Source organism: Nothobranchius furzeri, chromosome 9 (genome assembly GCF_043380555.1).
Source record: "Nothobranchius furzeri strain GRZ-AD chromosome 9, NfurGRZ-RIMD1, whole genome shotgun sequence".
Taxonomy (NCBI): domain Eukaryota; kingdom Metazoa; phylum Chordata; class Actinopteri; order Cyprinodontiformes; family Nothobranchiidae; genus Nothobranchius; species Nothobranchius furzeri.
In genome coordinates, this window is record NC_091749.1 from 49,840,458 (window position 1) to 49,912,546 (window position 72,089).

The 72,089-nt window shown below is 43.8% G+C and overlaps 1 protein-coding gene and 1 long non-coding RNA gene across 3 annotated transcripts; one reads left to right on the top strand and one right to left on the bottom strand.

Moving 5' to 3' along the window:
* Positions 1–29,007: 29,007 nt before the first annotated feature.
* Positions 29,008–44,421, bottom strand: LOC139071797 (uncharacterized). The gene is made up of 4 exons (XR_011521616.1): positions 44,167–44,421; positions 33,751–34,785; positions 29,727–29,803; positions 29,008–29,564 (listed from the first exon to the last, which is right to left on the bottom strand). It is a non-coding gene; the product is annotated as an uncharacterized lncRNA (long non-coding RNA).
* A 530-nt stretch (positions 44,422–44,951) lies between these two features.
* On the top strand, positions 44,952–54,625 carry LOC107372345 (N-acetyllactosaminide alpha-1,3-galactosyltransferase). 2 transcript variants are annotated; one of them, XM_054732218.2, is made up of 6 exons: positions 44,953–45,138; positions 46,122–46,190; positions 48,341–48,421; positions 48,536–48,625; positions 52,100–52,237; positions 52,862–54,625. In XM_054732218.2, exons 2-6 carry the CDS (start codon positions 46,147–46,149, stop codon positions 53,544–53,546), a joined length of 1,038 nt encoding a protein of 345 aa, XP_054588193.2. In that variant the 5' UTR covers positions 44,953–45,138; positions 46,122–46,146; the 3' UTR covers positions 53,547–54,625. The 2 variants fall into 2 exon arrangements, with proteins under 2 accessions (XP_054588194.2, XP_054588193.2); XM_054732219.2 differs by lacking the exon at positions 46,122–46,190 and having other exon boundaries at positions 44,952–45,138.
* Positions 54,626–72,089: the final 17,464 nt, after the last annotated feature.

A 72,089-nucleotide genomic window follows, 5' to 3' on the forward strand; every position in this document is an offset into this window, starting at 1 on the left:
TGTTAAAATACCAAGGCTGGGTGTTATCCAATCAGATTTAAGCTAGCTTGTGTTTTCAGGCAGATTAAGTCTGCTCTAGGCCTTCAGAATCAATCGAGAAGCCCACTGTCCGCTGTAAGTGAACAGAGACGATCTAGTTGCGATAGCCAATCAGCTCACGAGTCAGTTTGGCCCGGGCCAGCTAGCTGGCCTCACGCAAAAGTTGACATGAACGCATCCTGTGATTGGATAAGCAGTAGTTAGAACTTTTCTAGCGGCATGAAGCAAAATATCAAAACTAAACACAGAGATCTGTATCTATAGGCAGCTATCGGTGTATTTTTGAACACATGATGGCTGAAAGAGGAGAAGAGACAGACTTGGTTGCAGATTAACTTGCCACACCATTTTCCAGATGGACCTTTCAAGAAAAAATGGATCTTGTGAGAACAGGTCGTCTGACTCCAACGCTAGCTGGCTTGTCCCAGCAGGAGAAAGGATTTGTTCGTCATTTTCAGGCAAGCAACTATGAACGGTACCCACGGCTAACAGCTTCAGAGAACCGCTGCAGGTTATTCTGCCGGGAATGCCCGTTGCTCGCATCAGATGGATTTGGTAGCATTAAAGCGCGTTAAAATGTACGCCAGAAACACGACCCGACAGACACGTCTTTCAGCATTAGCCTCCATGTCCGTAGAAAAGGATCCAATCATGGACCTGAAGTGCACAGATAAACTGTACAGAGCCATTAAAGTTTTCCTGAGGAAAGAAAGAAGGATGGATTTTATTTTCTAATGAGCAGGAGAGGAGGAGATCCATGCTGGACATTTATGTTGGTGAGTAGAAACATTTTATTAGTATTTTTTTAATGCTTTGTTAATGTTAATAATCAATAAATGGTAACGAAATAAAATGGCAAAATGAAATTATTCTGTGTTCTGTTTCTATGCAATTTATATTGTGAATGACGTGGTGTGTGCAGCTGCGCCAACATGTTCAATTGTTTCGCGGTACAATTTTCTCCAAAACAAATGCAAATAATGTGTTTGCTTTACTTATTTATTTTATTGTCTCATCTCTTAAACCCGTCTTTCATTTCTGAGATTTGACGGTATCCGTGGTCTTAGTTTCCTACTCTCAACTGGGAATGCGAGTTTGATTTTAAAGACTCTGGAAATTATGTGTCTTGACCAGCCACTGGTGTGTGTGTGTGTGTGAGGTTTCTCCAGCTGTGATGTCCTATTGATGGTATTTTAAGGTGTATTAAATTAGATTGGACTGAATAGGAAATCACTGAAGGCCCAGGGGTGGAACGTACCACCCGCCACTGAGTATCAGTAAATAAATAATGAAATCAGGGCAGTTTTAGTGGGCTGAACACATTACAGAATAATTTTCTCATGGGATATTTTCATAACTTTATGCAGCAGACTGTAGCTTGAGCCCAGAGCTGCTATCCAGCACGTTTCAGTGGATTTTCCTGCTTTAACAGGTTAGATTAGCTGTTAAGCAGCTCAGCTATTTGTTGCTGATTAAAACCAGGTGTGTCGAAGCAGATAAATCTCTAAAACATGCTGGATACTAGCTCTCGGGCCATGGAGCAAAACCCTGCAGCTAATCTGATGCTATGGCTAATGGCTACTTACCATTCAGAGCTGGTTCTGTTGGGTCGGTTCCGGTAATTTCAGGCAACTCACAAGCTCAAAACAATAAGGCTCAGGTCCGCTTGTCTCCTCCAAATAGACTTGGTCCCTTTCTTCTCGAGTGTCTGGGTTAGGAGGGGGAGAAACGTCCTCCACTTCTAATAACTGCTCAGAGTGAAGGGAGCTAGCATCGTCTAGTTAGCCATCGTCTTCGTCACTGCCGCGGCTCCGCCCTCTCGGTCCTCCAGGCAACGCCTACTAATGTTACAGTTTTTAAAATTGATACGTGGGTGGAGTAAGACTCTGAGGGGGACATTACTACTTCTTTAACGATCCTCTCTCTGCTGATTTAATTCTAGATGAATCTCTCGAACCTATGGTTAACCACACTGACAAACAGCTTGTGCTAAGACCTGTGGTTCTTGATGGGTTTTCTCTTTCCGCCATGTCAGGTGATAACCACCTCTCCGGCATGAATGTGAAGTCTTTCAGCAATCATCAGTCCGCATCATGCACAACCCTGCTTGTTTCTCGGGGCGAGGTGGAAACATCAGATGACGTGAAACACTTGTGGCCTCCAGACGTGCCCATTGTACCATTTGAAGGGTTTGTGCCCGGACTTCTTGACTTTTCTGTGAATGACCTTGTCAGTTCTCAGTTCGTGACCTCTGCTGACATGGAGGACAATTCTTTTCTTCTTTCACAGGAGTGTGACTCTGTCTCTGGCCTATGTGCTCTCTTTCCTGTGATTTCTCTTTCAGGTGACCACGACGGCACAGAAAAACCTGCGGTTTCCAGTAGCCCTAAGGTCGGTGATGATATTGAGAAGGCCTCGGTGGTTGCTGCGGGCACCACACTCACGGGCTCGGGATCACCAACCGACCCGGGAGGGGTGGGTGAGTGCAGCGACGCTCGGCTCAGGGCCACGCCTGACAAAGGGGGGGGTGGTGAGTGGCACTGAGTCTTCCGACACTGACCTTATAGCACTTCAGCTGGCGAAGTTGACCTCCGACCTGGGGATAGGTGATACACCTTCTAAGGGGGTGGGCTCTAGTCAGTCTGTAACTTATCTGGTTAAACCTGGTATTTCTGTTCCCGTGTGGGTTCCTACATCATTCTTGGGCCAAAATTATTCTTGGGTTCAGTTTTCAGGACAGAACATGTTCCTTTCGCTAGCAACATGTCTGTGTCTGATTCTACAAATGGCTGTGTTTGCTTTGACGCCCGTAAAGCAACCATTCTTGCCTGAATCCTTTTCAGAACCTCCACGTCCAGAACCTCCAGGTCTTTGGACATCTGAACACCTGCTCTTCCAGCATGATCTGGGTGACAATGTGCATCTTCTTAGTGAGCAGGCTCTTAAGAGCCTAAGAACTGTTGTTTTTTTTTTTGATTTTCCTGTCTCACAGACACAGCATAAGTTTGAGAAACAAAAGGGGGGTGGAAAGCTGTGAGCCTCATCATCTCATCTCCAGTTCACTCCTATTTCTGATCGCGAGAACGTCGCCTCTGATAAACTGATGAACAACCTTGAACAGGTAAAATCAGGTTCTGATCTAACTACTAAACCATCCGCTTCGATCCAGTTCCAAACGGGACCCACAGATAAGTTCAAACTTGTTTCCCTGTGGGTTTGTAACACCAGATACAAACCGCTTAATGACCCAATCGATTCTGACGCTGTACCCACCGAAATGCCTACAGCCGGTTCGTTTTGGGACCAAGAAAGGGGTGAAGCTCCCCCGATATAAGAGCTGTCTCTGATGTTAATTCATGTTTGTCTTGTGATGAATGTGTGTGTGGATGGACATCCCGACACCAGATCTCACACCGGCTTTATGAGTTTAACGTGTGGTTCGCTGTGATTCTGCTCATCAATCATTTTCAGAATGTGACACCTGAAGGGACACTTGTCCACCACCTGGTGGAACGTTACAAATTCACTCGATTCTTTGTTGGATGAATTTTTAATAGTCGTGATATCCTTTGAGTTTTTTTTCGGGTTACCTGCCTTCAGCCAGGGTCCTGTTACTAACTCACATTTTTAGGGATTACTAATCTGCTGATTTACATTTTAGTATTGATTTACATCTCTATCTTTTAATAGTGCTTTGTGTAGAGTGATTATGTTTGATTTCAGGGTTTAACTTGTTAAAATTTACCTTAAAGGGCTACAAGCCAATTTGCCCTTCGTTTTTTTTATATAAGCCTTTAATCAGTGCAGCCTGATGATTTTCACATATCAGTTAGGACTTAATTTCTTTTATTTGTGTTTTCTCTGCATCACCTTTTCACATGACACGTAGAACAGGGTGCAGAACATTTCTTCTTTAGATAATTCACAAAATGCCGTTACATGGTTCATAAGGTACCCATAGATAGGTTTGTGATTATTTTCTTTGATTTGCATCAAACGCAATCTATCGTGTGGGCTGCCTCACTCTGTGTCTCCTTCTCCTGAGCTCGTCTGGCCTTCATTCCATGAGGGTCGTCTTCGCCTTACTCCACCTGGTTTCCTGTCGCATGGGGCTTCGGTTGTGGTTCGAGAGGTATCGAGGTCTTCATTGGACTTCGCCTGCCCACATCACCTGCAGCTCCATGTGGACACACGGGCTACCTTATCCTTTTGAAAATGCCTTTGCATTGTTGCTGATGAAATTGACTGCTATTGAAATTGCTCTGCTTTCAAGATCTCCTAAGTGGATTACTTTACAATGATTTGCAATGGTCTTGCCTTAATCATCTAATCAGGATTTAATCCTTTCTTCACGAGACGTGGGGAGACGCTTCCCTTCTCCTGCCTTCATCTGGAACACTGTAATGTCTTCCTTCATGTGTACATCACGACGTTGAGGTCACAACGTCAGGTGGTTTTCGCTTGACCACCATGTCGTCGTGAAAGGGGGGATTGTAACGTGAGGAAGTATGTGTTTCTGTGCCGAAGGTCGTATTTGCCCGGCTGGGTCAAAGCTGGGTCAAGCAGCACCTTCACCCACAGATTAAGACCTAAGCTGCCAGCAAGTCTGAAGGACTCCACAACAGACGAACATCTGCTCTCCAGAAGAAGGACTTCAACCCTGGTTATTAATTTGTAAAAATTAATATTCCAGATTATTATGTAGAATGGTTTATCTTTCATAAAAGAGCCAACAACCATTACGCTACACTCTTTACAAACATCAACTGCAATTCCAAACTTGCGTTTCCAAAAACTTTATTAAAGTAATTACAATTAACTCAAAACATAGCGTGCTCAAAATCAAACAGTACGATTATCACAGCGATCAATTGACGGTCAACAAAAATATGCAGCAACCCGCTTATCCACTCCTCCTTCCCCATATTATCTGAGCAGGTGTTGGAGATGAGGTTAAATCCCAACCCATGATCACCTGACCTGACATTGATCTCCGTTTACAACAAATAAACCCACCAAAAACACATCAGGTTTTAGAACAGGACTGTGTTTCTGTTCTAGTAATGTTCAGAGATAAAAAGTTGTTTAAAATTCATACTTTTTTATCAACGAAAGAAAAACTCCATTTGGAGTTCAAAGTTAAAAGATCAGGAAATAATTTGACGTTGTGTGGTTATAAAATCAATAACACTTGAGACTTTTACAATCACACATGACCATCTGTCGATTTTCTAATGCCTAATTAAAGTTTGGGCTGCAGAGGGACATTCAGACATCACTATTCCTCTCTCTTGCTCCCCCTAGAACCATAAAATACACAAAAGTAAAATTAAGCAATTAAAATGGAAAGGAGGAAAACCTGTAGACTTAATACTGAAACCAGGTTTAAATGTTTAAATCCCAGGAGAAAAAGTGCATTTTCAGATGAGATTTGAAAGCAGTGATTGAAGGCACTTGCCTTGCCTGGATGGGGAGGAAGTTTCAGAGTTTTGGTGCACATATAGAGAAGGCCCTTTCACCACTGGTCCTGAAACATGTCCTAGGAAAAGTGAAGAGGAGCTGAGCCACAGACCTGAGGGCACGAGGAAGGTGGTAGTGGTGGAGCAACACACTCAGATAGGAAGAGGCTTGACCATTTAAGGAATTCAGAACTAAAAGAAGAATTTTAAAATTAATAATAAATTGAAACGGCAATCAGAGAAGAGCTTGGAGAATTGTTATAATGTGGAGTCTTCTATTAGCTCTGGTCAGGAACCTTTCTGCTGCATTTTGAACCAGATGAAGTCTGGACAAAGCAGCTTTGGTAATGCCATAAAGGCAGGAGTTGGAGTAGTGAAGCCGGGATGTAAGGAAGACATGGATCGCAAATTCTAGGTGACGGTTACTCAGGATAGAATGGAATGGAAATTCGTCCAAGGTGGTAGAAACAGGATTGAACTGTGCTATCCATCTTTAACTCTTCTATATTGTCTATATTTAGACACGTCCCCTCACATCATAAATGATTTCGGTGTGCCTTTTCACAAACTCTTAGGATTTCACCCAAACAATCATCAGAGATCAAACTAGTCACCAATCAGTGCGGAACTATAACGCTCCAAATACTGGTGTGTCTGCAGAGCCAGAAAACTCCTCGGTCTCCTCTCGTGTTTACGGTCAGATCTCTTAAACTAACAATGCTAGGTTTATGAAACTCACATCACAAGGTTGACTAGTTGTGCTATATAAGAATATATGTGTTGTAAACATAGGCGTCATTTTAACCGAGGACACCGGGGACATGTCCCCGGCAAAATTTGTGATTAGCAGCTGTGTCCCCCCCACTTTCAAAAAAGCCTGCTGATGAGGATTTTTGTTTTACCAGCTCAGATCTTATACCAGGGGTCGGCAACCTGTTCCCATCAAAGAGCCATTATTACCATTTCCCACAGTAAACACTGGGAGCCACAGCGGCCGCAGCGTTGTGGGCGGGGCCTACCCTCAGACAGCAGCCGGTACCGGACGCTCGCATGGGCGTCGCACCCGTGGGGGATTCAACACCTACACTTTTCCTTCTGTTTTGCTCACCTCCACACCAGTCTGGTTTCTTTAGGTCGCACTCACTCTGTTTGCCTCATCTCCTTCTTCACCTCCCGCTTCTGACAGCTGATGTCGGGTTCAAGGAGAGCAGGAGAGGGAGGGACGGAAGAGCTCGACTGAATTCATAATTTTACATCTTGACATTAGCTGTACAAAGTCTGAGTTTGATAACGTGAAAAACAACAATTTGCAGAGGGTTATAACAGGTGCGGCGCCAGGTTTTCATTTTTGGGTGGGCCACGGTAATTTTGGACGGACCTTAATAAGCAGTGACTTAAGTGAAGCAGGCAGGACGCGCTAGAAAATTTCGTTTAAAAAGACGTCATAAATGTGTTCCCCGTCATTCTTATTTATAAAATATGAAGTAAAAACTCACAATTAAATTTTCATTCATTTGTCATTAATATGTAGTCTACACCCGTGCGTTAAGTGGACCATCTTCCAGTAAAAGCAAAGCATCCAGCCCACCTCTCCAAATGTGTAAAATGTGCATCAGCCGCTAGTTAGGCGCGCCGCGCGCTCCGTCAGCTACGTCAGCCCAGACAAGAGCAGAGCAAATAGAGAAAGAAGAGAGGATAATTCTGTCTGGATGTGGATGGAGATTACATTTTACAGCAGCCTGATCATCATTTAAATACATAAACCATCTCCTGGCTTCTAGTCCATGCTATCAGCATTATTTTAATGTGTGTGTGTGTGTGTGTGTGTGTGTGTTTTCCACTTCAAACACTGGTCTAACCAACCAGACCAGCGTGTCCAGTAACATATTAATGTTACACTTCATGTAGGTTAGGAACGTTTCACCTGCCGTTGCCCGGCCGCTTCTGCTCCACATGAACTTTGTGCGTGATCAAATGTCTCTACAGGTGCTTTCTGAGCTGAAGAGGCGACTGGATGTGTCATGCGTGTCCATATTAGAGACGGGAACAAGCGCTGTTCAGCCAAAGTTTCATAATTTCATAAAAAGAACATTTTTCCAAGTGACACATCCCTCAGAGAGACCGGGTTTCCAGACCGCTTCAGTGGGAGGAAATCTTACCGCATGCACCGTGGTTCTGCGCTGCGAACCCCTCTACAGATCTTCAGCCCACTGTCCACCGTGGGTGCTCCGAGCCGCGCTGAACACAGTGTCCAGTATAAAGCTCTGATGTTCTGATGGGAATCTGCGATGTGCGTAACGATTAAAATGTCAGCTCATCCATGCGCATCAGTGTGCGTCGGGGTAATTCTTTCAAAACAACCATCATCCTTGAGTTTATCCGTCAATATGTGGAGAAACGAGGGCCCGGGCGGGATTCAATCCCCAGACTCCCGGGTGAGAGTCATACGCTCTAACCAGTCAGCCAAAGGGACATCCCCTTGGCCGAGTAGGGCGCATTATCTATCGGGACACTGTGACAGGACACTCACACTGCCACACCTGATTATGAAACTTTGGCTGAATAGTGCTTGTTCCTGTCTCCAATGTGGCGACACATCCAGGAGCTGTCTAATGAGAAGCCAAGAATCTGACATCCTCCAGCTCAGGAAGCGCCTATGATTACGCACAAGCGTGACGCATCAACCCGGTCTCATAGTAAGACCGGGTTGGACCTGTTCAGGTTTACGCAGACAATCTTTACATTTAGAATTAGCTTACAGATGTAAAATTAATGCAGTAAAATATAAAGCATTTTATTTAAATATTCATTCATCATTTTACAAGCACAGAGAGCCGCATCAGATGGATGGAAGAGCCGCATGCGGCTCCAGAGCCGCCGACCCCTGTGCTAGCCTACTTTATTGTCCCCAGCAATTGTTAAACCCCACTCAAGTGTATGGTTATTGTCCCCAGCAATTCTGAAAACAAACTGACGCCCTTGGTTGTAAATGTTAAACTCAATGAATTTGGTGAAACCTTTCCATGAAAATCAAATCTGCCATATTTGAGCATACGCCCTGAACAAGGAAAATAAATTATAAATATTTTTAGGTAAGATCTGTTGTTTTTTAGACAATCTTAATGATTATGGTAACAGTGATAATAAAAATAATGATATTGAAACTATTTTGCTGTTTCAAACTAAGATTTCTCTGGAAAATGGAGGAGGACAGTTAATGCACCAAACAATCTTGCCATCAGTGATGATGATGAACAGGAGGAAGATGACATTGAGGCAGATTTTCAAATATAAAACATTCTAAAATATTATAATAATCTAGATTTGATCAGAAATAGTGTATATTGTTCAATAACTTTTTTAAATATTCCACAGTAATCTGTTTTTATAATAATATATTATATTGTTTAATAATTGTGATATATTCTGTATTTTTGAAGAGTGACATAATGTTCTAAAATTAGCTAGATTATTCTAAAGTGTCTTATAATTATCTATATTATTAAAAAATAATGTTTATTTCACTTGTTCATGTCATGAAGACCTCATGATGAATTACATAAATGGAAACCGTGTTCCCTCGCCCGGACGTGGGTCACTGGGGCCCCCCTCTGGAGCCAGGCATGGACGTGGGGCACGTTGGCGATTGCCTGGTGGCCGGGCTTTCACCCACGGAGCCCGGCCGGGCACAGCCCGAAGAGGAAATGTGGGTCCCCCTTCCCATGGGCTCACCACTCGTGGGAGGGGCCAAAGGGGTCGGGTGCAGTGTGTGATGGGTGGTAGTCGAGGGCGGGGACCTTGGCAGTCTGATCCTCGGCTACAGAAGCTGGCTCTTGGCACATGGAATGTCACCTCTCTGGTGAGGAAGGAGCCTGAGTTGGTGTGTGAGGTTGAGAGGTTCCGACTAGATATAGTCGGACTCACCTCAATGCATGGTTCTGGCTCTGGAACCAGTTTCCTTGAGAGGGGTTGGACTTTCTACAACTCTGGAGTTGGTCCCACTGAGAGGCGCCGAGCAGGGGAGGGCATACTAGTTGACCGCCATCGTAGTGCCTGTACGTTGGGGTTTACCCCAGTGAATGAGAGGGTAGCCTCCCTCTGCCTATGTGTGTCTGACTGTGGTCTGTGCTTATGCATCAAACTACAGTTCAGACCACCCACCCTTTTTGGAGACCTTGGAGGGGGTGCTGGAAAGCGCTCCTTCTGGTGACTCCCTCTTTCTGCTGGGGGACTTTAACGCTCACGTGGGCAATGACAGTGAGACCTGGAGAGGTGTAGTTGGGAGGAACGGCTCCCCTGATCTGAATTCGAGTGGTGTTTTGTTATTGGACTTTGTGCCAGTCATGGATTGTCCATAATGAACACCATGTTCAGACATAAAGGTGTCCATATGTGCTCTTGGCACCAGGATATCTTAGGCCGCAGCTCGATGATCGACTTTGTTGTTGTTTCATCTGACCTGCGGCCGCATGTCTTGGACACTTGGGTGAAGAGAGGGGCGGAGCTGTCAACTGACCACTACCTGGTAGTGAGTTGGCTCAGATGGTGGGGGAGGATGCCAGTCAGACCAGGCAGGCCCAAACATATCGCAAGGGTCTGCTGGGAACATCTGGCATTCTCCTGTTAGAAGGAGCTTCAATTCCCACCTCTGACAGAACTTCCAAAATGTTCCGGGGGAGGTGGGGGACATTGAGTCTGAATGGACCCTTTTCCGTGCCTCCATTGTTGAGGCGGCCAACCGGAGCTGTGGTCGCAGGATCGTCGGTGCCTGTCGTGGTGGCAACCCCCGAACCCGCTGGTGGACACCGGCGGTGAGGGATGCTGTCAAGCTGAAGAAAGAGTCCTATCAGGTCTTTTTGGTCAGTGGGACTCCAGAGGCAGCTGACGCATACCAGCAGTCCAAGAGGAACGCGGCTCGGGTGGTCGCCAAGGCAAATACCCGGGCGTGGGAGGAGTTCGGTGAGACCATGGAGCAAGACTTCCGTACAGCTTCGGGGAGATTCTGGTCCATCATCTGGCGCCTTGGGAGGGGGGAGCAGTGCGCTACCAACACTATTTATAGTGGGGACGGTGTGCTGCTGACCTCTATTCAGGATGTTGTGGATCGGTGGGCAGAATACTTCGAAGACTTCCTCAATCCCACCGACACGTCTTTCAGTGAGGAAGCAGAGTCTGGGGACTTTGGGTTGGCCTGTCAAATCTCTGGTGCTGAGGTCACTGAGGTGGTTAAAAAGCTCCTCTGTGGCAAGGCTCCAGGGGTGGATGAGATCCGCCCAGAGTTCCTTAAGGCTCTGGATGTTGTGGGGCTGTGTTGGCTGACGCGGCTCTGCAATCTCCTGTGGACATCGGGGGCAGTCCCACTGGACTGGCAGACCGGGGTGGTGGTCCCCTTGTTTAGAAAAGGGGGCTGCAGGGTTTGTTCCAACCACAGGGGATCACACTCCTGAGCCTTCCTGGTAAGATCTATTCAGGGGTTCTGGAGAGGAGGGTCCATCGGGTTGTTGAACCTCTGATTCAGGAGGAGCAATGTGGTTTTCGTCCTGGCCGTGGAACACTGGACCAGCTCTGTACCCTTAGGGGGATCCTGGAGGGTGCGTGGGAATTTGCCCAACCAGTCTACATGTGATTTGTGGATTTGGAGAAGGCGTTTGACCGCTTCCCTCGTGGGGCCCTGTGGGAGGTACTCCGAGAGTATGGGGTACCAGGCCCTCTGATACGGGCTGTTAGGTCCCTGTATGACCGGTGTCAGAGCTTAGTCCGCATTGCCGGCACTAAGTCGGGCTTGTTCCCAGTGAGAGTTGGACTCCGCCAAGGCTGCCCTTTGTCACCGATTCTGTTCATAACATTTATCGACAGGATTTCTAGGCACAGCCAAGGTGTGGAGGGCATCCGTTTTGGTGGCCTGAGGATCAGGTCTCTGCTTTTTGCAGATGATGTGGTCCTGTTGGCTTCATCAGAACGTGATCTTCAGCTTTCGCTGGAGCGGTTCGCAGCCGAGTGTGAAGCAGCTCGGATAAGAATCAGCTCCTCTAAATCTGAGACCATGGTCTTGATTCGGAAAAGGGTAGAATGCCTTCTCCGGGTCAGGGATGAGGTCCTGCCCCAGGAGGATGAGTTTAAGTATCTCGGGGCCTTGTTCACAAGTGAGGGAAAACTGGAGCATGAGATCGACAGGCAGATTGGTGCTGCATCTGCAGTGATGCGGGAGTTGTACCAGTCTGTCATGGTGAAGAGAGAGCTGAGTCAGAAGGCAAAGCTCTTGATTTACCGGTCGATCTACGATCCTACCCTCACCTATGGTCATGAGCTTTGGGTAGTGACCGAAAGAATGAGATTGCCGATACAAGCGGCCAAAATGAGTTTTCTCCGAAGAGTGGTCGGGTTCTCCCTTAGAGATAGGGTGAGAAGCTTGGTCATTCGGGAGGGGCTCGGAGTAGACCCGCTGCTCCTCCACAACGAGAGGAGCCAATTGAGGTGGCACGGGCATCTGGTCAGGATGCCTCCTGGACGCCTCCCTGGTGAGGTTTTCCGGGCACTTCCAAACGGGAGGAGACCTAAGGGTAGACCCAGGACACGGTGGAGGGACAATGTCTCTCCCCTGGCCAGGGAACACTTTGGGATTCCCCCGGAGGAGCTGGCCCAAGTGGCTGGGGAGAGGGAAGTCTGGGCCTCTCGCCTTAGGCTGCTGTCCCCGCCACCCGACTCCGGATAAGCGGATGAAAATGAATGGATGGATGTTTTTTTTATTTTGGAATTTCTTTTACCAGAACAGGGCCAACGTCCATATTCGATCACTTCGTTTCTCTGGTTTTCTGAATGAAAATAAATATATTTGAAAACTGTGACAACAGAAATAATCTTTGGTTCTGAACTACAATAACACCCTGGGGTTGAATAAAAAATAAAACCTTCAATGAGTGCCCTATAAAGGGTTAAAGCTGTGCCCATTTTGACTCCAAGGTTGGAAACATTCATGGTCAGATGAGAGGTAAGGGAGTGGGGGTCAGGTGGTGGAGCTGCTCTAATATTATCAGGAAACAATTATCTCCATTTTAGAGTCGTTCAGATGGAGGAAGTTTTCAGCCAGCCACTTTTTGGTGTTAAGAAAACAATCGAGCAGAGATTTGGAGGAGTCAGTGGGCTTGAAAGAGAAGGTGTCATGTCCTATGTCCCCGTGGTCCCTAGCTCCTTCCAGGTTTTACCCATGCCCCCTCTAGTCACTTCATATTTAGTTGTCCATCTCACTTATTGTTTGGTCTTTTCGTTACTAGATTCCCTGCCTTTCAGTGTAGTTAGTTCTGTAATTATTTTATTTAACTTTAGTTCATCAGTGTCTCTAGTTTTATAGAGTTGAGATTGGTTTTATGTTCAGTAGTTTTTGCTTTACAGGTTTTTAGGTCTAGTTTCCTCCCCACACTGTTTATTGGTTACACCTGCTCCCTGTTTTCTGTGATTGTTTCCCTCTGTGCCTAAACCCTGAGGTGTCTCTCAGTGCTTGTTGGTGCATTGTCATTGTTTCTAGTTGCTGCCTGTGCTCTCGAGTTTTCCTCCATAAGTTGGATGTCTTGTTTTGCTCCTTGTGTCATTTTTTTAACTGCTCAGCTCCTCCTAAAATAAAGGATTCTAATTTTTGTAACCTCTCCTCGTTGTGTCGTTCTGGGGTCTGCATTTGTGTTCAAACCTCCTACCAATTGTGACAGAAGTAGATTTGGCAACTGTCCGCAAATAAATTACTTTTAAGGGCAGAGTAGGAATTAAAACCCCTAACTGTACAAGTATGGAATCTTGAGGGACCCCCCCAAGGGAACGTAGACTGACTGGGATGAATGATCATCCTGCATGAATCTAAGGGTCCTGTTGGAGAGGTACGACCTGAACCAGGGGTCTTCACTTCTGAGCCTTGAGGGCTGGTTTTGGTTTTAACCCTGTTTCAACACACCTGATGTAAATCAGCAGTGAATAACAGGCTTCCACAGAGCCTGCTGAGCAGCTGCACAGGTGTTTCAACCACTGAATCAAGTGTGTCAGACCAGAAAAACCACTAAAACCTGCTGGATACTGGCCCTCGAGGCCTGGAATTGAATAGCTCTGACCTAAACCAATCAAGGGTAGAGCCTGTGACATGAATATCAAATGTTATTTGTCCATCCATCCATCCATTTTCATCTGCTTATCCGGAGTCGGGTTGCGGAGGCAGTAGCGTCGAGAGGCCCAGACTTCCCTTTCCCCAGCCACTTGGGCCAGCTGCTCCGGGGGAATCCCAAGGCGTTCCTCGGCCATGTCCGGTAAGAAGTCCGCTCCGACAGCTTCTGGCGTTTTTAAAAAGTATCCCAGGGGCACGGTAAGGGTCGGAGATGTTTAGTCTATGTTTAGTCTTTGTTTAGTCTTCGTAACAGTTTATGTTTTGATATGCTACATTTGACACCCCAAGCTGCCTCTATTCAAACAACTATTAACATTATTAATAAAAAACAACTGGGCTGGCATTCAGAAGCAGTTGGATTAAAAATAAAATCTTTAAAGTGATGGTTCGGATATTTTGAAGCAACATTCTGTGGATAGACTTAATCAGTTCTCTAGAGCTTTCTGAAGGACTTAAGTTCAAAGAAATTAAAGTGAGAAGTTGCAGAGGAGCCAGTTCAATTCAGTTCAATTCAATTTTATTTATAGAGCGCCAAATCACGACAAGAGTCATCTCAAGGCACTTCACATAATAAACATTCCAATTCAGGTCAGGTATATATAAGGAACCCAGCAAATTGCATCAAGTCACTGACTAGTGTCAGTGACTTTACAGCAATCCTCATACTAAGCAAGTATATAGCGACAGTGGAGAGGAAAACTCCCTTTTAACAGGAAGAAACCTCCAGAGGATCCTGGCTCAGTATAAGCAGCCATCCGCCACGACTCACTGGGGATCGAGAGGACAGAGCACACACACACACACACACACACACACACACACACACACACACACACACACACACACACACACACACACACACACACACACACACACACACACACACACACGCACACCAAGCAATGTGTCCATGGTTACACAGTGATTGCTTAGTAAATATTCTATTTGGCGAGAGATAAACTTTATTGTATTTATCCTAGTGAATCTATTGTTATACGGGTAAACTAGCAGTAGCACATCCAACGTCAAGGAAACAAAAAGTTATTATCAGGAGAGGGAGAAAGTTTAAGTGGTTAGCAGCAGTGTGCTAGCCTAGTGAAATAGACCAAATTCTTGCTTTGCAAAGTTTGGTCTAGGCATGCTCCACTGGAACCTCAGCAGCTCCTACCAGAACTCTGGCTAGCCAATCACAACTCTCTAGAGGGGTTTCAAACACATAAAGAGCTGTGATTGGTCCATAATGGTGGGCCAGTCATAGTGCTCTACCTACTTAGTGAACAAATCACAGAGCTTTATTCGCTTTGTGGGCCAATACTGGGCACTCTATATGCCTGGTGGGTGGGATGATGCAACAGAGTGAAACAAGAGTATGGCCATGTTCGAGTTGAGCTGCGCCTCGACTGGAAAAGAGACGAGAGCAGACGGAAGCAGCAGGGGATGTGGCTGAAAGCTGGCGTTTAAGTCGGATAGATTTCCCTACATGTGTAGCTCGGGGGTGACGATGACTGAAGATATCGCATTAGAGTCGGTTAGAGTTCATACTTGTTTAATTATTTATTTTAATTCTGGTGCCTGTGAGCAACCGAAACACATCCTCACGTGCTTGTGGATATCATATATTGTATATGGAGACCTGACTGTAATAATAAGTAAAGGTTATCAGCTGTAGCTTCAGTGTGCTCATAGGAAACGTGACAAAAGAACAAAAATCACATTTCTCTTTGTGGCCTATATAGTTGTCATCATCAACATAACATGATTTACAGAATACATGTGACCAACTAACATTTCATGTTCTACCACCAGATGTTTGGATCAAAATATGAACCAATCAGATCTTAGATCAGGTGAGAGCCAGGGCTGTACAAATTATTTTGAGATCAACATTAATAAGAGAAATTGGGCGATAGCTGGTAGGAAATGCAGGGTCTTTGCCTGGTTTTAACAAGAGACTAATATTGGCTGATTTCATGTTTGGCTGTAATCTGCCGCTGTCTTCAATTTCCCTCACCATTCTGAAAAATGTTGGAGCCAGAATGATCCAGAATTCTTTGAAGAACTCTGTTGGAAACCCGTCTGGACCTGGAGCTTTCCTATTAGTCATGGATTTAAGGGCTTCCTGGAGCTCCGCTGATGTTAGTGGCGAGTCCAGGACTGTAACTTGGCTGTCTGATAATTTAGGAAGTGTTATCCTGCCAAGGAACTCATTGATCTCGTTATCTGATGGGTTTATCTGTGCTGAGTACAAAGTTTGGTAAAAGTCTCTGAAAGTATTGTTTATTCTTTCAGGGTCATAAACTATATTCCCGGTTGAGTCTTTAACAGCAGATATGGTAGTTTTCTCTTTATTAATTTTTAACTGGCTAGCTAAATTTTACCTGATTTATTACTATGTTCAAAGTTTTCTATTCGTAGTCTTTGTGCTAAAAATTGTGTCTTTTTGTCAATAATTCCAAAAAGTTCTAATTTAGCTCTACGTAATATGCTCAGTAACTCTTCTTCTGTGGATGCCTCTAAAGACTTAATGATTTCTTCTAACTCCTGAATACGATTGTTTTCCGTTTTTTTCTTATGTGATGAGAAAGAGATTATTTTACCTCTCATCACTGCCTTTTCTGCCTCCCAGAGAATAGATGCTGATGTTCCAGGCAGGTCATTATGTTCTAAATATAAAGCCCACTCCTTTTTTAAAAAATCTATAAAACCTTCGTCTTTGAGCAGTGATGTATTAAACCTCCAGTTTTTGCTTGGTGGGATTGTGTTCTTGTTTACCAGAGTTAAAGAAACCGGAGCATGGTCGCTGACAACAATGGGGTGTATCTCAGTGTCTGAAATGTTAGCCAACAATGAGCTGCTGACCTGAAAATAATCCAAACGTGAATGAGAGTGATGGATGTGTGAAAAAAAAGTATACACTCTACGGTGAGGATGAAGAGATCTCCATGCATCACAAAGCCCATTATCACCCATGTACTTTTTGTGTTTAATAATTAAAAAGAATTTTTCACTCAAATATTTATTTTCAATATATAACAATATGTTACAAAATTAAATATAACAATATAGCATAGAAGTGTTTACATTTTAACATATGTTTAACAAACTAGAATATTCCTCTCTCTGGACAATTTGTATAATAGAGGGGTATATAAATGGAAAAAACTGAAGTAAACATCTTTGCTTTGAACTACTTGGACATGACCTACTTAACTGTGTATATATTCAGTCCTTTAGCCATTCTTTTTAAGGAAAACTGACATGTCCACTTTCTCAGGCAAGAGTCGAGCCCGCTCAACATTGACTGTATCCCCTGTTGTGGAGAAAATTCATTCTGAAGGAGTGGAAGAGGCTTGAAAACAAAGATATTTTTTGGCCAAGCTGGCCAGCATAGGCATCTGGTCTCGCTTTTGCCACCACCACAAGAGGGGATGCACAGAGCTGAGGACTGCTGGAAATCTCTGATAGATAAGCACCTCGTTCTTGGCCTTTTCAGCTAATGAAGGTGCTTGGGTGTCTATCTCACTCTGGAGTAACACTTCTTGATCCTCATACTGAAATAGCTCCCCAAGGGCTGACAGTTTTTTTCTTTCTTTTCTCAGGAGCTTCTGGCATTTCTTCTCCCTCAGATACTTCCTCCCCTTTCTGCTGCTCATTTCTTCCTTTCCCCTCCTGCTGGGTCACCTCTCCAATCTTTAAATAAAGCTTACACAGAACAAATAATTAAAATATGGTAATTATATGATCATACTGAAACAGAGTGCATATGCCCAGCTGTGGTCCACATTACAGTTATGATGGACAAACCTTGTCTGCAGCGAAGAGGGCTACAGCTTCATTTTCTAGGTGGGTTCAAACAGCCTCAATCTTGCCTTTAAAATGAGGATCTAGAGCAGTAGCCTCCTCAAGACGCTTCTCTTTTTGCTCCCTTATCTTTTTTCCCAAGGCTCTTTGTCCTGTCTGCCCACAGAGCGCTTCTCTGCATTTCTTCTGAAAAACCCTTTTTTTTAACGATGGATTTGATTAATTAGTCATTCAACGCCATTGACAAGATTTTTTCAACAATGAGAATGGAGCAGGGGGCTCCCACTTGCCCTCAAGGGACACACGCAGCGGGATATATGCTCGATTCCTGGAAGGAGTGGAAGATCGTATGCCTCTCCCAGCTGTCCACTGAGGATGTCGAAGATGTGTGGATGTTTGGCCTGATGATCACTGGATTTTTTCTGATTGGAGTGGGAGGATATCTGGTTTTCTGGAAATTTGGGAAGACAGGAGCGATTGGAGGGCGACCCGCACCCACGGCAAGCACCGTCCGTGTGGAGACCTCACAGACTGGGACGTTACTCGAGGTGAATCGTAAGCTGGACAATGTTCTAGCTGTGATACCGGTATTAGTGCGCAAAATGGATGTCATCTTGGAGAGGGTCACCGGACGGTGTGGACAAGATTAAAAACCTAAATTGGCTTCACTGAAGGACTTGAATGATCAGTTTAAAGACTGAAGGCAGAGAGGAAAATTATCTCAGCCTGACCCAAACATAGTCTTGTTATCCGAATCTGACGCCATAGCAACCTTCAAAATGCTAACAACAACCACCACAAAGGAATGCAGACAGATGCTGTGAAAACCCTCCCTACCTCCCCCCCGCCTTCGGATTGGTGGACTTCAGCCTGGCGAGGTCATCAACCTGCAGGAGTCAATATGCTCAGCGCTCCTCCCAAGATCTCCCTCCCACCTGTGGCTACAATGACATATATGGCTGCTCTCTCTGGGGAAACAGGATCCCAGTGCCCCCCCCCCCTGCCTTCTCATTGGAGTATCATGTTATGTTGTGATGCCTGATGTCTGTTGCTTATCTGTTTGGGGCGTGTGTTTTTTTTTTTTTTTTTCTTTTGCAGAACAAAGCTGCCCTCCTGGTGGGAGAGTAGCTACGAAGTGCTTTTTCTTCCCTCCTCCCGAATCAATCCTCATGTAACCCTCTTATCTCTATTAAGGTAGCGCGACTCGGGGATTGCGAATGACCACAGTCACCAATTCTTCTAATGTGTCTTGCCCATGTATGTCTGATCTCTGAACTGTGTGTACTGAAACTCTAATTTCTCTCTGGGAATAATAATGTATCTTTGATTTGATTTGATTTGATCAAGGAACAGTCGTAGCTCTTTGTTTGTTTCCTCCTGGCAACATTGAACAAGAACAGTCGGACAATACATTTTAAGTATTTCATTACACCATTGCTTTAATTATTAATTGAAAGAATCAAATGAACTGCATACTGTGTAACAATGGGAGAGGTCTGCCCAGACCTTCTCCTTGATGGCTTTCTTGAAAGCAGAATCTTCATCTTTCCCCTCAAACTTGGCCATGAGTTTGTCGAGGATGGGGAGGATCTGCCCCGCAGTGGCACTCCTGTCAGTTGAAACTGCAAGTGTGGATGTGTAAAGGACCCTCATGGTGTCTACAAAGTCCTCACACTTGCTCATGTCATCATCTGACACTCTCAGCAATCTGGAAATAATAGGGCAAAATTATTCAGAATGTTTTTGTCAGCAAAAGATAATTCACTCCGTCATAAGTTTTTGAAACTCAAGTTTTTATTATCTGTCTCTGTCCAAATCCTTCTTGATTCAGCCTGGATGATTGGGTACTGTTCGATGAACCTCTCCACCATCAGAAAGAGCAATTTTTAACAGCGTCCTCGTCTTTTCCGACAGTGCGAGCTATTTCTCTCCAAGAATTATTAACAACATGTTGATCACGGTGATCTCTGAGAGCTGAATCATACAAATGTCTGTATTTACGAACCTCTGCCATACTAGTTCTTGCCGGTCCACCATGTTTTACCGCGTCCGTCCGTCCGCGTGGTTAGAAATTTTCCGAGGTGCGCGTTGCGGAAATTCTGGGCCGTGTGGAGGCGCGGTGGAGGGGCGTGGTTGTTAAAATGACGCAAAATGACGCAACTTACCTCGCGGACGCGTCAAGCATAAACCAACCTTTACAGTGCTCGTAAAGCAGAACTAAAGAAGGCTCTGTGTGAACAGCTGGTGGAACAGCAGGGTGTGCTGCCAATGATTGCTGTCAAAAAGGCGGAAGACGCCACACCTGGAGATAATGATGCAGCACTGGCTGATGCGCCTGCTGAAAAAGCCGAGTCCGTTTAGGTCTCGGAAAACCTGGAAGGTATGTCATCAGGTTATCTGCGTCTCCTACTCCACATTAGGGAGGTGGAAAGCCGCAACAAGGAGCTGGAAGTGCAGGCTATGCACCTCCGTGTTAAGGGCCTTGAGCTGGAGAGACATGCCCCTGCAGCCTCACCAACCCCAGCTAGCACAGCGCGTTCTGCTTCTTCAACTTTGATATCAGTAGGCACATAGCCTTGGTTCCTCCTTTTCGTGAAACTGAAGTTGATTCTTATTTCAGTGCTTTAAAGTGCATAGCTGTTGCATTAAGTTGGCCCAAAGATTTCTGGTCTCTTCTGCTCCAGTGTAAACTAGTGGGAAAAGCCCAAGAGGTGTGTTCCAGTTTGGCTATTGAGGAAAGTTTGGATTATGACACTCCTAAGAAAACTGTGCTACAAGTATATGAACTTGTTCCGGAGGCTTATCACCAAAAATTCAGAGGCCTCAGTAAAACCACCAACCAGACATTTGTTGAGTTTGCGCATGAAAAGAGTGTCTTTATGTTCACAGATCATAATCTGTTGGTGTTCCTTTCCCAAATGTGTAACTCCAATCAGCGCCTGATGCGCTGGTCCCCGTTGCTGCAGGATTTTAACCTGCAGATCACATACAAACGGGTTAAGGACAACATTTTAGCTGATGCCCTGTCTCGGGCAAATTAGAGATTTGTATTTGTGTTCCATGAATTAAACAAATTTAGGGGGTATGTTTAATTCTTGTGCATGGGGGTGTGACAACTAGGGTTGTAAGTTGTTTTATTCAAGGAAATGCTGTGTATGTTCATAATGTTTCTTAGTGCCGGTGCCCACATCTGATTGGTAAACCAGTGGTCTGGGGAGAGTCCCGATTGGATAATTGATGGGAGCAGACCTTTCAGAGGGATGTCAACACCACCTGCAGCTGATCATCATTCTCTGCTCATCCCAACCTGCCACCATCCACTTAGTGTCCTGTGCTGAGTGTAAAAAAACTGTTGTCAAACTTGTAGAAAGTAGGGGTGAACCTGCCATTTAATTTCTTCATTCAGTTTTCTCCTGTGTTTGTAATCAGGGAGGTAAGTTTGGTTGTATTTCTTTTAATTTTATTTTGTAGGTAAGATGATTATTTAAGTTAGGGGTGTTTTGTTTGTTGTTTTGGCCTTTGGTTCACCCTGAGTTTTATTTATCCTCCCGCGCTTTCAGTTCAAATAAAACTTGTAAATAAATATCCTTGTATATAAGTCAAACTATGGTGTGGTACTTGGGATCTGTGGAAAATGGGAATCCACCTTCATGTTGTTGCCGAGCCCCTCCTAGAAGGGTTGTAACAAAGAGAAGCTGTGAGTTTTATAACCCACAATGTTTTGATTGCTGCTTAAGTCGAACAAAATGTGCTCATAAAACATATTTCATTTGACAAGTCAATAGCTGGGAGCAGCCTTAAGAAATGGCAATTTTCCAAGCATCAGTGGTGATCACTGTCTAAATGTTAACTTTGCTCAAGCTGTGAGACTGATAAATGGACTGTGCCCTCTTCCCCATCCAGACGAGATGTAACACACACACACACACACACACACACACACACACACACACACATTGAATAAACACATTTGACCCAATGACTCTCTCATGTGAGATTCCTGCTGCTACTGAATGTGTGTGATACCTTTTTTATAGTTATTTTTAATGAATGTTGCACTGGAGAGGCTAGTGAGAAACTGCATTTCGTTTCACCCTGTGTATTTCTAGCCTAGTGAAGTAGACCAAAGTCTTGCTTAGCAAAGTTTGGTCTAGGAATGCTCCATTGGAACCTCCGCAGCTCCTAGCAGCATTCTGGCTGGCCAAGGCCTTTTGTTCATACTGAAACTGAATTTCAAAGGAGAAGTACTTAGTCATCTTCACAGCACCATGACTGGAGTAAATGAAATTGTGTAACAGGAAGACAATGAGATAAAACTTTACTTGTGAGGCAATAACATGCATCTATGACTGTGTTCAGCATTTGTATTTGTTTAGTGTGCTAGTGTAAAAGAGAATGATGTGGAAAACAGCACACAAAGCTACTATACAGATGAGTCCTTGGTCATTTCGGGTGCAAGGTTAACATCACAAATTATCAACTATAAAAACACCTGGTAAAAACTTATATTAAAAGCTTTACCGAACAACGGTGTTTAAAACCGGAGTCAATAAAATTACAGCAAACCAAGTCAACCGTTTTAATCAACAAATATCAAAAAGATCCCTCTGGATCACTCAGAGTTTAAACTAGAACTCATCCAAACAAAGGGGTTGAAAAACTGAGACCAGGAGGACAGCAGAACCCCTGCACTGCTGCCTCCCAGACTGCTGAAGGCGCAGCCTTTTTATACAGGTGTTGGTAATCAGCAGGATTCAGCTCAGCTGTGCTCCTCAGCATCCTGGAAGAGAGGAAGAGGAGGGGCGGTGTCAGCCTGATCTCCGGGGCTGGGTGAACCTGGCTCCTGAATTTCACTGGCCAGGCTGGTAGCCGTAACAGGATCAAATGACCACACCCGGTCGAACTAGCTACAAGCTAACCTGAAGCTAATCCAAAGCTAACGCGGAGGTGGGAGCTAAGCTAATAGAGGTAGCTACTTAGCTACAACCGGAGCTAACTCTGTGGAACCGAGGTGTGGAACACCAGCGACCTGAAGCTCACACGAAGTTTGTGTGGAGGTTTGCGGCGTTTTTTCATGAAAACTATCTTTCTGTGAAAAAAAATTAAATCTGTAAGTTTATAAGTTATTTCCTTAATGAAAATTTATTTTCCTTTGAGCAAGTTTTCAATATTTTAAAGTACCGTATTTTCCGGACTATAAGTCACTCTGGAGTATAAGTCGCACCAGCCATAAAATGTATAATGAAGAAGAAAAAAACCTATATAAGTCACATTTTGGGGGGAAATTTTATTATTTTTCTTACAAAATCTGAGACAGAGCGTTTCACATTGCAAGACAAGTACTGGTAACAATAATCGAATAAACAACACAGGCGCAGCAGCGCGCCACGGTCTCCAGTAGAGGATGGCGGTGTTTGAAACCCTCCCAGCGGGACAGGGGAGCTCATTCCTGGGTCGGAGCCAGCCCACAGCAGCGCACCACAGGCTGCAGCAGGTGATGGCGGGGCAGAGGAGCTGAAACCTGGGCTGGATCCAGTGTGCAACAGGCTCCAGCAGGTGATAGCTGTGTGTTTTTTATTCCCAGCGGGGCAGGGGAGCTCATTCCTGGTCCAGAGCCAGCCCGCAGCAGCGCGGTATAGCCTACATAATTTGGTATATAAATCGCTCCGGAGTATAAGTCGCAGGACCGGCCAGACTATGAAAAAAAGTGTGACTTATAGTGTGGAAAATACGGTAGTTATTAGTATTTGAGATAAATTAGCAGACTAACTAGATTTCATATATTTCTAAAACTTAATACTTGTTCGTATCTTGTACAGCCAAGTAGCCTTTATTCTGGACTCAGTACAACTCACCAAAAGTAAAGAGACATTATACAGATGAAGTAAGCACAAGATAACTTACTGGAAGAAACAGAATTATCATGAGAACCAGAACAAGAGAGCCTGATAACAGTCATGTGAAAATAATAACTAAAAAGTATGTATGTATAATAGAAATAAAAATATATTAGAATTAGAGTAACTCACTGTGATCCAAACAATAAATCAGCCATAGCTGATTAGCAATCATGAAATGAGGTCTGGGAGTTTTTAAGTTTCATTCTTTTATTACATTTTTTTTCTGAGATCTGTTAAAAGGTCACCATGGCAGCCTGTGTGTCTTCAACGTCTGCTACACAAAGCAGCAACTGTAAGGACCAAGTACCTGTCTTAACCACTTCATGTATGGTTTTGTACTTTAAACAGCTAGGCCAAACCTGTTATTTTTTTCTCCATAGCCATTTGGATCATTGGAGACAGCTACATGAGGCGTGGTGCCCAGAGAGCTGCAGAGACCCTCGGAGACTACCTTGGCCTCCCTGATGTCCGTGTCACCTGATTCTGTTGGGGCGGACTGAGGTGGAAAGACCTTCTCCCCTTCTTTTTCCACTCCCTGTGAGGAAGAGCAGCTCCTGGTCAGCAGTGTGAAGCTGGTCAACATGATGATGGAGGACCTACACCGGCTTCACCTTCAACACCCTCATATGATGATCATCATGTCATCCATCACCCAAAGGTGTAGCTGGAGGGCAGGTGTAAAACCTGCTAAAATTGAGAAGGCCAGGAGGTTTGTTAACAGTGTTATGGCTACATTTATTTCTAGCTTAAATGGTGCCGTTGTTGTGCATCCTCACATCAGACATGACCAGGGAAATTTTTGTCAGACAAAGTTCATTTCACAAAAAGGGGAAATGATATTTTTTTTTAACTAATATTGCCGATTGTCTTAATGACCAGCTCCAAAAGCAGTGAAAGACTTCCAGGTGGGAGTCTTGCTGCTTCTGAATTTTGCCTTTAGGGCAAAATTGCGTCATTTTAACAACCACGCCCCTCCACAGTGCCTCCACGTGGTCCAAACCTTCCGCACCGCGCACCTAGGAAATTTTCTAACCACGCGGATGGTCAGACGCGGAAAAACATGGCGGACTGGCAAGAACTAGTATGGCAGAGGTTCGTAAATACAGACATTTGTATGATTCAGCTCTCAAAGATCACCGTGATCAACATGTTGTTAATAATTCTTGGACAGAAATAGCTCGCACTGTCGGAAAAGACGAGGACGCTGTTAAAAAATGCTGGAATGCCATGTTGTAAACAGTAATTTTTACTTCTACTATGATGAAGTGTTGGATGCATGCCTAGAGCTCCATGCTGCCCCCTACAGTTTGGGAGAATATTGGCTCACCTCAGAGACAAGCCGCATGAACCATAAACACTGCAAGTTGTGAAGCGTGTTCCATCCGCGAGCCGCATCACCAAGCGGAAAGTAAATGCGTCAAACATAAACCAAGCTTTACACAGGGGGGATGGCAGACACCTGTAACTTCAATCCAAGCAGCATTTGTGGGTGTGTTACTATTCAAATCCAGCAGCTCGTGCCGGGTCTGATCCTTCGCTCCACCGTGCCGGGGAGGGGGGGACATGGTGGCGGTGATTGGGCCACTGAAAACTCCGCTGGTGATTGATTCAGCCCCAGGGGTGTAATCCGCGGGAATTGGAGCCGGAGGGGGAGAAACCGCTGGGTCGGGGAAAGACAGGTGGTGGGGGGGCCTCGAGCAGCTCGTACCGGTCCGTGCCGGGGGTGGGGTGTGATGTGGTGGCGGTGATGGGCCGGTAAAAACTCTGCTGGTGATCGATTCAGCCCCAGGGGTGTAAACCGCGGGAATTGCAGCAGGAGGGGGAGGAACCGTGGGAAAAAAAAAATCGCTGCTAGCAGGGGGGGCCCAACACAGCCTCAGTAACAATAATAATGATAATGGCTGGGTTAGTTTGGGAGAAGGCATTTTGATGAGCCAGTTGGATACTGTGGAGACAGAGATCTGTCAAATTCAGAACACATTGATTTTCTTTCAGTTTTTTGGGATGAGGAATTCTGGACCCTCATCACAAATGAAACTAACCAATATGCTCACCAGTATTTAGAGGGGGAGGAACTGAAATCTAGCTCCAGATATAATGACTGGTACAATGTAACTGTCCCAGAAATGAAAGTGTTCATTGCCATTCAGTTCTGCATGGGGCTTGTGGAAAAGCCTGAGATTGAGGATATATATATATATATATATATATATGTATGTATATTATATATATTATAAACGAAATAAACCAAAGAAGGGATGAGTGAAATGTGTTCATGACACTGAAGCACCAAAGACAGTGTTCTTGATTGATACGCAGTAAACATAACAAAATACCAATAAAGTTATAAATATTATATATACATATGTATATATATATATATATATATATATATATATATATATATATATATATATATATATATATATATATAGTTATTTATATATATATATATAGTTATATATGTCTACATAGGAATATGTATATGTGAATCATAAACAATAACAACACTAAGAAAATAAGACAAAAACATAGAAAAAAAATCTGCAAATGTGATGCAATCCAATATGGCTGCCACCTGATGACGTCATAATATACAAATTATGTGAGTGAATCTATCACAAAATTTGGCTCAAATTGAAGATTTTTCTAATTTACAATATTCCTCTATCTCTAACCAGATTTAAGCTACAAGCTCTTTAAATAGTGATATAAAAATTCATATTTTACTGAAAAACAGCAACATGACAGACGAATGGTGGACTGTCTGCCAGAATGTGCTGAACAGATTTGCTCTATCAAGAAGAGCCTTTTGTGTACGAGTTTATGTTATCGTAATATGTGTTTGGGTTATGTATCACCACATCAGCATGTAAATGCTGAACCAAGCTGGAATAAAAGTGTTGATAGAGGACAAACAAGTAAATAAGAGAGAAAAATAAAAACAACTAGGAAACCAACATAAAAAACAGCAACCAGCTGCTGCACCTGTAAAACATTTCTAAGAATCATCAAGAAAATGTGGGATGAACAACTATAAACATGTAAACCATGAACTACAAACTGGCACCGAAGCAGTCAGAGATGCACCGTGCTGACTGCTGGGGAGAACCGGGTGGAAGAATGGAACACAGAAGTGTCCCTCCGAGAGCTCCATCATATTTCAACCTATTTTTATGTTAAATGCACTGGGTTTTACCATGGTTTTACCCATTGACATATGCCCTATTAATTATTTTACCGTATATCACATCTAAATTTCATGGTTAAACAGTACATTAAAATGGTAGTTAGCTAGCTACTTTGATAAACTCAGCTAGTGCTGTTAGGTAATTTATCTCCCATCCAGGATTACCTTAGGGAAAGTTCAACACGCAGGGGTTATACTAATCAGCTGATCAAACCATATACCAATAACTGACCAACAAAAAAATTTACACTTTGCAAAGTGGAGAAATGAAATACACACCACACAGAGGTCTGACACTTCACTCTCATCAGACAAAGTCCTCCAAGAGTATTTATTAAGCAGACACACAGAAAGATAAAACGCACACACATTTACACACACACATTTGAGGCTCTCACAGACTCTCAGGCAGGGAGACACTCCAGGTGCAATTTCTAAAACAATAGAACTGTCTCAAGGGAGTTCTACTGATAAGGGGGTCCATCACCAGCACCAAGTCTGGTAGCGAGGGCAAGGTCAATCCTCCCTGTTAGAGCTTACAAAAGCCTGTCTGTTCCCAGAGAAATAGAAATAGATGAACCTTCGTTTAAAACCTCCAGATGTCAAACCATTAAAGACATTATTAACAGTAATATCAGCTTTATCCAACAAGTGCAAAAAGCGGCAGTGACCTAACATACATAAATATAAAAGAACCAACATTTTACTTACCGAAAAAAATGAATTGGAGACTCCTTGGACGCTCTGTTAGTGCAATTAATACCACAGCAAGTCATTTTGTCCAACAATTGCACAAATAATATCCAAAAAAAGAATACACAAACATAGAGACTAAAAATCCCGGAACAGTTTTCAGGCGAGACCGAGGCTCTACTGAGGCCTTTCCACGGAGCTAGCGCTGTGGTCACGTGGGTCTTAGGTGGCAGTCACGTGGGTCTGATTCTCAGCATTGTGTAAAAAGGAGGGGGGGGGGGGGGGGGGTGTACTCTCTATTGGACGCCGGACACCCACTCATGCTCCCTGTACAGACCCTATTCACTCTGGTCCCGGTACTGTTGCACAAAGGGTACAACCATCTCAGACTTCGACCCTTTCTGCTGGGGTGCTGATGACCAAGCTCCCCCGCCCAACGCCGAGCAAAGCGACCCACCACCCCAGACCCCAGCCAGACGGCCAGATCCCCCTCCTAGCCTCCAGCCCCAGGAATCCAAGCGACAACAGAGGTGTGCTAAGACCCCTAGTCTCCCTCTGCCTTCTCCAATACAGTGTTGGTCCGTGTTGATGTATTTGTGGCTGTGGTAAGCGGGCAGTGCAGGCATCGTCTGGCCTACGCCAGCTGATGCTACCACACCATTCCTTTTACCCCCACAGCCTTCTGTGTCTAAGTGCAGTTTAAAATTGGAAGTGGGCACCGGCACTTGGGATGAGGCTGAAAGATCCCCTTGCCAAATGCCGGTGTAATTTCTGGTGTAAATTCAACATCAAATCCATTGCTATGCAGATGACACCCACTTTTCTTCTAAACTCTGATTCATACACTGAACAAAAATATCAACATAACACATTAGTGTTTGATCCCTTCTTTTATGAGCTGAACTCAAACATCGGAAACTTTTTCTACACACACAAAACACCCATGACTCTCAAATATTGTTCTGAAATCTGTCTACATGTGTGTTAGTGAGCACTTCTCCTTTACCAAGTTAACCCATCCCACTTCATAGGTGTGGCAATAACAAGGGGCTGATTAGACAGCATGAATATGTATAGGTGTGCCTTACCCCCAAATTCCACTACCTCCGCTCCGCTCCGGTCCGCCCCCGCCCTCCGCTGCCGCTCGCTTCCGAACTCAATTTTTACTGGTACCCGCTCTACAACGGCTCCGCTCTGGTGCGGAGACCTGAGGTGGGCAAACAAGCATGCGCGGGATTTTCGAGATCTTGCGATACAGTCCGAGCAATTAACGCGGAAGTTAGATCCAAACACCCGTTGTGTGGGAGAAGCATCGAAATGAACTGTTTAATCTGCCTATTATTTGTGTTGAGAGATCAACAGTGTTTGGATCAACCAAGTGTGACTACTTTGATAGTGGAAACTGTATTTATGGCTTATTTTTGTGCATTTAAAGTTCAGCCGCCACTGATAGTTGTTAAAAGTTGTTAAACCTGTGCATATGAAACAAAAAACGCCTTTTGTTTATCGATGTATTGTGAAAAACGGAAGTTGTGCCCGCTCCTTTTCCTGTTGGACGGTTGTGATTTCTGTCCATTTACTGCGGAGGTGCTCCGGCGTCCGGCGAAAATAGGATCGATTCTATTTTTGCCGGACGCCGGAACAGAGGGCGGCGCACGGCGCCGCACTGCCGGAGCATGGCCGCAGTAGTGGAATTGCTCTGATTGACTACAACGGGACCGATTTTGCTCCGGCGTTCGTGTCGGAGCGGAGCGCAGCGGAGAGGAGGTAGTGGAATTTGGGGGTTAGGCTGCCACCAATAAAAGGCCACCCTCACATGTGCAGTTTTATTAAACTGCACAATGCCACAGATGTCGCAACCTTTAAGAGAGCGTGCAATTGGCATGCTGACTGCAGGAATGTCTACTGGAGCTGTTGGAGCTCTTTGTAAAGGGACCTTGTGAGCAAACAAAAATTAGAGATTGGTGACTGGAATTAGTTGAGCTGAAACAATAAATTAAACTCGCATGATGTGATCTGATATGAACATTTGTATCTTACACCAGACAGATAAAAAGATACACTCTTAATAAAAAGATAAATGAATGTAACAATTGACATTAAAAATGTTCTTTTGTTTGTATATTACTTCTTTAAAAATGTGCAAAAGGAGAAAATCTATTTATTTAATGTAACCAAAATGTGTTTTCCTCTGGAGATTATACATCATCTGCAGTGCCTTTGGTCCTGGAATCTGGATCTGTTGCATTTTTGTCAATAATATTCATCCTCCAAGTTGGGCTGATAAGGAGTTTCAGTATGTGGCCCATGGGGAATTGGCTGGGGCCTTTTGCCATAATCTGCAACAAATGAATAAATTCAGTTCTGCAGAATAACACAAGAACAAGATATGTTTTTGCATTTGACCTGTGATCACTTAGAAGAAAAGTAATTAAATTTGGCTACATGCTATACAAAAAAGTTGTCAATAACCTGAAAATATGTTATGAAAAATATCTCACCATCAAATAGGTGGATGTATGGTTTCGGAAGGTTAGGGTCAAAAAGCAGCTGGAGCTCCTCTATCTGCCTGTCTGACCTGTTAGAATAAATACATACTGGATAAACATGGAGCAGAAACCTCACACCTGAATATGATTAACAAGGCTGGATTATCCTGTATGCATTATGGGCACAGGCTCAGCTGCTTATGCCCACTGGGGCCCCACGTAAGCAGCCCAAGGGGAAAATGATAAATGACCCACACGTGCATAGCACCTTTCAGATTCAAGCTCAAAAGCGCTTTACACTGAAGTGTAACATTCATCCATTCACAAACACATTGACACGCTGTTGATGCTGAGCTACATTGGCACCAGGAGACAAGGAGGGTGAAGCGTCTTCCCAAATTCTCAGTCGGAAGAAAGGAAGGAAGGAAGTGTAATCCCGAAGATAAAACTTTAATGAGGCATTAACTAATTGGCTTACTAATATGATCCATCCGCAATTTCGATAAAATATAAAATATAAATTAAGGAAATTAAAAAGACTAATTAATAGATATCTAAATAATAGATACTAATTTAATACTAAATTATTAAAAGGATAAATAACTAAAATAAAGAGTTTCACAGCAAACATCGGTTAAAACAAGAATCTTAAACACTATTGATCAAAATAAGAGAAAGCTGTGTACTATTGGTCTAGGTGGGAATCTGAAATTTCATTGGCTGGGAGAAATAAGTCCCGCCTCTGTCAAATAAACCCGTTCAAGCAGCAGAGCGGAAGTAGAGACAATGGCTGGACAGCGACGCAGATACAGAAAGCAAAGACCGAGTGCTTTGTGAGCAGAAAAAAAAGAACCAACGGTCGAAACTGTGAAGAAACCTGATTTGGGAACCGCGTAGATAGGAGGAGAGGTGTACTCCTTGAGTAAAGAAAGATAAAAGGGGGAAAGCTAACAATGGCTAGCTAGCCACTAGCCGACGGCACTACTAAAATGTTCTAAAACGTTGCACTGCTGTTCCGTGCCGCTTGATGCTTCCAGTGTGAAATGGGGGTAAGTGTCATGCCACCGCTCCAGCCAGGCCCGGTTTCCCCAGCAACCACAACCAGCTCATCATCTACCTGATTCAAACCACCTGTCTCACAATAACTCATCAGCTCCACCTGCAACCACCTCTATATAACATCAGGAAAAACACCAAGCCAGTGCCAGATTTTTGAAAGCATTTGCTAGTAGATTCTCCAGCATTCTAAAACCCTGCCTAAACCTCAAGTTCCTGACCTTGCTTCTGAACCTCGACCTTGCCACCTGCCTGCTCCCTGACTGGATTATCTCATAGTTTCTGATCTTCTGAACTCCTGGCCTTGGATCTGTTACATGGACTCTGCCTCTGGATTTCCCCTCCTGAACAAGCCTTCTGCTTCTGCCCTTCCTACAGACTGGTAACACTCCCCTGTGTGTTCTCAAATAAAAACTTTAAAGTGTCTTACTGTGTCTGGTGCTTTCACGGGTCCTCCAGCCCTGGTTGTTACAGGTAAGGCTCTCTGACTCTGGCTCAGCTTTGCAGGAAATTGGCAGCATTGTTTTTTAAAAGAGGCTTAAGTAAAGTGGAGCTGACATGCCAGCTGCAGTCTGCTTCCAGCATGTTTTAGATTGTGAACACAGCTTATTTGTTAGGGATGTTCCGATCCAATCACATGATCATAAATCGGCCCCGATCACGTGGTTTCAGGCTCGATCGGGACTCAGGCTTGACTTCACGATCCAAGCCCCGATCCAAATTTGGATACTGGTTTCAAATTACAGGAGAGCAACTTGGTTCTCCTTAAGGTTGTCAGGCTTCCCTGACGCCCTTAACTTACGCACCCAGAAGGAGCACAAAAAAGATCCAGTTTCTACCTATAATACATGGACTCAGCGTAGCGGGGATTCTTTTGAGCAGAGATGCAGAGAGCAGCAGGCAGACCGCTGATTATTCATGAACTCCAGCTGCGTTCTGCACACGGCCACAGTAACATTTTCTAAGTTTCTAAGTGGCGTCACCAAAAAAATATAGAATTACCACACAGTCATTTGTGTCCGTTCATTTTCTCTCTGGGAAGTTCTGTCTGTATTTGAGCATGACGTGTGGACGCGCTCATGCTGCCCCGGCTGCAGCGCTCGTCACTGGCGCAGCCGGGCAGCGTGGCGCACACTCTGCTTTTTTGCGGTCAATAGATCAATTTGATCTGCTAGTTAAAAAGTTACTTGTGAGGTGAAAAAGGAAGCAAGCAGGCAGGAGTTTTTCTGGAGGACTGGGAGATGCAGGAAGAACAGAGACAGACAGGACAGGAAGATAGGAAAACAAAAACCAAGAAAACAAAACAAAGTTCTTAAAAAATTAAATGTAGGTAGATTTATCCCACTACACGTTTGTACCTGTATAAAGCAATAATTTATCAGCATGTAGTATTTATATAGTTGATACAATTCAGATCATCTTCAAAACTCCGTCCCATGCCCAGGGACGTATCTAAGCGTTTTGGGGGCCGAGGCAAAATAGACCCCTGCCAGGTATTTTAAGTTGAAGTGCTATCTGTTTTTATATTAGACTTTTTATATTTGCAATAAAGTCCAAAAGTGAAGAATTTATGTTATCTATTACTTGATTGTTCAAGCTACCTCACAGAAGTGATCTGTTGTTAAAAATAAAATAAAAAGGTAATTAAAGAGCAAGTCACCCCTACAAGAAACTTACCTCATTCCCACTTCCTGTTTGAAAAATGCAACAAATGTTGTTGCGTAGCAAACCAAGAGGGCGGAGCCGCTAACAAACACACACACAGGCTCACAACGACATTGTGACATCATATGGTACCAGTTTACATCATAGCATACCTCTTAGCCAATAGCGATGGCAGATTTAAATTCAAATGCGGTGCAGAGTTTTTACCTGACAATGGCACAACACTGACAGTTTCAGGCAGAAATTTTAAATTTGAACTAAAATGCACTAAAGTGCTAAACTATTGGCTACGCGTGTCTACAGCATGATTAGACACACATTTATATAGTTTATCAGGAAAAAAAAACGTTTATTTGAGGGTGAATTGCTCTTTAAATAAAAAATAAGAAACATCTGGAACTTTCCTTTTCTTTCTTTTTTTAATGTCGAAAGTATTGGATCGGTACTCAGTATCAGCAGATTCTCAAAATCAAATGACTCGGACTCGAAGGCAAAAAAACCTGATCGGGACATCCCTATTATTTGTATGATTTCATAATGAATCACTCCTGTAGAAACTAATGAAGGCTGAGGAGACATTTCAGCAGTTAGATCAAGATAGTAAAAAGACAAACGCAAAGCAAAGAAATAAGTAACCCGCTTTTGGTTTTACTAACAAACACTAGGGGGTGCTAAAAGCAAGCCTAAACTACATAGTATCCCTTTAACTAGTTTGAGGGTGCATGAGGTTTTGGTATTTCACCTCCTTACTGACTTGAATATGATATCCTTCCTGCCAATGTATTTCTTGTAAAATGTAAGCCACTGATCCTAATGTTAATTGGGTGGTGTATTAGCATCTTTAAAGAGCAATTCACCCCCTACCAGAGTTAAATTTAAATGCAGAATTTTTAAATATAACTAGGATGCACTAAAGTGCCAAATTATCGACTACACGTGTCTACAGCACACTCATTTATATGGTTTATCAGCAAAAAAAAAAGTTGATTAGGTGTGACTTGCTATTTTTGCAGCCTTTGTGAAGCTGTTTCATCAGACGTGCCAACACTTAACGCATTACACATTTTTGTTTGAAGTGATTACACCATGCAAAACCTGACAGCATGGAAGGAAAAAAAATCCCACTACATTGATGATTCACTTCAGGCACAGTTTAAATGCTTAAATGCATATGCACTAATAACAACTCTACTCTATCTCTCTGTGCATAGATATAAAACAAATGACCTAATGTTTTGTGCTAAAATGCCACATTCTTGGCATGTTTCTAACTGTCCTGACAAACAATAAAAAAACATGTTTTAAAAAGACCAACCTGTTCAATGTAGGTGCAGACATTGCTCCAACAATCAACAGAAAGATGAGACAGAACCCTGCGACGACAGCTTTCAGATATTGCTGCATCTGAGCAAACTTTTGTAACCTTTGTTATGACAAGTGACTTGAATCTGGATTAAACTTGAGCTACTGACTCTTTTTATACAAGCAAAATAAACAAGACGTTTTGTTTTTGTGTCACCATGGCACCAGATACAGTCTAAACTTTTTGAAAAACTACAGAAAGCTTAAAGAGCAAGTCACCCTTTACAAGAAGCGTTTCACTTCATGTTTGAAAAATGCAACAAATGCTGTTACCTAGCAGACCGAGAGGGTGGAGCCACTAACAAATACACACACACTCATGACATTGTGACATCATAATGTACCAGTTTACATCATAGCATACTTCTTAGCCAATAGCGGTGGCAGATTTAAATTAAAATACAGTGCAGAGTTTTTACCTGACAACGGCACAACACTTGTCAGTTTCAGGCAGAAAATTTTAATCTTAACTAAAATGCACTAAAGTGCAAAACTATTGACTACACGTGTCTGCAGCACAATTAGACACGCATTTATATAGTTTATCAGAAAAAAATAGTTGATTTGGGGGTGACTTGCTCTTTAAAAATAAATACAAACCAGGCAGTTTCTCAATACCAAAGCACGCAAATATGTTCTTGTGTAATTGAGATGTTCTTGGCAAGAACAGCAGAAAGTTTTTTCTACCCAAGCCCCCATAATCCGGGTCTGGATATGAAGTAAAACCGGAAGTGACAAAAATTGCAGTTTCACCCTCATCCGCTAGGGGCTGGTGTCAGAAGCGAGAAAATCCTCATTCGCTGTGTCTCAATTCAGGGTCTGTATCCTTCGAAGGACACAGCCTACTTGGCCGACATGGGCTGGGTCCTCCGTCGGCCGAGTAGACCGGATGTTAACGGCTGTGAATTTGGAGAGGCCTAGCCTTCATGAAATCCCACCACTCCCTCGGCGAACGTTCCGGCACATTCTTGGCATGTTTCAAACTGTCCTGACAAACAATAAAAAAAAACAGGTTTTAAAAAGACCAACCTGTTCAATGTAGGTGCAGGCATTACTCCAACAATCAACAGAAAGATGAGACAGAACACTGTGACAACAGCTTTCAGATATTGCTGCATCCGAGCAAACTTTTGTAACCTTTGTTACCACAAGTGACTTGAATCTGGATTTAACTTGAGCTACTGACTCTTTTCATACAAGCAAAATAAACAAGACGTTTTGTTTTTGTGTCACCATGGCACCAGATACAGTCTAAACTTTTTGAAAAACTACAGAAAGATTAAAAATAAATACAAATTTGGCAGTTTCTCAATACCAAAGCACGCAAATATGTTCTTGTGTAATTGAGATGTTCCTGGCAAGAACAGCAGAAAGTTTTTTCTACCCAAGCCCCCATAATCCGGGTCTGGATATGAAGTAAAACCGGAAGTGACAAAAATTGCAGTTCCACCCTCATCCGCTAGGGGCTGGTGTCAGAAGCGAGCAAATCCTCATTCGCTGTGTCTCAATTCAGGGTCTGCATCCTTCGAAGGACACAGCCTATTCGGCCGACGTGGGCTGGGTCCTCCGTCGGCCGAGTAGACCGGATGTTAACGGCTGTGAATTTGGACAGGCCTAGCCTTCATGAATTCCCGCCACTCCCTCGGCGAACGTTCCGTCGCCTAGCAACCGTGGAACCGCTGAGCAGAAGTGAGAAGGAACTTTAAACGATGGAGCTCAAAGTTTTATTTAGCTTTTTAATCATTTCCTTGACTGATGGAGAGCTAATTCAGAGAAAATACTTTCGACAAGCTGAGCCTGAGCAAAGATGTGATAATAGTTTTTAATACTTTCTAACGGTCTTAATTTGACCAAAACCGATTTATCTCCTTTTAAGACTTTTCAAGACCCAGCGGATACCCTCTAGTAAACAATTCTCATTAATAAACAAAAATAAAATTCAAGAGTTTAATGCAGAACTGATTTTATTTAGATATTTCTTTTATATGTACATGTTTAATCTTTCTTAACCATTTTTTTCTAGCAAAGAAAAAAGCCTGTCAAAGTTCTCCCTTCTCTCCTGTGCCCTCTGCTGCTCTGCCTCCCTCTGTAGCCTCAAGTCCTCCCTGATCAGCTCCAGAAGCTGGTCATCGCTTTCACCTTCCCCTGGATGCCCATTTTCTCCAGAATAGTCTTAACAAACATGTAAGAAAAAGAAACAGGAAGAGAAAAGAGGACAACGGGTTATTCCTTTCATGTTTTTGCAGAAAAAACTAAACTCAAACGACAGTTTTTAAAATATGAGATGTTATTGTACCTCCATGCCACAGCCGCCGAATACTTTGCTCCAGTGAACATGTGGTCCATCTCTGCCCTAAGCTTAATAAAGTCCACGTTTTTCTCTTGTGTCCCTAAAATACAAACTTCTATTAAAATCGGGGAAAACGTAGCGGGAAAAGTACCACACCGAGCGGCTGAACATACGAGCCGAGACCGCAATACAAGCACTTTTACTGTAACATTTCAAACTAAAATAACGTTCATGTATCACAAAAAGTCCTTAACCTAACAGTTTTCAAGTTTATACTGACATTTATATGCGCAATCCTCTCCGACAGCCAGTAGCGGTTTTAGGCACGGGCAGACAGGGCAGTTGCCCGGGGCGGCATTTTTTCAAGACACAAAAGGGGCGCACAAGCGCGGAGTAAAAAAAAAAAAAAAAAGAAAGAAATCTGCGCCGCACCGAGGTTTTCTATTATCTGTCATATGACAGTGTCTGGATTGGAAACAGCAAGTTGGCGCCCCCTGCAGCTGCAGGCGCTCCTGCTGACTGAGAACGTTCACGTGCACCGTGTGTCTATGAAGAACAGAAAGGGGAGGGGTGCGGCGGGGGAATTCACCTCTGCGTCTTTCCCAAATGAATGAGTGTGCAGGGGCTGAATCAACTGTATTAACATGGCTAAAGTCAATCACATCTTAACACTCTTCCATATTTCATTCATAATATCATAAACACAGGCCTATCATTCTTTCAGGTTTCTCTGAATTGTGTGAAATGGCCGAATAAAAAAAGGAAAAACAAAACGATTTTGTGGTCACCCCCCCAACAAGGTCAAATTGTTTAGTCCTGACTAAAGGAAACTTACTGAGTCAGGAGCCAAAGAGAAGAGATGAACATAAAAAGGCTAAAACCAACAGGTGCCCCATTCAGGGGGGAAAAAAGAAAAAAAGAGGAGAAAGATAAAGGTATGTACGCTCTCATGATGCATGTTTTCAATTTTTTGAACCAGTTAACTGGGATTTTAACGGTTAAATGCGGTCAACTAATTGCTAACAGAGCTAATAGGGCTGAAATATTGAAATGAATATTCAAATGGTTCGAAAAAAGTCCTTGAATCGTTTTTTACTGATTCAAACTAGGACTTGTTAAATGCTCGCTGCAGCCTGTGGCCTGCCTGAACAACAACAAACACATGTTGATCATGTTCACATAATAATAAATAAAACAACTCTACAAGCAGAAGAAAACACCCCAGTCACCACTAACTTTCCTGTTTATTTATTGCAGATGGCTGCACTGATTATTTTTACATGATTTGTTCTGTAAAAGTTGGCATTTTTGGTAGTCTACAGTTTTTATGTCAGTTTAAATTACAATTTCAGAGGCAATTCTAAAATATTATGGATCATGATAAAGATCTATTGGAGATCTACCCCAACTTTTGGACTGCTCTGCCAGTCACTGTGGCTCCAGCTGAGAGGAGCTTTTCAAAACTTGATCAAGTCATACCTGAGGTCAACTATGTTCAGGGGCGGCTCACTAACCTGGCTCTGATTAGTATCAATCACTCAGTATGGGAGCAGATTTCATATGATGACATTATTGATGACTTTGCATCAAGGTTAGGTTTTAATTTTAGTTTGTGTTTTCTGTTCTAAGTGCAATGCTGTAGTGATTATCTTTAGTTTGTTATGTGTGAAATATTTTTGCTATTTAGAATATTTATTATCTATTATGTTCATATATTCTTAATATTTAGTTATTGTTTGTTTTTGTATATTTGATTCTATATATTTTGATACAGTATATGATGTATAGTGCTTTACATTCTGACAACTTCATAGTAATTAATGTAAATATGTGCCTCGTCGTCTCGTCTCGTCTTCCTCCGCTTATCCGGGTCCGGGTCGCGGGGGCAGCATCCCAACTAGGGAGCTCCAGGCCGTCCTCTCCCCGGCCACCTCCACCAGCTCCTCCGGCAGGACCCCAAGGCGTTCCCGGACCAGATTGGAGATGTAACCTCTCCAACGTGTCCTGGGTCGACCCGGGGGCCTTCTGCCGGCAGGACATGCCCGAAACACCTCCCCGGGGAGGCGTCCAGGAGGCATCCTGACCAGATGCCCAAACCACCTCAACTGGCTCCTTTCGATCCGGAGGAGCAGCGGTTCTACTCCGAGTCCCTCCCGAATGTCCGAGCTCCTCACCCTATCTCTAAGGCTGAGCCCGGCCACCCTACGGAGGAAACTCATTTCGGCCGCTTGTATCCGCGATCTCGTTCTTTCGGTCATTACCCAAAGCTCATGACCATAGGTGAGGATTGGGACGTAGATCGACCGGTAAATCGAGAGCCTGGCTTTCTGGCTCAGCTCCCTCTTCCCCACGACAGATCGGCTCAGCGTCCGCATCACTGCAGACGCCGAACCAATCCGCCTGTTGATCTCCCGATCCCTCCTACCCTCACTCGTGAACAAGACCCCGAGATACTTAAACTCCTCCACTTGAGGTAGGACCTCTCCCCCGACCCTGAGGTGGCAAGCCACCCTTTTCCGGTCGAGAACCATGGTCTCAGATTTGGAGGTGCTGATCCTCATCCCAGCCGCTTCACATTCGGCCGCGAACCTACCCAGCAAGAGCTGAAGGTCAGAGCTGGATGAAGCTAGGAGGACCACATCATCCTCAAAAAGCAGAGACGAGATTCTCCTGCCACCAAACTCGACACACTCCACACCACGGCTGCGTCTAGAAATTCTGTCCATAAAAGTGATGAACAGAACCGGTGATAAAGGGCAGCCCTGGCGGAGTCCAACCCTCACTGGGAACAGGTCCGACTTACTACCGGCTATGCGGACCAAACTCACGCTCCTCTGGTAAAGGGACTGAATGGCCCTTAACAGAAAGCCACCCACCCCATACTCCTTATGACCGTGTCCCCAGGGGCACCCTGTGGGGGACGCTCCAGGAGTAAATATGTGCAACTTAGAAAAATGAATGTTCAATAGTCGTTCTAATAAAACATGCCTGTTTGTAGAAAACATGCATGTGTTCATGCAGGTGGGGTGGTGTGGTGGTGGTGGTGGGGGGCGGTTGGGTGGGGGGGCGCTCAAAGGGGGCCTCACCCGGGGAGTAATTCGATGTAGAACCGCCACTGCCGACAGCTCCCGCTTCACTGTCCGCCATTGTTTTTAAAAGTTCTGCCGTCCGGCCCGCAAGGCATCTTGGGAAATGTAAACCACTGAAGGATACACCGGACCCATCCTTCATTCAGGCGAAAAGAAGGCCGGACTCGTCGACCACATTTGAAGGAGTCTTCGAATTAGGACAGGCCTAGTCGCGGCGCTGTGACGTTACCAGCTGACGTAGGGTGCAGACCCTGAATTGAGACACAGCCATTGACTCCCATGTTAAAAATACCAATTTCACAGCAGAAATAAACATGTTTACAGCCTGGTTCTAAAACATGTTTTAGGTTTAATAGATCTAGTTTACACTCATGAAAACTCTGAGAGGGGTGAATTTGTTTGTCACTTTTCTGTTTAAGTGTATTAAATGCCTAAAATTCTGAATAATTAATGAGCATCAGACCCACCTGACCACAGAGCTAGCTCCGGGGAAAGGCTTCAGCCTGAGCCTCGGCCTCACCTGAAAACTGTTCCGCGATTTTCAGTCTCTCAACTTAGACCATTAGTTGTGCTGTTTGTGCATTCTTTTTTGGATGTTATTTGTGAAATTGTTGGACAAAATGACTTGCTGTGATATTAATTGCACTAGTAGAGCGTCCAAGTAGTCTCCACTTCATATTTTTTGTAAGTAAAATTATTTTTATGTATTTTAGGTCACTGCCGCTCTTGCGCTAGCTGAGCTCATCAAAGTAGCTCGCTAACAACCATTTTACTACGTACTGTTTAACCATGAAATTTAAATGTAATAGGGTAAAACCCAGTGCATTTAACATAACGCTGCATTTTTGAAAAGGAGTTCAAAAATGACATGTTGGAGGAGTTGGGTTCCGACTATTGGTATGGTCTTCCTCCCCTCAGCGGCAGCTTGGCGCATCTCTGATCGCAGCAGAGCCTGTCTGCTGTGCAGGCTGCTGGCTTGTGGAGCTCTTGGGAGACCTCTGTATTCCACACGGTTTTACCCAGCGGTCAGCCCGGTGCATCTCTGTCTCAGAAGCTCCGGTGTTGTGCACAGTTAGCTCCGGTTGTAGCTAGGTAGCTACCTCCATTAGCTTAGCTCCCACCTCTGCATTAGCTTTGGGTTAGCTTGTAGCTACACCGCTTCAGTTCGATGGGTGTCGTCATTTGAGCCCAGCCTTAAAGCCCCACCCTCAGCTCCACCTCTTTTCCCTTTTATGGAATTGTCTGGGCGTGACGAGACATGTGACACAATCTAAATGGCGGTGGTGGCCACCTTCCATTTCAGAATAAAAACTTATAATACGACACTATGGACAGGAATTTGTTCCAGTATATATATGTTGATGGTTCTACCCAGTATGGAAGGACCAGGACGGCATTTGGAACAGAACGGTACTCCTTTGCATCATGGCAAAAATTGTTGCTTGTTGCTACGGTTAAACAAAAAACAACCTGACTTAAAAATAAAAGTCTAGTTTGTAGAGATGGACAATATATCGGCATCAATATCGGTATCGGCCGATTTTTGTATTTTTTAACACATCGGTTTGAATAATAAAACCAGGCCGATGTTAAAAACCGATATTTTTTCCATCTTGTCTCCATTTGTTTATCTGTTTCAGAGAGTGAGGGTGTGATGTGTAATTGTTTAGTTATGTGAACAGTGAATGTAGTCCTCTCAAAAGCGTAAATGTGTGGTTTGTGTACATAATAACGTAAATTCAGCTTTAATCATTTTCATTCTATACAAACTGCTGATTTTAGAAGCATTAATGTCAGTATATCGGTATCAGCAAATACCGGTTATCGGCCATGACAGTGATTTTAATACCGGATATTGGTATCGACCCCAAAAAAATTCATATCGGTGCATCACTAGTAGTTTGTCCATTAAATAACAAAATAACACATATTATTTGTCTAATATTTGGTCCATTTTTTATCAGAATTGTTAAAATACAGTACCAGCATTTCCCACTGTTAAATTAAGGAGAAATACGTATTTTACATAAAAAAGAGCTATTTAAGGTAACATGTGCTTTTATTTTGATAGTGGGTTAGCCAATTAGCATTCTGAGGCATTGTGAAGAGTATGAAAAAAAAACTACTGCAGCACATTTTACGGGTTACACACAGTTATCTAAAATAACATACTTTATATTTCTTCTTTTTTTTTTTGAATTCCTGATTTAGAACACTACAGTTTTGAGCTTCCTCCTCTGCTGTTCAAAGTATAACGGTTTGCTACGCAGTGCATTATGAGATACTTTGCAGTCCCAAGTCCACAGAAAGATGCATTAATGCATCCTCGACACAGTGGGTGGAGCAAGAACACATCCGAGAACTTTGTGTGAACTTTTTTCGTGCCTCTTAATAACTTTATAACATATTATAGCCGTAAATATATTATGAAGATTAAAAAAAATGTAAAAAAATCAATAAAGTGATTCTCCCACATTTGTCTAAAACCCTCAGTCAATAACACAGCTTGGACCATCTGGTTGTTCGTTATGCACTGGTGTGAGAGGCTCATGGCTCAGTAATATCAGAGGAGGAGAAACAGCCAACTTCTACAACTTTAACTTTAGAACAAACTACTAGAGTCCCAAAAAGAAACACGGTATTTGAAGTCACAGACAACATGAGACATTTGGACATAGAAAACAATGACTGGTGTTTTTTGTTTCCTGCGGATTTCTGGTTCCAGTAAATGTAGCCTAGCCACCCAGGAATGATACCCAACTGGAGGGGAGAGTTTTCCGAGACAGTGCTTGCATTTTAAAGCTAGCTTGTCATGTAAATTTGCTGTTGCAGCTTAGATCTTAGATCATATTCAAATGTTACAAGAACATTTGACTCTTTGGAAATAAAGTTTGAAGAAAGCCTTTGATTGGAAACGTTTTCAATCATGCTGCATATGTTACAAAAATGAAAAGTACGTTTTAAAACTATTAACATTTTATGCATGTTCTTGATGGGAAAGTTTAGGAAAACTTTGGCCTGACTGTCGACACTAACCAGCAGAAAAAGCAACAGCAACTCTAATTTCACTCACTTGCTTTGCACATAAACAACCCCACGCCCCTTCTTCAAGGATCGTCAGGGGAATGTGCTATTGCATGTAGGGAATAATAAAGGTACTAGAGAACATTTCAAGGAAATAGCAGGGAAAAGCAACCACTATCAGCAAGTCAGCATCATTGCTGATTCATGTGGAAGGAAATAGTTTTCCTTCAAGCCAGTCACATGTAACAGCTTGTGTGGGTTGTAAAAGGTGATCTTCAAAAAAGCATCCTCCACTAATGTTAAAGCAAAAACAAAAAAAAAAACCCATCAGTTTTCTAACATTTTGATAACTGATAAATATTACATTTGTAATATACTATTTACTCAAAATCATCATTTAAATGTGTGTGTGTGTGTGTGTGTGTGTGTGTGTGTGTGTGTGTGTGTGTGTGTGTGTGTGTGTGTGTGTAGCACAGATCAACCTTCTCATTATTAAGGGCTATAATATTTGTCCACATGAACCAATGTAAAGATTAAGAAAATCTTAACATGGATTTTATCTTTTAGACATTGAATACTACCAAATTATTTTTGGTTTTCCATGATGGAAGTCAAACAGGATTAGGCTACGTGAGTTAAACTGATCAAACAAACCAACATGTTTGACTTTTTAAAAGTGCATACCTGTACATTTGAAGGACTTATATCATGTTATTTTACACCTTTTCAGAGCAACGATAGACCCAAGAAATGATCAAATATTACTGTAGGCACTACGGAGAAGTCATTTTGACCTGAAGTTATTTTTGTGAGTCGTTTCTTCAACGTGGAAATAAAATGTTTTGATCTGATGAAATCCCACCTCCTCCTGTATGGATTCTACTCATTTCATAATGTAACCTTATTTCTCAGTGGTCAACGTGTCCCACTTGGCTAATGTCACAAATATGGACATTAAACTCCTTGTTAGCTACTCAATGACCGGCATCAGTGTTTACAGTCCAGGATAGGAAGGATCCGGATTCATTCACCTGGATGGTGCTTAACAGGGGCGATTCTAGGTTTAGAGGTCTAGGGGTGCTAGGCACCCAGAGAAATACCCGGCCAACAAGATAAATTTCACTGTTTGGACATTTTAACACCATTTAATCCCCATATTTATGAAAGAAAATAACTTTTTTCACATATAAAATAAAGGTTTCACAAATCACAAACTGTGTTTAATAGATTCTGCTATCAATATAAAATAATCTGGTCCAGGTTTGAAGAGTCTAGGTTAGAGGATCCCAGTCTTTTTTCCATGTGTCCAAGACAAGCCAGGACCCCCAACACCACCCCCTACCCCCCACACTCATTAAATTCTTTAATCTCAAACTTCATACAGAGATATAACCTTTATACAGGATTTTGATCATAATATTGGTATTGAGATTTTATAAATGTAATTTTTACAAACAAAATTGGTAACCTCACAGACTTTGTTGGTCACAGACCCCAGGTTGGTAACCACTATAAGAGCAGATTAAAGATGCTCAGAGTGGATAAACTGGTTTGAACTGCCATTTCCTAACTGAAAACCAGAAATAGAAACTAACTTCAGCATCCATGTTACTGAAAATACCAGCAAGATATAATTTTCTACTAATTTCAAAATCCTGTTGAAAAAATATCAATGTTCTTTCTGAATTTTTTTAATCTTGTTCTTAATTTTAAAAGATAAAGTTAAAAAAAATCCCCCCCCCCCCCCCCCCAACAAATCTCTTGTAAATATTTATGGACAAGGAAAACAGATCACTCTCAGTAGTGTTTGATCCAATCTTAACTTTTTTCTCAGAATTCTCAAATTAATCATCAAGGCTTTAAATCAGTTAATTCAGCTGTTAATTCATGTGCTTTAAAAGGGTTTGCCTTGTAGGAAACACTACTCCACCTCCTTGGTAGAATATGATGTGGCTTCAGCACCAACCTGCCCCGTTACTGAGGAACCTGTTGTTGTGACACCATGAGTATCGACTCCGACAAACATCGCAGACCAGCTTTAATCCACGAGTCTTCATTGTAAGAGCGTTTCACCACCACGGTTCACCGGTGTCATTTGCTCTTTGTTTGGTGGCTCGCGCGCGTCGCGCCCTCCGGACCTGTTTTGAAGACCTGCCTCCTAACTAACCGGATTGACAGTCTCCGCTTTCACAACACAACCAGCGCTCAGAGCTCTGGGAAGGTGAGCAGGATCAAACCATTTTTGAGTCAGGGGAGGTTTGCTTTTCTCTCTCTTTTTTTAAAAATAATTACTGGTATGTTTAAAAATAAGCACAAACAATGAAAATAGTAAATATATCTCTTACTTTAGGGGTGCCTCAGCACCCCCCCAAAAAACGCCCTTGGTGTTTCATGACGAGTTTTGCAGATGTAAAAGGAAGAAGCAGCTGAGACAGGAGCATGCATGTGTGAAGCCCAAAACCGCTTTGGGGTGTTTCCTGAGGAACAATGGTCAGAAGCTCTGAAATTTTGATTTTGGATTATAGTTCCGTTGAAACAGCCCAAGTTGGTGCTTTTTATTTAATTTGGAAATGAGGAGGATTTGCCAATATGTGCTGAACAAGTTTCCCAATAAGCAACTCATAATTAGTTATTGGGGGGGGGGGGGGGGGGGGGCAGGAAAATAACGGGAAAAAAATAAACAGCTATCGCGTCTCATAGGAGATGAGGTGGAAAAGCACATGATCTCATTTGGTTGAGCCGCTCATAAGGGTTGGGCTCGGAGGAGCCTGTGCGCGCGACTCCTCTTCACTTCCCAGTGCTCGCTGAGGGGGTTGACCGTTCAGTCGCACAGAGCTCTATATAAATGATTTAAAAACTCCCCTAAAGCTTTTTGTTTTTGTTTCATCCCAAATGGATTAGTGTGGAGCTTGAGCTGAGTTGTTTCTCCATCTTGCAGGTGAGCAAATATTTGAAGTTTTTATCCTAGGCAAATGCAGGGGTTGTTTTACTAGTATTTACTTAAAATTATCTGGTTTTACTCCAATTATTTTCTCTTCATTCGAAGAGATGTTTGTAAAAAAGTCATCTAGGTTCCTTCTTGCGCTCCGTTTTTACGCAAACCTGCTGTTCGTTTTTTTAGATTCCTTCTTTCTTAGTAAATTATTGCCTTTCTTTATTAAAGCTTTTCATTTTTTACGTTTATAACTTTCTAAAATTACTTTTTTCTGCCATAATTGTGTGCAATTACATTCTTTTAATTACCTTTTTATTCGATGAAGATTTTGTGTGTTGGACTGAATAGGAAATAATTTCCTCAACTTCTAAATGTCACTTGAACTATGATAAGAAGCTTATTATCAAATGTGGTTATCTGTCATCCAGCTCTCACATATGGTCTCATAATCTCTGTAAACACGAGCTTTTTAAACACGGTATTTCTGATTGTTGTTTTCTCCTCATGTTTTTGCTCTTAAATTTAAAATGTAAAGAAAATCTGATCAAATTAATGGCAAAAGTCGAATAAACTAAGAGCAATATAATTTATAGAAACGTTTTTTTTTGTTTGTTTTTTATTTGCATAATTTCTTAAATTATCCGCTTTTTTCATTTTCAAGATCTTTTGTTACTGAATGAAAAATAACACCCTGAAGAAAGGTTAGGTGGCAACCTTGAAGATTGGTTATTTCCAACAAAGTGCCATGGGTGTTTGTAAAGTTGCAAATGTAAAGCTGACAGAACTGGTTTTTCTGTGTGTGTGGGTGAATTTGAGTGTTTTATTTTTCCCCCCCTCTCTCTCTCTCTCTCTCTCTCTCTCTCTCTCTCTCTCTCTCTCTCTCTCTCTCTCTCTCTCTCTCTCTCTCTCTCTCTCTCTCTCTCTCTCTCTCTCTCTCTCTCTCTCTCTCTCTCTCTCTCTCTATATATATATATATATATCTGCAGTTCATCTTTTCCTCAACTGAAGGGCATGTTCGCTTGGAACCGGAATAATCATTTTCTCAGAATCATGAGGTAATGCATGTCAATTGTTATCAAGGCTGCAGTTTACAAATTGTTTTGGTGCATTTATAAAACTATATTTAAAAAAGTCAGTTGCTCAAACTATGTTGACTTTGATGAAGGTTCAAGGAGAACATATTAGGAAAGTCCCACTTGAAAAATACTTTGGTGACTGGATTTAGAAATGTCCTGAAATTAAAGTAAACAATAAAAACAGTAATTAATTTTTAAAGTCTGCATCTCATTTGAAATCTCATGTTCCACACACATTCCATCGAGTGTTACATTTAGCTTTTGCTTGGCTTTACCTCTAGAACTGCCACCATACCATCACTCATGGATGTAATTTTCACTTTAGAAGTGGGGGGGACACGGGGGTGGGGGTGGGGGTGTATCTTTACAGTATGCTCTAATGGGAAACAGGCTTCAACACAAACGGTTGCTTTCCGCTTGGTCCTAGAGCTCAACCAGTGTCAGTTTAATATAGTGTAATATTGTTTTTGGATGGTAAAAAGTGCAGGGGTCAAAACTTGACTTTGGAAAAAAAAAAGGGGGGGGGGGGACATGTCCCCCCCAAAATTACGTCCATCACTACTAGAATGGCCTCCAGTCTTTTTAACTGCTGTATTCAAAGGTCAATGAATTCACCTGATAAGTTTATAATTTCAGACCAAATTTTATTTCATTAGCTAAATAATGTTTAAAAAACACACACACACACACTCAAATAGACTGTTTCAGAATCAATGGGTGTTTCTCAATGTCAATGCACCTGGCCTAACCCCCCAGTGGCTTAGTGGTAGTGTGTCTGTCCTGAGACTGGGAGATCAGGTTTCAGTTCCTGGTCGGGTCATAACAAAGACTATTTCCCTTTTTGTGAAAAAATGTGCTCAGTGACAGCTGGAATATTATTAATTTAAATTACTGGTTCCTCTAACCAATCTATGCTAAAAGGTGGCGCCTGGCAAATAAAATATATAATCAGACATGTCACTGAATGGCCCACCAAACAAAAATGAATTTGATGGGAACATTCATTTCTTTTAGATTTAAAATTAAATAACTAATTAAGCCAAGATTAAAATTAAACATACAGTGTTGTTGGCTAGTGCTATATATGTACATAGACACTACACGTGTGACTGCATACAAAATGTAAAATTATCAAAGAACAAATCTGTAAATTTCAACAAAACAGGAAGATATTCCTTCTTTGATTTGCATAAAATTCAAAATGGCCGGTAGAAAATGGAAATGAGGTGATGCAATATATGGTGAGCATTACCAACTACACAGAAATCACTCACAAACAATTGCTAACCTAACAAGTGTAGTCCTTTTCAAACATTTTAGTGAAAAAACATGCAACACTCTTTTAGATGCGTTAGAAATAAAGGTCATTCACCATTTCTACTACTCCATACTTTTAATTTACAACTTTTCCTATTTGTGAAAAAACCCTTAATTATTTGTACAATACCACACATATATTTAGATGAGGTATTTTTGTTTCTTTATTGTTTTAGGACTATGGAAAGGTATAGGGGCCAAAACGGGCTTTATCACATGACCACAACATTGTCTAAAAATTCAGCAAAGGTTTTTGTAGAGAGAAAGTCAAGAGTTTGCCTTGGACCTTGGCTGATTATTGCCTTAATAGCAGTTGTGTTCTCCTATCCTGCCATGATCACATACAGTGCAACTTGTGTTAACAAAATTGGAAATCTGGATGATAAAGGAAGTGTCAGGTCAAAAAATATAACTAAACTGGATGAACTTTAAAAGTCTTCTGTTTAAAAAGTCCCAACACAAGAAGAGGTGTGTTATCTTCTGTTGACCAACAATGGCATACAACAACACTTTAGTATAATATCTTTTTGACATGTTCTTCATCATTTAAACTTAATCAAAGAAATAATTTTCCACTCCACTAGAAACCTGTAAAGGTTTGGGATAGTCGCTTGCAAATGTGTTAACTGGCAGTTAAAATCTCAAAACAAACAAACAAAATGTGAAATGTTCACACAAGTAAACAGTACCTCCATAAGGCTCAGTAAAGTTAGTTGGACCTCTAATACGGCTTAATAACTCTTTGCCTGTTCTGTCTCATACATAATAACCTGAAGTGAACTACTCTTATATTGTCCTCTGCTTGATTCCAGTGGGTACGGCAAAGGAAAAAAGATTGCTGGAACGCTCAGTTGTGTCATGCTGGTTTTAGGTTTCCTGTCTCTGTATGCAAGGTATGTACCAGTACCATTTGTGGACTTTAAAAAGCTATCTTAGCACCCATAACAAAACCTGTTATTTGCAAGAACCTGTAAGACCAGTTTAATTACATTTCTTTTCCCTTATAGGAGTAGAAATGACATCGTCGTGGATCAGCCAGGGACGGTTAGGACAACACCTGTGTCGATTGTAAACTTGGATGACTCGCTCAACTATCAGTAAGATTTTCAAAGAAAGAAGGCATTTTCTTTCAAGTGTACACTTCTCAGATCCAGTTTAAACTAAAAACTTATTTACCCTCTCATGTCATTTGTGCAAAATTCAATAAAATCAGGCCATTTATCATTTGGTTGTAAAATGAGTCTGCTGGGAGACATTGAACAAATTCAATCCCTGCACCAGCAGACACTCATTTTCTGTTAAACAATGTTGTATTACATTGCACATGCATCCTAAAGTCAACCCAGATTACTCAATATTTAAATGCAATCAGTTGCTTAAAGGCATCAGCAGTAGAGCCGGCCTGATTTCCAGCTGTCAGTAGCTTATATATGTGTGTGTGTGTGTGTGTGTGTGTGTGTGTGTGTGTGTGTGTGTGTGTGTGTGTGTGTGTGTGTGTGTGTGTGTGTGTGTGTGTGTGTGTGTGATTGTCAACAGTTTCCATTTCTGATTTAAGGAAAGCAGTAGCTCAGGAGTTATGGCAGGTTTTCCAGTAATCAGAAAACTGTATGTGTGAATTGATGAATGATACGCTACAGTGTAAAATGCTTTGTAGTCCTCTGACTCTGAAAAGCACTTTATATATGCCGGACATTTATCATTTAAGATCACGGATACAAGCGGCCAAAAGGAGTTTTCTCAGCACGGTGGCTGGGTTCTTCCTGAGAGTTAGGGTGAGAATCTCGGTCATCTGGGAGGGGCTTGGAGTAGACACGCTGCTCCTCCACGTTGAGAGGAGCCAGGTGAGGTGGCTTGGGCATCTACTTAGGATGCCTCCTGGTTGCCTCCCTGGTGAGGTTTTCTGGGCACGTCCAACTGGGAGGACCCCAAGGGAATACCCAGGACACGTCGGAGAGACTATGCCCAACAATTGGTTAAAAGCCTCTCCTTTGTCCAACTGCAACAGTGCAGTGTCTGGTTTCTGTTTGGAGCTGGTTATACAGGGTATTTGATCATTGTTGGATGTCTGTACAAACAAAGCTATTATGTGTTTTATTTTTTGGTTTTCTTTGCAGTTTTGATGCCATAATTGTGCATTGTCTGCAAAAATAACCTTCCAAATTGATTTGTCAGGCTTGAAAAGCAACTAACGATGGTGGTAAACACAATTCCTCTTTCAATTCCCTTTGAAATCTCACTTCCTTAAACAGATCTTACCTCAGGCTAGACAGTCGCTTGTTATTTAATGCCTACAGAGCAATATATAAATGATTGAGTAACACAAAAAAAACTGCCATCTCTTAAACGTCCTGCCATCCTACACTCAGCAGAAAGAACGCTTTGCATTGCCTCATCGTAGGCTCTCTTCTTGTTTTCTTCACTCTAGCGATCACATATGCAGCTACAGAAATTGCTGAGCTGAGTTTTGCGAAGTGCCTGCATAGCTTGCTGAGGAAATATAGCCTATGACCACATCACCACACACACACACACACACACACACACACACACACACACACACACACACACACACACACACACACACACAGACACAGACAGACACACACACACACACACACACACACACTCACACACACACACACACACACACACACACACACACACACACACACACACACACACACACACACACACACACACACACACACAAGATTACAGTGAAATTTCTGCAAGTTAGTCTGATATTATTTAAACAGACATAAGGGTGTGTTTTTTCTTATAAAAATTATATCACGGTTCTATGAAAATATTGTTTCAGATTGGTTCATTTCAGTCGTTTATTGGAGAGTACTTTTTGTCAGTTTTCAAAACAGACACAATGTTAAGAAAAAAATGTTATTTTCAAATTGAAGATGAAAAAACATAATCAAAGTAATAATCTATTTTAAGAATAACCCAAGGAGGAAAACTCTTTTGTGCTCCCAAATTCTGTTTTTGTTTTTAATTCAAAGGTTATCAGTGAGACTTTTACTAGATGCTCTGCTAAATAAAATTTGGCCTTTATTTTGATAAGAGTTTGGTCATGTTTTTGATCCTAATGTAAAAATGTCAATAATTTATTACAGTGCCTAAACTATATTTTGGTCATCCATCCATCCATCCCTCCATCCATCCATCCATTTTCTATACTCACTTGTCCAAGCAGGGTCGCGGAGGGCTGGTGCCTATGTCCAGCAATCTCTGCTCAAGCAGGTGGGGTACACCCAAAAAAATTTTGTTTTCAACTCTACAAATTGTATTTTAGTGGGAACCAAAGACAGATTGAAAATGTTGCAAAAATATGCAGAAAGTTAAGTGTTTCTGCATGCAATTCACCACTCAATTACTGTCAGGGGTTTATACGGGGTGATTGTGACACAGGAGTCAAGTGCCCATAATTTGAAGGTTGCAGGTTCGAGCCCCGCTCAGTCTGTCGCTGTCATTGTGTCCTTGGGCAGGACATTTAACCCATCTTGCCAGCTGCTGGTGGTAGGAAGGATCGGTGCCATCTGCGTATGGCAGACTCACCTCTGTCAGTGTGCCCCAGTGCAGCTGTGGCTACAATGTCACCACCAAGGTGTGAATGTGTGTGTGAATGGGTGAATGACAATGATTGTGTTGTAAAGCGCTTTGGGGGGTTCCAGGACTCTAGAATGAGCTATATCAAACATGGGCCATTTTATACAGGTTACAGCGGCCATTAAGGTTTCCTGCATCAGTGATATTTTACTACTGGGTCTTGTGGAGCGATCCTAGCACACCGTTGACAGAGTGAAATGGTTACTCATTTTGAGGAAGAATGTCCCCAGCTATAAGTTTACAATAGTCACAGCTGATGTGTATCCAAGAGAAACTTTAAGGAGCCCAAATGGACTCACAACTTCAAAGAAATCGGAGTGAACATAGATCTTTTTTTTTTCACTCAGACAACTAAGAGATTTATACCCAAAAGCATTTGACTCATTTTTTTTTTTAATTAAGTGGCTCGTGCTTTAAGTTGTGAACAAGATAAAAGAGCAGGTTATGAGAAGTCAGGCAGCGGAGAAAAGTGATAAGTGTGTGAATGCACAGAGCTTAGGAGCTGTCAAAACTTGTACTGTTCTTGTGTCCTGCCTCCTCCCTGAAAAGCAGTTTCATCATGATATCCCTAAGAAATGATTTTTGTTCTTTAATACTTCTAGAGGAGACATGACTACTAAGTGTTCTAGGCAATGCCTTGTTCAAACATAATGCTTAGGTAAGCTTAGGAATAAATTAGGTTGCAGCTCTTAAGAAATCAGTCTAAAGCAAGTTTTATCATGTTCTATTGTAAACCACAATTTTAAAGACAGAGACTGGGATGTAGCTCCGTCTATGTACTGGATTAACTGTATTTTCAAACATAAATTAATTACATTAAATGGTTTAACTGGAATGCTAAAAAGTTAGTTTACCAAATAGAATCCTCTGAAATAAGTGTTTTCTCTTAAATGGCGTATGGATATTTCAGACAGGGTCTTTCATGATGACGCTTTCTTTTCTCTGTATTTTAGGGCAAGACCAAATGTTCCGACACGTACTACTTGGAATGCCCCAATTATGTGGGAGTTGATGTTTGATGCCAATCTTTATGACCGAACACACAAGGAGGCAAACACAAGTGTGGCCATGACGGTGTTTGCTGTTGGAAGGTTTGTTTCAAAAGTTGATTTATTTTTGTGCAGTTAAATCAAAGGTGTTCATACTTTGTCTAACAGCTTGCTAAATTATTTTGATTAAAATAAGGAAGCAGACATTTCAAAATGTTTTTACTTTCCATTGGATAAAAAGTAAAAGTCCAACTCCCTAAAAGAACAAGTCACCCCCTACCAGTCTTATTCCATCCGCACTTCCTGTTTGCAAAATGAACCACAAGGAGGCATTGTTTGATGATCCGAGAAGGCAATTGTAAGTTTAAAGTTCAAGTCCCACCAGTTGTCACGCTAGTGCGTAAAATTCATCTACACATTTGACTTATCCCTTGGGGGCAGTAAGCTTTTTAGGGTCCCATTTTTTAAAGTCTTTGTTATGACCCAACCATGGATTTTAGCCCACAGTCTCCCAGTCTGAGGGCAGACGCTCGTACCACTAGACCATTCAGCTGGTTGACTTTAGCTAACTGACAGGCATGCAGATGTTAATGCTCACACACATTTACTACTGTGACATAAAAAAATGTAGAAAGTTGATTCTTCCATGGTGTTTTTAAAAAAATATCACATGAATTTATGAATAACGTTTACATTCTTTTGGTTTTGTCTGTATTTGTACTGAAGGTACCTGGATGCCTACCTCCACAAGTTCCTGTACTCAGCAGAAAACCACTTCATGTTGGGATTACCAGTAACATATTACGTGTTCACAGATTTACCAGAGCAGGTCATCCTGAATTTTACTCTTGGTCCACAGAGGAACCTGAAAGTTGTCCGTGTGGACAGGCACAGCAGATGGCAGGACATCTCTATGATGAGAATGAAGACAATATCTGAAATAATAGAAAATGAGCTCCAGAACAGATTCTCCTACGTTTTCTGTTTCGACGTTGATCAGGAGTTCAAGGCAAGATTTGGCTCTGAGGCTCTCGGAGATTCTGTAGCTATGGTCCACGCCCACTATTACAGACTTCCTAAAGAAAGCTTCACCTATGACCGGAATCCTAAATCCAAAGCGTACATGGACCAAGGCGATTACTACTACCATGCTGCCATCTTTGGTGGAACATGTGAAAACGTGAAAGCCTTGGCAGATTTTTGCTACCTGAACATCATGGAGGATAAACTGAATAACGTGGAGGCTTTGTGGCATGATGAAAGTCATCTCAACAAATACTTCTGGCTTCACAAACCCTCAAAGTTGCTCTCCCCTGAGTATTGTTGGGACTTGATTATCCACGATGAAAGCGACATACTCATCAAACGTCTCGTATGGGCGCCAAAGGAATATGAAAAAGTTCGTACTTAGTGGAATGGTTAGGAAGCAGAAAACACAGTTTGAGAACAATTGTGAGGTGGCATATTGTTTACTTTATACCTGGAAATGGAAGTGTCTGTAAGTGTATCTCAGGTACGTTTTAACTTTAAGCACTTGTATAAAACCACCAGATCTGAGGCTGTGGGCCTTCCTATTGAAGCTGGGATTGTATGCGAGTGCTACTTGAACTTTCCCAATATTGTCTTCAAATGCATGGAATTAGCTGTGCCAAGAAAACATTAGTTTTGATTTTCCTTGGCAGAAAAATGTAAAGGTGTGGAACACTGAAAAACTATTTTATAATTATTATTTCTGATTATAATCAGTCACTCAGAGTCTAACGTGCAGGCTGAATATGAAAACAGTCTTCATTACTTATCTCCTGCATTGCCTGCTGATAGAAAATAGACCATACAATGCTATGATTTGAAAGGCCTGAAAGATCTATGTCACACTGTCACTTAGCATTCATGAAATCACCCATCTTCACTCACGATGAGGAAGGGTGCTGTTGGTTTAGTGTCCAGGAAACAGCAGAGAACATCTCGGATGATAGAAGCTAACCATTAGCATGAGTAACTCCACCACACAGCAGAACTCCCCCTGGCTTGTGTTATTTGAGGATTTAAAACATCAACAGTGCAAAGCAAATTGAGTCAGTGGTGGTTCCTTTGTTGTTATCCAGTCTGCAGCGAGATGTCCAAATATCAGGAAATAAGACTCCAAATCCTGTCGTCTGAGGCTCTCGTCAGATGTGGCAATCTGCTAGTTCCTGAAACAGGCGCATCTGAGTATTTTCTGAGTACACCAGTTGTTCTCACAAAAGGTATCTGAATGATCGCACTGGTTTATAGATCTTGTGAATATGTCAACAAGTCTAACAATCAACTGTGTTGATTCAGGCAGGTTTTCCACACCTTTAACCACTGGCCTAATGGGTGTGACCCCGCGAGGAAAGTTGACCATTGAGCAGGGTTGATTGTTCATTCCGTGGGTCCATGTGGCAGGGGTGAGGAGTGAGCACCACCTCACCCCTGTCACGTGGACCTCAAGGGATAAACCATCAATCCTGCTCAATGGTCAACTTTCCTTGTGGGGTCACCCATAAAGACAGTGGGGTGGGGTGGGGGTGGGGGGTGGGGTGTAAATGAAAAAGTGAGATAAATATTTTCTGAAAAATGAAGAAAGAAAATATTAGTTGTAGAAACGCTAATTTGTATGTGGAGTTGTGAAAGAACGTGGAGGAATTTTTGATGTGCAATGCAAATTAAATGGGTTGAAGTTGGATCTCAGGGACGAGTCATACAATAAAACAATAACTTCAGTTATGTTTCACAGATGTGTTTAATATGTTGACTGTGTCTGTAAAGTAATGCTCTACATGTATTCTTATTTCTTTTTGGGTTGTTTTTTTGTCTTTTTATTGATTGTGTCTTTAAGATTGATGTTGCTTTAAACCAGCTTTATAACATTTTTTTATCGCTCTTCACAATTGACTCTGATTTTATTGCCAAAAACCATTTTAATTATGTTTATCTCTGATTAAACAGTGTTGGTTTTCATTAGTTGCCTTTGTTGTGGCTTTGGGTTTGGACTCCTGCAACTTTAGATCTGTTAGTTTCGTGAGAAGGAAAAATGATGTGCTACATAACCTGATTTTAACATACCAGGAATTTATGACCCCACAAGCAAACAGACTCATCATGCCACAACGACCTCTGGGGAAAGGTTTATTGTCTAATGTAAATGTAAATGTAACATGCCAAGAAATCAACAGGATTTCCAGAACTGTAATTTGAAATCATCTAGATCTGTACTGCTGGTTTTCAGTTTGCTCAAAGTACAAAAGGCATCCTGTTCCCACCAAATGCAAAGACACTCCTGATCACTTTATATGGGGTGGTCAGAAAACCTCTTTAGGAATAGTTCATTCAGTTTCTTTTTTCTTTTTTCTTTGTTTCTAGTTTTGGTTAGAGTAGGCTCAGACGAAAGTAACATTTACTCAAAGCCAACAACACCCTCAGAGATGTGGACAGCAAACCCAAACAGAAACGGATGTGTGGTTTGTGTTAAGTTCAGTGCAGCAAGGAGTTTGGGCCTTTGTATTTGGGCGATCAATCATCAAAGTCATGGTACAACAGATAGGCGTTTTCCACAAAACAGGTTCAGTGACATTCAATGTTGAAATAAAGTGAACTCTATTTGCTAGTCCAGAAATAATGTAAATTAAATATTTTATAACAACATCCAATTAACACAACCTTTGCAGCTCAATGCAGGTGTTCGTTTTCCCTTCGGAGCCATTGGCACAGGTTGCCATCTGATTGATCTGCACAAGCCAAAACAGGAAGAGACATGACAAAGAAGAAAGAAAAAACATTTCCTGCAGGCCTTAGTGAAGAACAATCACATCATTTAAAATAATACTGGAGCTCACTAACACTTGTCCAGCTTCATTGTGTATTTAAGGATTGAGATTTTTACACTTCATGTGAGTCACTCTCTTCACAGGAGGAATCGTGTTCATCCAATTTTATTCAATAGATGAGAAATGTTCAAATATCAGGTGAGGGGAGAGGTGGTTTAAACAGAGTTTAATTGGGGGTTTAAATGGTTGAATATTGAAAGTTGAAGAACATGATGTAACACATTTAGTTCGACTTACTGCAGCTAATCTTGCCTGTTCCCTGGGAGAGCCAGACAGAATTTCTAGGTGGAAGGTGTGGTGGGAACTGCCCATTGTAGACTTTTAGAAAGATTTGCGTGGGCGTTGTCCAGGTATTTATGGCCCTGAGTCATGGAGGAAAGTTTAAGTATCTCATGAGCAAGGGAAGGAGGGAGCAGGAGATCTGATGTGATGTGGAAACTAAACTGGTCTGTTGCGGTGAAGAGGGAACTAAGTGTCAGAGTCCAAGCCCCCAGGCCGGGCTCTCCCAGCTGACCGGCTTCTGTCTCGGACCATTACCCAGCATGCCCCTCGCGGGGATTCCCTCCACGTTGCACCTGCGTCATCCATGTCTATATATGGAAGACGCCACATCGGCTCTTCACTCAGTCATCGTTCCACCGTGTTCCATGATCAGAGTATTCAGAAACTAAGACAGTTAAACCTCCACCTTTCTAACTCAGACCTCATCCTTCCGTCAGCCTTTTCAGCACCGCTTGCAGCCAGCAGTCTCTAATAAAAGCTCTTACTCCCGAACCCAGTCTTCGAGTCTGACAGGATGACTGAGTCCATTAATCCAGCGGAGTTCGAGCAGATGAAGAGGAAGTTGGAGCAGGTTGTTAGCGAGAATGTTCAGCTCCACGCCCTGGTCGACCAGCTTAACACCAGGCTGAACTCCCAGACCGATCTCTGCCTGCAGATGTCTACTGCCGTCACGGCTCTCCAGCAGCAGGTTCATGCGCTCCAGTTGCAAGCCCTCACTCCACCAACGGGAGAGCCACACTTCAGTCTCCCGGAGAAGTGGAACGGAGAGACGGGGAGTCCAGACGGTCTGCTTGCTACCCTCGACATGCAGTTCGAGTGCCACCCAGGACGCTTCCCCACTGCGCGCTCTCGGGTAGCACAGCTCACCTCCCTGCTCTCCGGACGCGCGGCAGAGTGGGCTGCTGCGCTCTACAACTCCAAATCACCGGAGTGCAGCGACTACGCTGCATTCGTGGCCGCTCTCAGAAAGACTTTTGTTCCACCCAGCAGCGAAATGGGGGCAGAGACACGACTCTTAAAACTCCGCCAGAAGGAGCGCTCTGTGTGCGCATATGCGTCGGAGTTCCGCACCATCTCCGCCAAGCTGCGGTGGGATGACTCTGCCCTCCGAGCCGTCTTCTTGGAGGGACTGGCAACCTACATCCGGGATGAGATGGCGGGAAAGGAGCTACCCCAGACCCTGGATGAAGTTGTGGATCTGGCGTTGCGCATGGATCAGCGGGTTTTGGTTCGGCCCAAGCCTCTCATTCGCCCATCCAGGGCGCCTGGACTTTTTCCTCGTCCCCCCACGCCTACTCCCGGACCCGTTGCCACTGAGGAGTCCATGCAACTGGGCCACCTTCCTCCGGAGGAGAGACAGCGAAGGTGGCGCGAGGGCCTCTGCGCCTATTGTGGTTCCCCCGACCACAGACGCATGAACTGCCCCCTCCGTTCGGGAAACGAAGGAACCCACTGAGTCTCGGGGTCGCTCAGCCTGGGTCACCTCCAACCCCTGCCCTTTCCAATCGGCTCCTTCTGCACGTCACCCTCCAATATGGCAAGACCTCGCTCCAGATGCACGCGCTGGTGGACTCGGGGGCCGCTGACAATTTTATGGATGTGGATCTGTCTGAACGCCTAAGGATCCCCACTACCCCCTTGGAGAGGGTTGTACCAGTGACCACGGTGGACGGCAGGCCCCTCCAGCCTTACCCTGTCCAAAACCGAACGCAGTCTCTCCAGATGACAGTCCAGGGCCACCGGGAGACCCTCCATTTCCTGATTATCCGTGCTCCCTCCTCTCCTCTAATCCTGGGGTTTCCCTGGCTCCGCCTCCACGACCCACGTATCTCCTGGTCCCAAGCTCGCCTTCTGGAATGGGGGGCCCAGTGCCGGACCCACCTCTCTCCTCCTCCACCTCGACCTGACTGCCCGGAAGGTGGATCCGGTTCAGCGCCACCCAATCTGCCACCGCCCTATCGGGATCTGGCCGCGGTGTTCGATAAGCAGCGAGCCACCGCACTGCCACCTCACCGTCCATACGACATGGAGATCAAGCTCCAGCCAGGAACCATTCCACCCCGGGGGCGCCTTTTTTCTCTCTCCCCCGCCGAGTCCAGAGCTATGGAGGACTATATCGACCAGGCCCTCCAGCAGGGTTTCATCCGACCCTCGTGGTCCCCAGGTGCTGCAGGCTTCTTCTTTGTGAGGAAAAAGGAGGGTGATCTCCGCCCCTGTATTGACTACAGAGGACTGAACAAGATCACAGTCAGAGATCGGCATCCTCTGCCGCTCCTCACGTCCGCCCTGGATGCCATCTCCCAGGCGCGGATTTTCACCAAGCTGGACCTCCGGAGCACCTACAACCTGGTCCGTATCAAAGCTGGAGATGAGTGGAAGACGGCGTTCATCACCCCCACCGGTCACTGGGAGTACCAGGTCATGCCCTTCGGACTGTGCAATAGCCCCGCCGTTTTCCAACGCTTCATCAATGATGTCCTCCGTGACATGTTGGGACGGTGGGTGTTTGCCTACCTGGACGACATCCTGATATACTCCAAGTCAGAGGCTGAACACCACCACCATGTTCGCACGGTCCTGACCCGGCTCCTGGACAACAACCTGTTCTGCAAGCCCGAGAAGTGCTCCTTCCACCAGAGGTCCGTTTCATTCCTGGGCTACCTGATCTCGGATCAGGGTCTAACCATGGACCCTCAGAAAGTCCAGGCAGTTAAGGACTGGCCCCTACCTACCAGCCTAAAGCAACTGCAGAGTTTTCTGGGTTTCTGCAACTTCTACCGTCGATTTATCAAAGACTTTAGCACCATGGTAGCACCTCTCACTTCTCTCACCCGACCGAGCCCTCCTGGTCAACCGTTCCGGCTCACCCCAGACGCCGTTCGAGCCTTCCACTACCTAGTCGCTCGTTTCACATCGGCTCCTATCCTGCGCCACCCGGACCAGGCAGTCCCTTTTGTGGTCGAGGTCGACGCCTCGGATGTCGGCGCCGGTGCCATCCTGTCCCAAGGCGGCCCCGACGACAGGCTACATCCCTGCGCCTACTTCTCCAGGAAGTTCTCCACCACCCAGCAGAAGTACGGCGTGGGGGATCGTGAACTGCTAGCCATAAAATGGGCGTTGGAGGAATGGAGGCAGTGGCTTCTGGGCACCACTCAGCCGTTCACCATCTGGACTGACCACCAGAACCTAACCCACATACGGTCCGCCAAGCAGTTAAATCCTCGCCAGGCACGCTGGGCCCTCTTCTTCGAACCCTACGAGTTCCATCTCGTTTATCGCCCCGGGACAAAGAACCAGAAGGCGGACGCCCTCTCCTGCCAGTTCACCCATTCAGCGCCCACGTCCGAGCCGGCGCCCATCCTCCCGGAGCACCGTTTTGTGGCCCACCTTGGGTGGCCGTTGGAGGAGGCCATCCAAAACGCCCTCCAGGGTGACCCAGCGCCACCAGAGACCCCCGCCGGTCGGCTCTACGTCCCCTCGGCCTGTCGCAGTGAAGCGTTGTCCTGGGCCCACTCATCACGCCTGTCTGGTCACGCAGGCTTCTCTCGGACTCTCAGGTTCCTTAAACGGGCTCTCTGGTGGCCACGTATGGAGAGGGATGTTAAGGAATACACGAGCGTTTGTGACGTCTGCGCCCGCTCTAAGGCATCCACCCAGGCTCCGGTTGGCACCCTCAGACCTCTTCCGGTGCCCAGCCGCCCCTGGTCCCATGTGGGGCTGGACTTTGTCACGGGTCTCCCGCCGGTCAACGACCTCGACACCATCCTGACGGTCACTGACCGGTTTTCCAAGGCTGTTCACTTCATCGCCCTCCCGGGCCTCCCCTCGGCCCGACGCACTGCAGAACTGTTTCTGGAGAACGTGGTGCGCCTCCACGGGTTCCCGGTAGACGTGGTCTCGGATCGTGGTCCCCAGTTCACGGCCCGTTTCTGGAAAGCCTTCTGCCATCTAGTGGGAGCCTCTGTCAGCCTGTCTTCGGGCTACCACCCACAGACCAATGGTCAAACGGAGCGGGCAAACCAACAGTTGGGCAGGTACCTCCGCTGCTTTGTTTCGGCGCAGCCCTCGCAGTGGCCTAAGTACCTCCTCTGGGCGGAGCTGTCTCATAATCTCCACACCTCCTCGGCCACTCAGATGTCCCCTTTCGAGGTTTGCTATGGCTATCAGCCCCCGGTCTTTGCCCACCAGGAACCCGAAGTCGCGGTGCCGGCCGCTCAATCCCTGGTGAGGCGCTGCAAAAATGCATGGATCAAGGCGCGGGCCTCAATCACCCGGGCCAACGCCCGTTACTCCCACCAACACCTCCGCAGGCACCGCCCGGGCCCCTCCTATGCTCCAGGGGACAGGGTCTGGGTGTCCACGGCAGGCCTCCGGGTCTGCGCCGGTTCCAGGAAGCTCGCTCCCCGGTTCCTCGGACCCTACCCCGTGCAGAAGGTAATCAACCCGGACACGTACCGGCTGCGGCTGCCTACAAGCCTTCGCGTCCATCCCACCTTCCACACCTCCCGGCTCAAACCTTATGTGGAATCCTCACTCCTGCCGCCTCGGGCTCCGGCGCCTCCGCCGGCCCGCTTCCTTGACGGTGAGCCCATCTACACCGTCCGGCGCATTCTGGACGCTCGCCGCCGGGGTCGGGGTTGGCAGTACCTTGTGGATTGGGCGGACTACGGCCCAGAGGAACGCTCCTGGGAGCCGGCCCGCTCCATCTTGGACCCTGCCCTCATCTCGGACTTCTGGGCCCACCGAGGTGGCCCGGGGACTTCTGGAGCCGTCCCTGGACCGGGGGGTCCTGTCAGAGTCCAAGCCCCCAGGCCGGGCTCTCCCAGCTGACCGGCTTCTGTCTCGGACCATTACCCAGCATGCCCCTCGCGGGGATTCCCTCCACGTTGCACCTGCGTCATCCATGTCTATATATGGAAGACGCCACACCGGCTCTTCACTCAGTCATCGTTCCACCGTGTTCCATGATCAGAGTATTCAGAAACTAAGACAGTTAAACCTCCACCTTTCTAACTCAGACCTCATCCTTCCGTCAGCCTTTTCAGCACCGCTTGCAGCCAGCAGTCTCTAATAAAAGCTCTTACTCCCGAACCCAGTCTTCGAGTCTGACACTAAGCTGGGAAGCAAATTTCTTAAGTTATCGTCATTCCAATCCTCACCTGTGGTCATTGAGCTTTGGGTACTGAGTGGCCAAATTGAGTTTTCTTCATCAGCTAGCCATGCTCTGATCATGCCTAAATGTCAACTGAAAAAATTGTTTTAGATTTTTGTTTTCTGATTACAATTGGCGACTCTGAGTTTAACATGCAGGCTGAACAAGCACAGCAAATTGGGAAGTGTTTATCCAACCCTTTAAGAGTTACGTTTAAACCAAGGTTGATGATCACTTAGGTCCAAGTGTCTAGTGTTAGAACAACACTGGACACTGGAGTTAAACAAATAAAGTCAAGTGAAAGTGGTGCTCATATGGAAAGTAAAAGCATTAATAATAATAATAATAAGAAGAAGAAAATATCATTTCTATAGCGCCTCTCAAGATAAAAATCACGAGGCGCTTCACAAAAACAAAAAGAGAAAATGTCATGATCCACCCCGGCCTCCCTGACTGTGTCTCTCCTGCCTTGATTACCCTTATTGTTCTCACCTGTCCCTCATTACTCTGCCCATGTGTTCCTGATTCCCTTGTGTATTTATACCTCCCTCCTTGTTGCTGTCTTGGTCGGATCATTGTCGTTTTGTGCATGTTCGTTTGTCCTGTCGCTCCCAGTCTACAATTAAACCATTGTTATTTTTTCATCCGTTACCTGCTCTTCTGCCTCCTGAAACCCACCACCACACATGGTCCACCATCTCCACCCGCAGAACATGACAGAAAATATAGAAAATTGTAAACATATAAAAAAAGCACTTAGAAATGTTGAAAAATATGTTCAAAATGAGCAAGAATAAGCTATTGGGATTTTAAAGAAAAAATGTTAAGAGAGTGAGAGAATAGGAAAGAGGGAAATCAGTGGATCCTGAGAAAGGTGGAATAGGTGGGGAGAGCAGAATAAAGAGAGAGTGGTGAAGAAGGTCATACAAAAGCCAGCTTGAACAAGTGAGTCTTCAGCTGCTTTTTAAAGGAGACCACTGAGTCCACTGATCTCAGGCTCAGGGGGAGAGAGTTCCAGAGTCTGGGGGCCACAGCAGCAAATGATCTGTCACCTTTTGTCTTTAGCCTGGTGCTGCACAACCAGTAGGCTTTGATCACTGGACCTCAGGGACCTGCTGGGGGTGTAGGGACTAAGAAGATCACCAATGTAAGATGATGCTTGTCCATGTAAGGCCCTATAGACCAGAACCAGGATCTTGAAATGAACCCTGAAGTTGACTGGCAGCCAGTGAAGCTGGAGGAGAAGCGGGGTGATGTGGGTGTGTTTGGAGGACTTGGTCAGAAGCCGAGCACAGGCATTCTGAACCACCTGTAGACGGTTCAGGGAGGTTCTGCTCAGACACGTGGAAAGAGAGTTACAGTAGTCTAAGCGTGAGGAGATGAAGGTGTGGAGAACTGTCTCAAGTTCAGAGCGGGACAGAATGGGACTCAGCTTAGCAATGTTCCTGAGATGGAGGAAGGAAGAGCGAACAAGAGAACTGACATGAGAATCCAGGGTGAGAGCTGGGTCAAAGGTCACGCCAAGATTCCTGACAGAAGGTTTGGTGTGGGAAGCAAGCTGACCAAGAGAGTCTCTGACTTTGGGAACCAGCTTGTCTGGGGCACAGATGAGGATCTCAGTCTTATCTTCATTCAGCTGAAGAAAGCTCCCAGCCATCCAGGTTTTGATAGAGTCTAAGCAGGTGTGTAACAGCTGCAGCTTAGACATCTCATGGGGCTTAAAGGAGATGTACAGTTGGATGTCATCTGCATAAAGATGGTAGGAGATTCCTTTGAAGGAGCTAAGGATGTGCTGAAGAGGAAGCAGATAGAGGAGGAAGAGTAATAGAGTAACTTTAATAGAGCTGACAAAAGTATTACTAGAGACTAAAATCACAGGCAGATAAAACATAATACATGACAACAAATTACAAGCATGCTATGAATGAAACCTGATGCCCAGATTCTCTGGTGTTTTGGTCAACAGGCCATGGAAGTCTGGACGGACTACAGAGAACCATATACTAAGCCCAAAAGGACAGCGGGACCATTTATTTTGACTATTTATTATATTGTTGTTTTTTTTTACCTTAAAATAAATAACCACTTAAATACAAAACATATGTGGGTGTTAAAGGTAAGGGCTTATAGATTAAAAAATATATAATAATAAAAGTTTTTTTTACTAGACCACATGAGGGCGGCAAAGTCTTTGATACCAGCCCAGTTTTACACCTCAGACACGTGCATTCATTCACATACATAATACTAAAGAATTATGGAGTCTGTATTCACAGCATCAGCTTGAAAGAACTCAAAGGAAGGACTGACTCAGCCTGTAATAAATATATTCATGGGAATGAATGACACATACATGGATAGTTCAGATCTTCTGAAATGAAAATGTGAATGCCTGCGTCTGTGGGTGAATGACTGATTGTGTTGTGAAGCACCTTGGGGGGGGTCAAAGATCCCCAAAAGACGCAATACAAATACAGGAAATTTACCATTCTACAGGTGCTGGCCAGTAAATTAGAATATCATCAAAAGGTTGAAAATATTTCAGTAATTCCATTCAAAACGTGAAACTTGTACATTATATTCATGCAATGCACACAGACCAATGTATTTCCAATGTTCATTACATTTAAATTTGATATTCATAAGTGACAACTAATGAAAACTCCAAATTTGGTATCTCAAAAAATTAGAATATTCTGAAAAGGCTGAATATAGAAGACACCTGCTGCCACTCTAATCAGCTGATTTACTCAAAACACCTGCAAAGGCCTTTAAAAGGTCCCTCAGTCTTGTTTTGAAGGCACCACAATCATGGGGAAGACTTCTGACTGAACAGCTGTCCAAAAGACAATCATTGACACCTTGCACAAGGAGGGCAAGACACAAAAGGTGATTGCTAAAGAAGCTGGCTGTTCGCAGAGCTCTGTGTCCAAGCACATTAACAGACAGGCGAAGGGACGGAAAAAATGTGGTAGAAAAAAGTGTACAAGCTCTAGGGATAACCGCACCCTGCAGAGAATTGTGACGACAAACCCATTCAAAAATGTGGGGGAGATCCACAAAGAGTGGACTGCAGCTGGAGTCAGCGCTTCAAGAACCACCACGAGGAGACTCATGAAAGACATGGGATTCAGGTGTCGCATTCCGTGTGTCAAGCCACTCTTGAACAAGAAACAGCGCAAGAAGCGTCTCGCCTGGGCCAAGGACAAAAAGGACTGGACTGATGCTGAGTGGTCCAAAGTTATGTTTTCTGATGAAAGCAAGTTCTGCATTTCCTTTGGAAATCAAGGACCCAGAGTCTGGAGGAAGAGCGGAGAAGCACAGAATCCACGTTGCATGAGGTCCAGTGTAAAGTTTCCACCGTCAGTGATGGTGTGGGGTGCCATGTCATCTGCCGGTGTTGGCCCACTCTGTTTCCTGAGGTCCAGGGTCAATGCAGCCGTCTACCAGGAAGTTTTAGAGCACTTCATGCTTCCTGCTGCTGACCAACTTTATGGGGATGCAGACTTCACCTTTCAACAGGACTTGGCACCTGCACACAGTGCCAAAACCACCAGCACCTGGTTCAAGGACCATGGTATCCCTGTCCTTGATTGGCCAGCAAACTCGCCTGACCTTAACCCCATAGAAAATCTATGGGGTATTGTGAAGCGGAGGATGCAATATGCTAGACCCAACAATGCAGAGGAGCTGAAGACGACTATCAGAGCAACCTGGGCTCTCATAACACCTGAGCAGTGCCACAGACTGATCGAGTCCATGCCACGCCGCATTACTGCAGTTATTGAGGCAAAAGGAGCCCCGACTAAGTATTGAGTGCTATACATGCACATTCTTTTCATGTTCATTCTTTTCAGTTGGCCAACATTAGAGAAACAAACATTTTTTCATTGGCCTTTAGAATATTCTAATTTTCTGAGATACCAGATTTGATGTTTTCATTGGTTGTCACCTATAAATATCAAAATTAAACATAATAAACATCGGAAATACATTGGTCTGTGTGCATTGCATGAATATAATGTACAAGTTTCACGTTTTGAATGGAATTACTGAAATATTTTCAACCTTTTGATGATATTCTAATTTACTGGCCAGCACCTGTATAAAAACACCAGCAATCAGTGTAAACATGTTATAACGTACTAAACTGCATGTGAACATATCCAAATCCAATTTATTTACACAACACTGATAAAAAACAATGACATGTACCAAAGTGATGTGCAATACAACTGTATATAAAAAAGATAAGAAGCAACACAGTGGAAGCAAGACAATTCAAGTAAAACCAAGCAATATCAGACAAAACCATTAGTGAATAGGTGAGTCTTCAGGCATAATTTAAACACCATGAGTGAGTCACAATGTTTTACATGTAGAGGCAGCTCATTTCACAACTTGGGACCAATGATTGAAAAAGCTGTTTTTGCGTTTGGTCAGAGGAACTGCATGCTGCCCACGCCCAGCCGATCCAAGAGACCACAAAGGCATCAGCAGTTCATACTGGTAGTGCGGGGCAAGGCCATTTGGACATTTAAAAACAAATAACAACTTTTCAGTACCTGACTGTGAGCCAATGAAGGGCGTATAAGACCGGTGAAATATGGTTATGCTTCCTAGTATATGAATTTAGGAAATGTTTGGATTTTTCAATTTTTTCTTGTAAAGCGTGGAATTTGATCAGGTAAATAATGACCTGCCAACTATTTTACAAAGCACCAACATTAGTTGTTTCTTCTTCTTTTTTTCCCCCCGTGTCCTGTCTGGCTGTGAAGCAAACAGAATTAATGTCTGAATGCTGGCGACAAGCGTTACAGATTTACTCTCAGGTGGAGCATCAAAGCTTCTGCTTTTAATGTCATGTCTGATACGTAAAACTTTATTGTTATTGTTTATTTGAATGCTTTTTAATTCCGACCAGACACGGAGACAGAGGTGAAAGAGAAAGGAAGAGGCAAAAGGAAAGGAGGGGTGTGTGGGGGGTGGGGGTGGGGGGCTTTTGGAAGCAAACAGCAATGTTCCTGTCGGTTTTTTTTCTGTTTGAATCAACAGACAGAGGTTCCCTCACCCAGTAGGTGTTTAACTGCCTGTGGTTTTTCTAAGCAGGTGGCTAAGGTTAGGTGTGCTGACGTCATTTCCTGATTTACAAAAAATGTCATTTGGGGTTAAATACAGCTATGAAAATATTGAGGTCAAGTGAAAACACACAGTTACTGGTGCAAAAACATCCCAGAGGGCATAAAGTTAGAAGTGTAATTTGATGTGGGTGTGGTGACATGATTTTTTATTTATTTATTTGTATCTACACAGCTGATTTTGTTTTTCTAAAGTGCACAAAGTTGGTTGAAATAAAAACAGGACTGCACCAAAAATAAATATCAACACATTTTTAGTCAAATTTTCTTTCTAGTTTACTTTTCTGGGTTTTCTGCAATTGGTGTACAGCTTTTGACCATTCTGTGCTCTAGTCTGGAGGACGTTGGCGAACTATTAAGCACAATAGCAAGAGTTTTCACATTCATACTAGTATTTTCATATTGTTGTATTCATATATTGTATTTTCATACAAAATCTTACAAAAAAAATTAAAAGACCATCAGTTACATTTTAGCAGATAAGAAAAAAGCAAGTGTCGTTGAGTTTGTTTCAGGGAGCCAGCCTTAAATATTCAAATTAATTACTTTGTCATTAAATAATTCAAAAGTAGTGTTCTAATTGCATTGGTTCTTACCAACTGCAGTACTTAGAGTTTTCACAAGAGGGCAGAAGAGATCCATTGAGCTGACATGGCAGGTTTGAGAAGAAGGTGCAAAGCTGGGTGTAAAAATAGAACATGTACGCATTAAAAACACAACACTAACATTAGTTCAAGGATAAAATAAAATAAAGTTTTGCACTTTTGCACAAAATAAACAACGAATCTGACATGGGTGTGTGCGTTTATGTGGTGATTTTTCTGTGGGAGATGTTTGTCGGAGAAGTTGGTGTTTAGATGGTTTGATCCCAGCTTCTATAACCACATCAGAGTTCTTGGAGAACACACAGAACCCCCATCTAGTCCCCCAGTAACAAAATGCTGGGTAAATGTGAGTTCTTATGGTCAGTGAGACTTACAATGTATATGCCATCAGATTAATGCCCACATACCCTTTGACTCATAGTTTTAAAAAAAAGAGTCTTAGTCATTGAATCTTTTGTGAGATGGGAAACGTTTTGTTTCGAAAAGAGTTCACTTATCATGGCTGCAACAAAAAAATTCTACAATCAAGATCTGCTTATTTGCTGGATTAGCCATCATATTTAAATGTTTCTACAATTACATCTTCAATAATCTAGACCACATTAACTTAAAACGTAATAAGAACAAAAACACATTTTCTGTTTTGCTTTTATCCTTCTCAACTGTTAAGCACAAATAAAGCACTGAGAGACTTTTTCAAGTTCTACCTAATTTACTGCCACAGAGAACAGCTTGGTGGAACGAAGGCTCGTCTTTTCAAGATGTAGACGTTTGAACCCCAGTAATTCTCACAATGAGCACCGGTTTTGTAAAATAGCTTCCACAGAGCTCTAACTAGTAGACCCCCACAACCACCTTTGCATGCCCTTGCAGGGATATCTGTCAAAGCTGTAACATCATACTCCAAAGTGTCAGTCCAGCTCTCCATAGGTCACATTCCTTTTCAGTGGTGGAGGACACGTTAGGGGAAATGAAGAGAGAGAAGGTAAGTGAGACGAGATCAATGAAAATGAGGGACAAAGAAAGGAAGAAAAAATGCAAAAGAAAAAAAAACAAGTAAAAATGGAATTATGACAGTAACGTTATCACTGACTCAACAGCTTCTGGCATGGTTTATCCTTCCCTTCATGCACATTCCTGTCTGACATGCTCACAAAGCACCATTGTACTGAATGGGAATCTAACTCATATACTCACTGCTACCTAACTTATGAGCTTAAAACACACACACACACATACACATTTTGACCCTGGGCCATCCCCATTGTGCGGAGATATGGGCTGACAGTTTTATTACCACCTATAAATTACTCCTTACTGTACAGGTAGGAGGTGTACACTTCAAAAGATAAAATGAGGAGTGAGGGGAGGAGGAGGAGATATAATATGGTGTTCCAATGTTCTCCACCTGTGGTCGAGTAGGTCACAGCAACTCAGTGTGTGTGTGTGTGTGTGTGTGTGTGTGTGTGTGTGTGTGTGTGTGTGTGTGTGTGTGTGTGTGTGTGTGTGTGTGTGTGTGTGTGTGTGTGTGTGTGTGTGAGAGAGAGAGACAGAGAGAGAGAGTTTATCTTACACTCATCAGTTATTTTATAGCTATCCCTGTTAACATGAAGTAGTCGGTGAATCACCTGACAGTAACTGGATGCAGTGAAGCATCTAGACGTGATCAAAACCACTTGATGTAGTCCTGTGAGCATCAGAATGAGGGATAAAAAGTGATTTCATTTAACTTAATGGGACTTGTTAGTGTCTGATAGGCTGTTTTGACTTTCTCATGTCTTCCCCTTTATGACCACAGTGGACCCATCTGGGAGCTTTCTACTGCTGAATGAAGATAAGACTGAGATCCTCATCTGTGCCCCAGACAAGCTGGTTCCCAAAGTCAGAGACTCTCTTGGTCAGCTTGCTTCTCACACCAAACCCTCTGTCAGGAATCTTGGCGTGACCTTTGACCCAGCTCTCACCCTGGATTCTCATGCCAGTTCTCTTGTTCGTTTTTCCTTCTTCCATCTCAGGAACATTGCTAAGCTGAGTCCCATTCTGTCCCGCTCTGAACTTGAGACAGTTCTCCACACCTTCATCTCCTCACGCTTAGACTACTGTAACTCTCTTTTCACGTGTCTGAGCAGAACCTCCCTGAACCGTCTGCAGGTGGTTCTGAATGCCTGCTTCTGACCAAATTGTCAAAGAACATTTACGTCACCCCTCTTCTCCTCCAGCTTCACTGGCTGCCAGTCAACTTCAGGGTTCATTTCAAGATCCTGGTTCTGGTCTTTAGGGCTTTACATGGACAAGCACCAACACACATTGGTGATCTTCTTAGTCCCTACACCCCCAACACAATGGCGCCCCCAAGGGGTGGCCAAGGCCACCCCTAGAAAATTGCTGCTCCCCCCAGGAAAAGCCAGTGTTATTAAATCATATTAATGTTCACTCAAACCACGAATTAATATTGTTTATTCAAGACATTATTGTAAATAAAAATAAAAATAACACAATGAATGAGTAAAGAAAAAATCTGAATAAAAAAAAATTTGCTGCTCACCATTTTAAAAAAGTTTTTCTCTGTAGTTTATTGTGAAAAGAGCAACAGGTTAAATAAACTCCCCCAAAAATTCATTTTAAATAAAAGTTTGAAATGACATTTAAAATAACCAAAACTGTATATTTCTGAAATTTTTGTTGAATTTAAGTTAAATGTTTTGGATACAAACAGTTTTTTTTTTGTTGGTTTTTTTTACTCATTCACTGCCGGCTGTTTCCTGATGAGAAGAGCCCTTTGCTGCCAGCGTTTTTCTGAGTTTGGACTGTTTTTTTAAGAGTCAGAACTAGGAATGTCCCGATCCAATCACATGATCGGAAACTGGCCCAAATCACGTGGTTTCAGACTCGATCGGGACTCGGGCTTTACTTTCCCATCAAGACTCGGATGCTGGGTTCAAATTACAGGAGAGCAACTTGGTTCTCCTTAAGGTTGTCAGGCTCCCCTGATGCCCTTAACTTACACACCCAGAAGGAGCACAAAAGAGATCCAGTTTCTACCTATAATACATGATTTATATGGACTCAGCGTAGCGGGGATTCTTTTGAGCAGAGAGACAGAGCGGCAGGCAAACCGCTGATTATTCATGAACTCCAGCTGTGTTCTGCACACGGCCACAGTAACATTTTCAAAGTTTCTAAGTGGCGTCACTAAAAAATATACATTTAACACACAGTCATTCGTGTCCATTCATTTTTTCTCTGCTAAGTTCTGTCTGTATTTGAGCATGATGTGTGGACGCGCTCGCGCTGCCCCCGCTGCAGCGCTCGTCACTGGCGCAGCTGGGCAGCGCAAGCGCACACTTAGCTTTCTTTGCGGTCAATGGATCAATTTGATCTGCGAGTTAAAAAGTTACTTGTGAGGTGAAAAAGAAGGAAGCAGGCAGCAGTTTTTCTGGAGGACTGGGAGATGCAGGAAGATCAGAGACAGACAGGAAAGGAAGATAGGAAAATAAAAACCAAGAAAATAAAGCAAAGTTCTTCAAATAATAAAATGTAGGTAGATTTATCCCACTACACGTTTGTACCTGTATAAAGCAATAACTTACCAGCATGTAGTATTTATATAGTTGATACAATTCAGATCATCTTCAAAACTCCGTCCCATGCCCAGGGACGTATCTAAGCATTTTGGGGGCCGAGGCAAAATAGACCCCTGCCAGGTATTTTAAGTTGAAGTGCCATCTGTTTTTATATTAGACTTTTTATATTTGCAATAAAGTTCAACAGTGAAGAATTTATGTTATTTATTACTTGATTGTTCAAGCTACCTCATGTCGGGCTGATCAGACTGGATGAAGGAGACGAACAAGGTGAGACGTTTAACAGTTTTATTATTTCTCCGGTCGTATCAATGTGAGGAAGAAACGATGACTGAGATGAGAAGCCGGTACCGGCCTCTTCCATATATAGCCTTGCTTGGCTGTGACGTGGAGGGAATCCCCGCGAGGAGCACGCTGGGAGCTCCCCATGAGGAGCATGTCGGGAGTTGTGGTCCGAAAGTCAGCCGGGAGATACCTGAGTCCTGACAGGACCCCCCGGTCCAGGGACGGCTCCAGAAGTCCCAGCGCGACCCCGGCGGACCCAGAAGTCGGAGATCAGGGAAGGGTCCAGGATGGACCGAGCCGGCTCCCAGGAGCGTTCCTCGGGGCCATAGTCCTTCCAGTCCACTAGGTACTGCCAGCCCCGACCCCTGCGGCGAGCGTCCAGGATGCGCCGGACGGTGTAGATAGGCTCACCGTCGAGGAAGCGGGCAGGAGGCGGCGCCGGAGCCGGAGGCGGGAGAAGGGAGGACTCCACGAAGGGCTTGAGCCGGGAGGTATGGAAGGTGGGATGGATGCGGAGAGTAGCCGGCAGTCGCAACCGGTACGTGACCGGGTTGATGACCCTTTGGATGGGGTATGGGCCGAGGAACCGAGGAGCGAGTTTCTTGGCCCCGGCACGGACCCGAAGGTCAGCCGTGGACACCCAGACCTTGTCCCCAGGAGCATAGGAGGGACCAGGACGGTGTCGACGGAGATGCTGGCGAGCATAGCTGGTGTTAGCTCTGGTTATGGAGGCTCGTGCTTTGATCCAGGCGCTCTTGCAGCGTCTCACCATGGCTTCCGCTGCTGGAACGGCGACCTCGGGTTCTTGGTGGGCAAAGACCGGGGGCTGGAAGCCATTGCAGACCTCGAAAGGGGACAGCCGAGTGGCAGATGAGGTGTGAAGATTGTGGGACAGCTCCGCCCAGAGGAGGTATTTAGGCCACTGTGAGGGTTGAGCCGAGACAAAACAACGAAGGTACCGACCCAGCTGTTGGTTAGCCCGCTCCGTCTGGCCATTGGTCTGCGGGTGGTAGCCTGAAGATAGACTGACCGATGCTCCCATCAGCCGACAGAAAGCTTT

Bases quoted from the DNA above. Each gene is read 5' to 3' on its own strand.
- LOC107372345 (XM_054732218.2), top strand. From the start codon at position 46,147: ATGTTCGCTTGGAACCGGAATAATCATTTTCTCAGAATCATGAG. The intron at 48,626-52,099 runs GTAAGATTTTCA...TCTGTATTTTAG, and splicing joins GATGACTCGCTCAACTATCA to GGCAAGACCAAATGTTCCGA. The intron at 52,238-52,861 runs GTTTGTTTCAAA...TTTGTACTGAAG, and splicing joins ACGGTGTTTGCTGTTGGAAG to GTACCTGGATGCCTACCTCC.